At 39.8% G+C, this 72,089-nt stretch overlaps 3 protein-coding genes and 1 long non-coding RNA gene across 6 annotated transcripts; 1 reads left to right on the top strand and 3 right to left on the bottom strand.

Moving 5' to 3' along the window:
* Positions 1–7,882: 7,882 nt before the first annotated feature.
* Positions 7,883–14,588, bottom strand: LOC122323174. Its single transcript, XR_006246962.1, has 4 exons — positions 14,490–14,588; positions 13,343–13,458; positions 11,177–11,296; positions 7,883–8,397 (listed from the first exon to the last, which is right to left on the bottom strand). It is a non-coding gene; the product is annotated as an uncharacterized LOC122323174 (long non-coding RNA).
* A 12,077-nt stretch (positions 14,589–26,665) lies between these two features.
* On the top strand, positions 26,666–34,991 carry znf710a (zinc finger protein 710a). Of its 2 annotated transcripts, none has more exons than XM_043264424.1 (5): positions 26,666–26,803; positions 28,787–30,322; positions 31,745–31,936; positions 32,065–32,239; positions 32,816–34,991. In XM_043264424.1, the coding sequence occupies exons 1-5, from the start codon at positions 26,759–26,761 to the stop codon at positions 32,977–32,979; spliced, it is 2,112 nt and encodes a 703-aa protein (XP_043120359.1). In that variant the 5' UTR covers positions 26,666–26,758; the 3' UTR covers positions 32,980–34,991. The 2 variants fall into 2 exon arrangements, with proteins under 2 accessions (XP_043120359.1, XP_043120358.1); XM_043264423.1 differs by having other exon boundaries at positions 28,787–30,352.
* Positions 34,992–35,037: 46 nt separating this feature from the next.
* idh2 (isocitrate dehydrogenase (NADP(+)) 2) lies at positions 35,038–46,438 on the bottom strand. The gene is made up of 11 exons (XM_043264425.1): positions 46,249–46,438; positions 40,266–40,357; positions 39,285–39,450; positions 38,967–39,127; positions 38,735–38,878; positions 37,331–37,467; positions 36,971–37,122; positions 36,620–36,732; positions 35,774–35,871; positions 35,568–35,660; positions 35,038–35,417 (listed from the first exon to the last, which is right to left on the bottom strand). The coding sequence occupies exons 1-11, from the start codon at positions 46,358–46,360 to the stop codon at positions 35,333–35,335; spliced, it is 1,353 nt and encodes a 450-aa protein (XP_043120360.1). The 5' UTR covers positions 46,361–46,438; the 3' UTR covers positions 35,038–35,332.
* A 2,612-nt stretch (positions 46,439–49,050) lies between these two features.
* On the bottom strand, positions 49,051–54,036 carry ankrd34c (ankyrin repeat domain 34C). 2 transcript variants are annotated; one of them, XM_043264101.1, is made up of 2 exons: positions 53,793–54,036; positions 49,051–52,651 (listed from the first exon to the last, which is right to left on the bottom strand). In XM_043264101.1, the coding sequence occupies exon 2, from the start codon at positions 52,600–52,602 to the stop codon at positions 51,007–51,009; it is 1,596 nt and encodes a 531-aa protein (XP_043120036.1). In that variant the 5' UTR covers positions 52,603–52,651; positions 53,793–54,036; the 3' UTR covers positions 49,051–51,006. The 2 variants fall into 2 exon arrangements, with proteins under 2 accessions (XP_043120036.1, XP_043120035.1); XM_043264100.1 differs by having other exon boundaries at positions 49,051–52,633.
* Between the last annotated feature and the right edge of the window lie 18,053 nt (positions 54,037–72,089).

Raw genomic sequence — 72,089 nt, 5'->3', positions numbered from 1 at the left:
ACTGTGAAGTTTAATTGCAAAGCAGCCCAGCCAGGGGGGCTCTTTCTTTATTAGTTGGCCGCTGGTGTCTCACACAACAAACTACACAGGAATCTTTCTGTCTATAGCGATTAGAGCCATGGCCACTGGAAGATGGAGGAGAGAATGTAAGTCTGGCCTGTAATTGACATTTCATGGGGCCACTTTCTTTGTGTTTCCATTAGAGCAGCGCTTAATGGAATCGAATCATTGTACAAACCTTTATAACTCTGGCTGCAATGAGGTTACTCTGCCTCACGAATCTCGTTTCTCTTTCTAAAGAACGGCTCGTGAAAAAAAGTGAGAGCCGCTATAATGAGACTGGACAATATTAAGTGAATATTCCAGAATAAATACAAGTTCGGCAGTTCTATCGACAACATCTGCGGTCGACTGTGAAAACCACTGTCATCACATTATATTATGTAAACAAATAAAAATGTGTGCGCAAAAAAGCACTTATAACGGAAGTCTATGGAGATTTTATAACAATTGTAAAAAACAGATGTCAGCGAATGGATTTGCTTATGACTTAAGTACAAGTCAAAGTTATTTAGTCGTAGATTGCTTCGAAAGCTGATGATTCCAAAAACGTCTTCATTTTTAACAGATTTTATTTTTTTTCTTAATTTTTATTTTTGCCAAAATCATATAATTAATAAAACAAAACTAAAAATATGTCAAAAATTATGGCTAGATTTTTTTTTTTATCATTTCAAAATTTTTTAATTTCAGTGATAACCAAAAATCTTAAAAAGCTTTATTTTTCCAAAACTATAAATAAGAATAATTAATTTGCATTATTATTATTAACCCTAGGGCCAAAGCAATAAGCTGTTTTTTTTTAAACTAATAAATACATGTACTGTTGTTTTTGTTGTCTTTTGTCCAAATAATAATAAATCACAAAAACCTTTGTTTTAAATATGAAAGTGCTTCAAACTATGCAATGCAACATGAGAAACGGATATTCTTTTTGAGATTTACTGAAGATTAGGTTTAACAGTGTCACTACACAATTTGTGTTTTTAAAGATTACCTTTAAGCGAGTGGTAGATAATCTAAACGTAAAAAACAGGGGAAACGAGCCTACACAAACAAAAAACCAATACTAAAGACACTAAGATATCCGAAAACTGATATGGAGCCCACAGATACCATATCAAATCACATTATTTCATTATCTCCTAAGCTGATTGTCTTATCCTTGCTTGTACTCTGTGGCATTTAATCAATATAATACTCCATGAGCGTGCTTACATCTGTGTCCTCGGAGGGCTTTGAGAGCTTCTTGGATGTCTCTGTAGTGAACAGCCACGCCTGTCATCAAAGCAACAGCTGTCAATGAGCACAACTCACTTGAGACACAAGAAGGAGCAAAGACGCATGTCTGTGCGGCCGCCACACGTTCTCACACAGCGCCGAGGACACGCTGTACCGTGGAGCTGCAGTGCACATTCCAGACCCCTGCTGAGAGGCTCTAGTGAAGCTTAATTGTGGAGCACCGGTGCCATTGCATTTCACACACCAGACTGAGTGTATTTCACATTACATGTCACCAACTGGACCTGGGAAAAAAAAACAGGGCTCAATATATCCCTGCTATAAATATACCCAGATTCCTCCAAAAGAGGGGGCTTGAAGTTCCTATTAGCTCTGTTACAGGTGGTGAGCAAAAGACATTTTCTGGAATGTAATCTTGAATGTAGTTTTGATTTACTTATTATGTAAAATCATATATATATATATATATATATATATATATATATATATACACACACATATATATATATATATATATACACATATATATATATATATACACACATATATATATATATATATATATATATATATATATATATACACACATATACATATATATATATATATACTGTATATAAATACAAAAAAATATAATACAAAAATATATATTTGAATATATTTCATATAATAAGACAAACTATATGAATTCTTTCTATATGAAGAGTTTATTTGCAAAAATAGATAACTCTTTTTAATATTAACAGACATGTTCCCAGCAGGCACACAACATTGATATTTCGTAATTTTGGTTGTAGCGTCAAAATTAGTAAATTCAACATCTAATGTCAATGTTACATTTACATCCAATACAGATGCCAGTTTTTAAAATCGAACGTTAAGTCAACATCAATCTGACGTATATATATATATACATATATATATATATATATATATATATATATATATATATATATATATATATATATATATATGATATCAAGGATAAAAAGGATATGGGTATGTGTAATGTGTAAGTGTAATACTGCTTTAAATAGTTTTTGTGGTTTTTCTTGGTCAAAAAAATATCACATGTGTTCCCTGATTTACTAAATTTACCCACTAAAGTGTTTTTAAGTTTTAGTAATTTAAAAATAGGAACATTATTTAACCGAAAAAGTTTGATCCAATATTTACATTTTATTTCAACTACTTCTTAAAAAAACAAAAGCAAAAATGGTTTCAGTTTTTAATTAAAAATTAATTTTAATTAATATTATTAATTTGTAAAAGAAAAATAATAATAACAATAATAAATTGTGATTGGTACGTTTACAGTTCAAGTGGGCAGTTCTTGATTAGAGTAAACTGGAATGAAAACTTTTTGTCTGGTCATCCGAGATCAGGTGAACTCTGACCTGTACAAAAATGCGTGACCAATAGAGGATCTAAATATCACAGATTGACCTCATGGCTCTGTACAAACAATACAAACTTCACAGCTACATAGTTTGCAGTACTGTGGTAACTGGTAAGTAGGTAATATATTTAATTATTTAATATTATATTTTCGAAATGTATTTAGAATTTAATATAAATTCAGTAAAATTCCCAGCAGATACACTGTAATATCCTGTCAACACAGAAATCATTAATGCATTTTACAGAATTCCACCGGTCATAATAGCCATTACAAAACACTCAAATAAGTTCTGCGATACACTGACAGAGCATCCCTCATTTAACCCTCTAAGGAGGAGTGTCCTAAAAGCCTTAAAATAATCAGTAATAGGCTGAATTTTATGCTTGACTACAACATAATGAATGAATGTTTGTTCTGTGCAAGCTGCTTTCTCTCTCTCAGTCAGGTGACTTTTTAGAGATGGAATGGCCATTTAGATTACCATGGAAACCTCTGCAGAGACATGATGGCAAACATTTAAATGAACAGTCATCTGACTCGAGGCTTCTCTTAAGATGCCTTTACAGTTTAAATATGAAAAATATACTGTTCTCCTTGGCATGTTTAACCTATTTCACCTGCTACAAATTCTAAAATCACACAACCTTTTTAATTTTTTACATAAACTATGGTTTTCAAAGGTGCAGATTTGCTCCACTGCAGAAAATAAGATTGCATAGTTTTACATTTTGAATTATTATTTATTCATTTATGATTGATATGATTTTTCATGAAGTATTTTTAATACAACTATGTATTTAATGTGAATTTAATACGAAAAAAACATTGTAAGTTACTAATAGCACGTGCATCATACAGAAACAGAGCAAAGATAAATTTCACTTCAGTCTAGCGAGTTTAGGCATTCTCAATAACAGCCAGTAAATGCAGATTTTAATGTAGCAGCTATAGATAACAGGAAAAACTGCTCATTGCACCTAAAATGTTTTGGTGAGATACGATTCCAAATTTGGGGGTGCCAGAGGGGTGGCCAAGCATTTTGACAGGCGGCACTGTCTCACGTAAGTTCGATCAATGATGCAGGTAGTAGTGATTCTCTCCGGCCAATCAGTGTTTAGCAGAGTGTACGCATCACGTTTTTGTAACAGAACGGTACGCTTGGAACCTCAGCTGAGGTGGTAATAAAAAAGTACCAGGTACCAAGTACTGTTCCCAGTGGAACCAATCCAGCAATCATGAACTTTGAGACAAATATTTGCCCTGTAGTTGACAGGGCCTCATCTAGCGTTCCTCACATATTGTAATCACCTCCTTTATCTGTGTACAACCAAGCCACAGCAAGCCCATAAATGACTTACAACACAATGAGCTAATACTTCTCAGAACACAAGACAAGACTTGTGCTCTTAAATGGCCTGATTTTACAAGTTACAAGAGCACATGGATACTATCTGGGATTACGGAAACACAATACGATTGCGCAACGTTGTATTAGCAGAATGTATTAACAGATGAGAAATGGAAGACAGACGTTACATTGGATGAGTGGCCAATGGTTAGTCTCTTTATGTAAAACCGAACAAAACACTATTGGTGTGTGGCATTTTGATATTGAAAAGCACCGTATTTGCCTTTTTAACAGCATTCAAATTGTTGGCTTAATAGAATTCAGCACAGCTGAATTAAAAATATTAAATATTGCAAGGGAAAATTTGTCCATATCTGAGTATTGGGACAAATTGTTTATGGTGGTTACAGCACAGATCTGAACATACAGTAACTAAACAGTTCTATGCTGTTTGTACTTTAAGTTGACCAATTCAGTTGCACCCTATGACATAAGTGTTTACTCTTAATTGCAAACATATTGGGGCAAGTACAAAAATGTACCATTAGGTATTAATATACACTCTGTAGGTTTAAATATTCACATTCTGAATATTCAGTTCTTAGAAATCATTATCTGAAGGAGACAAGAAGGTAGCATAAAACAAAACTAAAACAGCCCAACACAACATTAGTTTAATCAATGGTGGGAGATTTTGATTTTGTTTTTTTTTACTTTATTGGAATGGTGTGAAACTTGGTAAGAGTTTTGGCACTTGCTTCGTGAACACAAAAAGTAATTATGTGGAAATGATTCAAAAAGATGAAATGGTCCTGGAAAAAGAAAATATTCATACAGTGGAAACGAATAGAAAAGTAAATTTCATCTAGTGGATATTTTTGGTACCGATGACAACACGTGACATTTTACTCATAGCTTTTCATGTTGTCAGACTCAGAGGTAGTGCCTAAGTAGCGGTAAAATAAACCTGGTGGAGGTTGCATGATTGTCACACTGTAATGTTTCAGATCAAAGATAACAAGTAAATACAACATGCAGTTTTTAAATTAAGGTTTTCATTATGAAGGGGGTAACAAATTCAAACTCACATGCTTGCCCCCTAACCTAATAACTGGTTGGACCGCCCTTAGCAGCAACAACTTCAATCAAGCATGTGCAATGAATCTGTTCATGAGATGAACGGTTCATGAGCATGAACCACCTTTTTAAGGCCATGCTACAGCATCTTAATAGGATTTAGGTCAGGACTTTGACTAGGCCACTTCAAAGCCTTTAGTTTTTATTCAGCCATTGAGAGGTGAACTTGCTGGTGTGTTTTGGATCATTGTCCTGCTGCAGAACCCAAGTTCACTTCAGCCTGAGGTCACGAACCAGATATTGTCGTTCAGAATTTTTTGGTAGACAGCAGAATTCATGGTTCCATTTACCACAGCAAGTCTTCCAGGTCTTGAAGCAGCAAAACAGCCCCAGATCATCACATCACCACCATATTTTAGTATGATGGTATTAGTTGGTATGATGTTCTTTCTTTCTTTCTGATATGTTGTGTTGCTTTTACGCCAGATAAAATGGGACAACACCTTCCAAAAATGTAAACTTTTGTCTTGTCAGTACTCAGTTATTTTCAGTTTTTTCCCTAAAAGTCTTGGGGATCATCAAGATGTTTCTAGTAAAACTGTGACAAGCTTTTATGTTCTTTTTACTCAGCAGTGGTTTTTGTCATGGAACTCTGCCATGCAGGCTAGTTTGCCCAGTTTCTTTGTTATGGTGGAGTCATGAACACTGACCTTAACTAAGACAAGTGAGGCCTGCAGTTCTTTGCATGTTCTTGTTGGGTCTTTTGTGACCTCTTGGATGAGTCGTCGCTGCGCTCTTAGGGTAATTTTGGTCAGCTGGCCACTCCAGGAAAGGTTCACCACTGTTTCATGTTTTCGCCATTTGTGGATAATGGCTCTCACTGTTGTTCACTGAAGTCCCAATGCTTTAGAAATGGCTTTTCCAGAGTGATAGATCTCATTTACTCTTTTTCTCATTTGTTCCTGAATTTCTTTGAATCTCAAGATGATGTGTAGCTTTTGAGTATATTTTGGTCTACTTCACTTTGTCAGGCAGGTTCTTTTTTTAAATGGTTTCTTGATCGCGAACAGGTGTGGCAATAATCAGTCCTGGGTGTGGATAGAGAATTTGTATTGTTTTTGAATCTATTGAACCATTCAGTGAGCTGAATGCAATGATATTACGCAGTAAAAATATTGAAACCCTTTGACCATTATTGAGCATGATGCTAACAGTCTAATCAGATGCAATGCTCTATGCTATGCTTCAGCTAAAAGTTCTGGAGATCTGCTGAATGGATTCAAATAATGGTAAAACTGTTTAACTCTAGAGCAATTATAAAATGAGCCTATTTTCAAAAAAAGTGACATGTCCCTTTAAGCTAAATTAATTTTGACTAAAGCAGTGTTCTTCAGAAAACAGCATGAAAGTTTGTTTGAAATATTTTGTGATGCAACAAGGACTACTCTATTTTCAAGCAGATGTAATGGATATAGCAGAAAGTGACAAGTTAAAACCGAGATGCAGAGACAGAGAGAAATAGATAAAGGTAGATAGGGACAAACATGCAGTGAAACACAGAGCTGTTTAGCGCAGTGCAGGAAGCAGCAGCCATCTGGGTGTAATGACACGCCTCCACTCTTAACACAGAGGTGCAGGTAGTGCTCTGGCCTCTGAGGCCCCACTGTCTCCGCTGCTCGCTACAAAGAAGGTTTTCACGATGCAGGCTGACACACCGGCCAGCTGGCCCACTGCAGAGTGACCTTTAATACACAGACAGGACATGCTCACAGCTGCAGGGAGAAGTCAGAGATGCCAAGCTTTAATTGGCAGAGCTTTGATTTAGTTGCCAGAACCCCATGATACTAAACTCTTTGACGAAACAAAACAGTGACTTCGTGAATCTTACAAAATATTGCCATGGTAAAACTTTCAGAACAGATGGAAATGTCTAATTCATGACTGGCCGTTTAGCCAAAAGCAGACTTTTCCAGAGATATTGATATTTGACTATAAGGCTGCATCCAAAAAAGCAGCCAGCTGCCTCGCTAAACAGACAGTGAATGGCTAAACAGGCAGCATTTGTGCATGAAGGTTCCTCCTAGGAACTGGTTTCAAACAAGCATCATAATGGAACGTTTTAAAATGTTAGTATTAGAAACGTTACCACTGAGTTGTTATTGGAACGTTCTAAAATTTGATGTTAATCAGAGAGATAAAAGATGTTTGTTTGTGTTTGTGTGTGTGTGTGTGTGTGTGTGTGTGTGTGTGTGTGTGTGTTTAATGTCATGCCAGCTTCTGTGGTTATTTTAATGGCGGGGAAACTGTATGGCTTAATATAGGTATTAATATCAGGTATTTACAATTTAATTTTCGCTAAAAACTCTAAACTGTATTTGGCCTAACTCTATTAGAAATCACTTCAAAAGAGTTTAAATATAATAGATATTATGAATAAATTAAAAATGAAAGAAAATAAAGTCAATAAAAATCTTCACAAAAGCTTCACAACAATAATGTTCAGTATGATTTTGGCCAATAACCACTTTGGTGAAGTAATATGATGCAACTATAAAACAAGCTAGAATTATAGCTAAGTTGATAAATCTCATAATTATAATAATGATAATAATAAGCAAGCATTTAAATTCTTTCCAAGCACCACAAAGTGCCATTTCATTCTTTCTTTCTTGGCACAAGTGTACACAGTGCATTTAGAAAGGGTAGCACCCCAGTAACAGATTAATACCTCTTTTTTTCTGAGAGTAGCCGTAGACTAGAAATTGCTAAATCTGAAATTTTTTACATAAAACTCTAGATTAAATTGTATTTATTTTAAACTGCACACTGTATGGAATATCATAGTCAGTGAACGATCTATACTGCCTTAAGAAACCATCACCACAAAGTGATCTTAGTAGACAGCATGTAATACTTCCCTATCTACCACCATGTACCATCTGTGAAGGCAGCATTTCTCAGCTTTCGGACGCAGTCAGTGAATCGTCCCATGAATCTTGATAAAGAAACAGGTGTGAGTCTACGTGTCTAGGCCGGCACACGAAGAGACGTGGGCTAGGACAGCACTGACAAGGACTCACAATGTTCGGAGTTACACTTTGAGTTAACTTTAGCCTAAAGCTAAATTGTTGAAGTCACAGGAAAAACAGCACTAGCATGCAGAACAGATTGCTCACTGCTTATATCAGTTCAGTCTTCTCAGTGTGTGCCAGCACCTCCTCAGGATGGCATCCTCGTCTCGTCCTTGATTTATGATGCATGAAATCCTCTGTCAGAACGAACACAACATAATCAGCCTCAGGCCATGTTAAATACTCTGATGATGTACAAACAAGAACACTGGCACAGTTGCTCACATCTTAAAAGTATTTGGAAAAAAAGTGCACTTATGTGGCATTATAAATCATAAAATCACTTTAAATTAAACTGCCACAAAGTGCTTGTTTTCAACTTTTATGTGCAAAAGATCAATTTGTAATAGGATTTATGCAGTAATTTAGCTTTATACGGTATAAGGTTATTTCAGGTAGATGTCCTCAAGTTCCTTTTTCCTTTTTTTTGGAAGAAAATTGCCCCTGCCAGCTAAAGGTCTGTCAGCAAATAAATTGACCAATTATAGACAATGAGCCCAGAGTATTCTTACAAAAATAAACAAGGTCGAGTAGCTGAATTATACATTGTTTCTACTCTCAGTTTCAGCTTTCAAAAGCAATACACAGGTCAGAAGTGTGGGTGTACGCTTGAGGTTAATCAAATTGCCGCAAATGTGTGTTCTCAGAAGCCTTAAAGCGAACACATTCATGGTGGTGTTTACAAAATCAGCATTAGTGTAACGGTCTGAATAATCCATTTCCTTCAGACTTGAATAAAGGACCAGGACAACCACTACAGCGCCTTGCAAATGTTTTTTTTTTTATCCACATTTTATTTTGCATCCTTATATTAAACTGATTTAACTTACTTTTTCCCACATCAACAACTTTGCAAATTTATTACAAATATATTTCAGAAGTATTCATACCCTTAACTTAGGACTTAAATCACCTTTACAGCCTCAAGTCTTTTGATGCGACAAGCTTCACACATCTGAATTTGACAATTATCTGCCATTCTTCCCCTCACCTCTTCCTCTCTCAAGCTCTGTCAGGTTGAATGGGGGCTCATGGACATTTTTTTTTAGCTTTCTAAAGAAAGCCAGGCTATGTCTGAACCACACAAGGACATTCACAGAGTTGTCTATAAGCCACTCTTGCTATGTGCTTAGGGTCATTGTCTTGTTGCAAGGTGAAACTTCTGCTAAGTCTGAGGTTCTGAATGTTATGAACTGGGTTTTTATTTCTATATTTTGGTGAGCTGAGCTTTTCTTCTACTTCTACTGACAAATTCCTCAATCCCTGCCACTGAACATCATCATAGCATGAGGCTGCTAGCACACTTTTAGGATGGTACTCTGCAGGTGATGAACAGTGCATGGTTTCCTCCATTCATGACGCTTGGATCTTGGATCTGTCCCCAGACCAGAGAATCTTTCAGGACTGAACCTGGCCACACTGCCATAAAGCCATTGGACACCATGAAGAGTCCTAATTCGTCCATGCTTCTTCCATTATGGATAATGGAGGCTACAAGCTGTGTTTGTTTTTGAACTCATCCCCAGATTTGTGTCTTGACACAATCCCGTCTGTATTTTGAGTTCTGAGCTAATATTAACAAAAAAAATAAAAAAATTGATAGTCACATCTGAATTGTGAGATACAGTCATGGGTATATACACTAGTCTACATTTGAAGTAGATCAAAACCTTTCATCAAAGTCATCCTAAAACCAAAATGTGTTCTTGTCTTAATGTACTTTAACTTTTTTTACACTTCAAATGGTGATATTTGGACATAGCCAGTTTCCATTATTTTAGCTGCTGACCAGAACACATTCAAGTTATATAATAAAAGCGTGCACACTCTGAGATTTTATTTGAGTTTATGCTCATCAAAATTGGAACAAAAGGTTAATAAATTGCAGCTCTTTAATATGTACCTCTCCTCTTTTTCAAGAAACCACAGGTAATTGGACAACTGATTCAAAAGATGTTTAATGGACAGATTTGGGCTATTCCTTTGTTATTTCTATATCAGTTAAGCAGGAAATAGGGCTGGAGTTGATTCTAAGTGTGCCATTTGTGTTTGAAAGCTGTTGCTGTGAACCCATATCATGCAGTCAAAGGATGTCTCAACGCAAGAGAAACCAAAAAAAAGAGATAGAGTAGGAACATTTAGGGAGGTCAAATCAACAATTTGGAACATTCTGAGAAAGAAAATGCACTGGTGAACTCAGCAATATAAAAAGGCCTAGATGTCCAAAAAAAAACTGTAAATGCAATCTTTGGATGGTTGAAATTAAGATCAACCTGTACCAGAAATGTGGGAAGAAAATAGTACGGAGATGGCTTTGAACAGCTCATGATCCAAAACATACAATATCATCTGTAAAACATTGTGAAACATGCATGGCTTCCAGTGGCGATGGGTTACTGGTAATAAATAATACATGGTAGCATACAGAGGAAAAAATATGAAAATCATGTCAGTGTCCAAATACATATGGACCTGACTGTATTGTGAAAAGTTATCTCGCTGATTATCTTTTTTCATGTCAGTTTTTGTGGGTTCCGTAGTTTTTAGGTACAGAATTTATAATAAAATAGATTTCCAGGGTTTAATCTAAAGGAAAGAGAGCTGCCTGGGAAAGCTAACTACAATCCAACTCTGAGGATGTCTGTAATCAGTTAAGGGCACCATATCAAATCTGTTTTTCCTTTTAGCAGGGTTATTTTAGAGTGATTAAAACAATGTCTGTGTTGTTGTCATAAAATTACCACCAGAAATTTTCAATCTGGGAACGCGTACTGTTTGACCAGAGAAAAACTATTTTAACCACAAGGGAAAATACAAAGGACAAACTAATAAAAGACAGATAATCGCTAAGTGCGGCACAATCCTTGACTAAAAGAAAATTGGTAGAGCAAGAGAGAACAAGATGGAGGACTTTACCTGATACCACAGGAAACCGGTTGTTGGTTTGGACACCACAGTCATCCCCTGGTGATTCCCATAGTGTAGATGTTTTTTTTTTTTTTTTCATTCGGTAGCTGCTCCTCTGAAACCGTTGGCCTAAATTCCAGCAAAACATTTAATTAATTCCAAAAAAGTATATTTAATGCAGTTAGTTCTTGCAGCTGCATACATACTTAAGGACGATTAATAAGAATGCTAAACAAATAATGTTTATGTCACATCAGAAGATAAACAGACCCCCTACATATTTACAGAGTTAGTTCAGGAAAGAGCTTTTATCTTCTGTGATATAATTTCCTTGCTTACTTTTATCCCATTACTACTGCAACAAACCAAACAAGGCTATATGTGAGGTTTCCAATTCAAAAAAGATACACATTACATATTACCATAATAACCTTTTTACAGCGTGACTTCGTTGTACATTTGCATATCTGCAGACTAAGCTGTTAAAACACTAGTCATCTTTCTGTGGTACATGTGTCTTGCTTCAGTAAGAAGTTTGAGTCTGGCAAAGTACATGTTGTAACGAAACCACGGCCAGGTGCTAGTGTCATATTAGCGAGCAAAGAGAACAAACTATAAAAGGGCAGAAAGTCTATGCAGCTACACAGACATCAAACTGAAGACTGTAACTAAGGCATGGGTTTCCATCTAATTTAGGGCAAGGACCCCCAGTACATACTGCATTAAAATCAAACACTTCACTTTTGGCCTATATAATTACAATACTAATTGTAATTGTGTAATTTACATGCCATGTTACTTGGCACTTACACCCCAAAGCCAGTACATCTAACCAATAATTGACATGCAGTCAGGTTTTTAGTTATCTTATTTTATTTTTGTATTTATAAAATTAAAAAAAAATACTTTTATTCAGCAAATAGGTGTTAAAGTGAATACAACAGAGCTTTCTGAAGGATCATGTGGCGCTGAAATTAAATGTCATCACAGGAATACAATTTTATTTTAAAATAAAGTAAAAAATAATACTTATTTAAAAATACGAATAAATACATTCCTGGAGAACATGTAATAGACTTCCTCAAAAACATAATACAGCATTATGTGAAATTATTCTATTAATTAAAACTGTATAATGATAGTATTTTATTAATTTAATAAATTAAAATTAGATTATATTAAGTTGGATTTTAACCTATGCTCAATCCTGAAACTAAAATTGATTGAGATGATTAAGAGAAATGCTTTTAAGTACAGTGGATTCAAACCAATCTGCTCAATAAAGAAGGTGTAAACATCAAGATGCAAGTTTAGTCCAAAGCTTCGCCTCAAAATATACAGTAAGTGAGACAAGGCTCAGAATCAGCATGAACAGCCCTGTGGGTTCCATGAATTGCTGCAATTTTTTGGCTGACACACTGAGAAATCAAAGCTTGGCATGGTTTTGTTGGACTGCATTGAACAAGTACAGAAGCTGCTTTCCTTCCTACAGGTTTCAGAATCCCTCAATGAGCATTGTCTGCATTTGTCATACCAATAAAACCTTCTTTGAATCATAAATCATGATGACAAAACAAAATTAAACTAAAATGATCTAAAGGCACACTTATTTTTGTGGCTACGTTATATAAATTTGCACAACACAGCTTTGTAATTTAGGTCAAGTTGGGGCTACATGAACTGAGCCACAGATCTGTGCCTTCGGTTTCGTTCTGTTACTTGAGAGCTCAAAAGAATAGCAGAAGAGCTAATATACATACAGTTTAAGTGCAATTTCTGAATATTTCTTAGAATACTGAAGAACTTTCAATTATATACAGTGTATGGATTTTTACCATTCACTGTATTATAGTACAGTGAATGGGTGCCGCCAAAATGAGCGTTCAAACAGCTGATAAAACATCACAATAATTTGCACGAAATTCCAGAAACTTTCACTTAAATTTCTTAGAATCTTTTCTGAACTGATCTATATCTTGGATAGCTTATTTGTTGCATTTGACATACTAATTAAATCATTACAGGTGTTTTAATAACGCAACTGTGGGAAATCTGATCAAACCTACTAGATTGCAACACACACATTTGGGCAGCCGATGACGTTGGGCTCCATCTGGAAGCCCTTTTATTTGCTATTCCACACATGTAAGACATCAGTTCAACTTTATTACTCACCCTCAGATCCTCCGCTAGCACCCTATTTGTATGTTTGGTGGGGAGCGGCTCTGTTACATAAGCAGCATGAGTACAGAATTCCAGAAATTCCGGCTGGAGGAACAACTATATGATCCCTAAAGAGGTACCGAAGGAGGGAGTTGCGGCAAATGACGACAGAACTGACTCAATGCACGCAAACAGCTGATCCATCTGCAGTGCTGGACACATAGATTACCCATTACTGAACCTTCAGGCTGTCATTTCCGTTAAACAGAGGAGTATCAGAGGTCTGGACTGTCTCACTGCACTCATGGGAAACTTGGGATAGGAAATGATCTAAACCGCCATCAGCAAGACAAAAACCATCAGGCCGATACTAGTCTGATCATCTCAGAGAGTCTCTCAGGACATTATCTCATCGAGTCTTTGAAAGTGAGAAACTGTGAAGAGACTGACAATACATTTGATCCGGGAAGGCCTGATTAATGCTTATAATTAACAGCATGTTTCGTTTCATCAAGAAAGAAAAGGAACTTCAGGCAACTCTTTCAAAACTTTCTGAAGCAAAAGCAAGCTAAATGAAAGCACTGACATCTAGTGGCAAAAGAAGTGCATAAATAGCCTTGCTATGAGACAAACTGATAACTAATAAACGTTACCCATCTGCTTTGCACTTACATGAATTGCAAACATTTATAAAATATAAACGTTTTATACACCTTATTACTTATCAAAGTCAAAATAACTTCAATAATTAGCTTATAGCAATTGAAAAAAAAGGTTTCGCATTTACAATAATGTGAAGCTTCTTTGAACCCTGGAGAAGAGCAAGACGCCATCTTGTGGGTACACGCGTCATTGTAGCTCTAAAACGTTAGCACTTCTTCCCTGACATGTTAACATTTTACAGTTTGTCACAGTTGTTAAAAATGCCACGAAGTCAAAAAAAAAGTCCGTTTTTGTACGTCTTGCAAGCACGTAGCCTAACTGTTGAAGTTACTAGCGGTTTCTAACAATTACGCCATTTCTTCCTCAATAAACCTAACAAGTCCTCCGTCTATTTTTACTTTATCAAAAAAATTACTTTAAGACAAACATTAAGCGTCTTCTCGGTAAGTGTCTCTTTTAAAAACATAAACTAAATAAATAATTTGTGCTGCGGTACCTGGTCTATCCTATAGAGGGCAATGGATCATGCATGAAAAATGACAATTACTTTCGACTGAAATGCCACAATCGCTAATCAACGCACATGCTAAAACACATAGTTAACAATCAACGGTAAACTTGTATCTGAATATTCCTACTCGTATGTTCTTTTCCCTGAGTCGGGTGAGACTAATTAAGTGAGACTAATTAAGTGACAGCCACTTTTTCCTTTACATGTCTTCATCTCGACTGAGGCCTGCAAGTGGAGACGATTAGCAGAAGGGCGTGACCTAATATGATGGAAAATTACCTGCATTCCATGGTTTTTTTTTGTTTTTTTTTTTTTTAATAAGTTGATATATGTAATTAATAGTTACAGTCTACTAATGTAAAGCTGATTCGGTACCTCTTTTCATGTAAATAAATTATTTAAAATGACATGCCTTAAGTCGGGCTCGCACTACAGGAGTTTTAAAATCCTAACAATTATGAAATCTGGCTGCAGCACACACAATCTTTGCAGATCATCTTCCCTCAAATCTTAAATATGCGCACACTACAAGATTTCAATATCGTGGTGCATCACACGCTACAAGATATTATGAAGATCGTCGTGCAAGAGGGAGTGCCTCGCGTGATCTCCCACAGCAGGTTGTCTGATATTTCCGTGATGATTACATTAGCTAGCATGCTAGCACCTTTCTGTAGGTAAGCCGGGTAAGTTCAAAACTGAGGTGATATCTGGGTGACTTCTCTCTAAAAATCATGTCGTGTAAGTCAGGCTTTAGTGATGTTGTGAATAATATGCGTAGGCCAATTTGTTTGCGCCTACTTAAAAAATGCGCTGCTTTGTTTCAGAGCTTAAATGTGACCCTGGACCACAAAACCGGTAATGAGGGTCAATTTTTGAAATTGAAATACTGCAGCGTTTGGCTGAGAGACAGCTGTTTGAAATTTCCAAACGAAATTTTGTAGGAAAATAAATTAGTTTTGATATTACGGTAGGAAATTTATTCATGGACAATCTTTACTTATTGATTATCTACTTATTTTGGCATAAAAGAAAAATTGATAATTTTGACCCTTACGACGTGTTGTTGTTTAAATATGCCTGCGCTATTTATGACTGGCTTTGTGTTCCAGGGTCATAAATAATTTACAGTGTTAGAAATAGCTACTTTTTTTTTAATAAGAACTGGCTTCACATGAGTTACTAGTATGTGTGTAGTATGAATGTTGACATGTTGTCATTTATTATAAAGCCTAGCAGCAGCAGCAGCAGCATCAGTAGAGCCTATTATCTACAATTCAATCATAGGATAGCGTTCATTGGATGCACACTTCAGAATCTCTGTGAAAATAGTAGGTCATCTGGGAACCTTTTCCTTCCAGTTTTACGGCTTGTGTGAATTCGGACATGCTACTCTGCTGTTTTTGCTATTGTTGTTTTTCTAGCACGTATATGAAAGTATGCATATTCGGTTGCACGCTCTTAGTGGTTGCTTTCTGCACACCCGTTGGTTGCCTTCACATCATGTTGGTTCCAAGCAAAGTTGTATTTATAAGTGGAAAATTGCATTCTAGATGATAGGCTGCACAAATTGCCGACTTCGAGCTGTGACGTTGGAAGGGCTTGTTATTCTGAAAGATGCAAGGCAGAAACACAGAAACCATAATCTATCCATAATTTATATAGATCAGGAAAGCAAGTCTGTAATGAAGGTAATCACTCAGCATCACAGATTGTTTTATTTAACAAAAACACATTTAGCTGTTATGTCATAGGCTATAAGTAAGATATAGATATGAATAATTGTCGCCATATACATTCAGATAGTTATTTTGGTTTATTGTTCACAATTTAATTATTTTGTTAAGGCTACTTCCTTATGTTTCCAATATAATGTGTGATGTCCTAAAAAGTAATGCCAGACAAGCTTTCGAAATTCACTTCAAGGCAGCAATAAAACCTTGACCGAGACTCAGGTAACCATCTTCATTTAATCTAATGCCTTTTAACGTGGTGGAGAAGAGAAGCATTTCAGTTGTAAATGGCAGATTATTCTTTTATTATTATTATTATTATTATTATCTATTATTATTATTTTATTTATTTATTTGTTTCTTCATTTTCCTTGTTAGTTGATGCTGATTTGACGTGTCCACATCAAATTAATCTACAAAAGTCAAATGTCAAAATATGGGTGAATTAATATTCAATTACCATTCAGCTTGACAAATTGAATTTAAGAATCTACAAGTTTTTTTTTTTTATCATTTATTTATTTGTTTTGTATTCAAACTACTGGTAAACTGAACACATTACGGGGACACATCAAGCTGTATTAATTGATTTATCTGATTATTTTTTACAGAACACATTCTAATGTACCACCAACATGTGATTGGGAGACATGTGACGTCAGCTTCAGTGGCATAGATGTTAAAACATATGGTGGTCTTATTTTGACGTGATCGTTCTCGTTTCGAATCTGGCTTCTGACAAAAAAAAAAAAATGCTCTCCCTTTTTAAATTGCAAATGTGCAAATAGCCGCAGGGCAAAAATAAAGCTGCATTAAGTATATTTATTGTTTTTCTCCGTTTATTCTTTAACTTAGTTATTTGACCCATGTATTGGAGTTCAAATTCATTGTCATTCCCTATCTTTTGTTCTCTCCAACCGCAAAGTGCTCAAACATAGCATACGCATAACTTGAGAAGGGACAAATATGATCTTTTGTCATATTTTTTTATGATTCAAATTGTAACTATGACTGAAGACTAATGTGCTTTTGAAGTGAAGATGGATATCTTGCGATTATGAGTTCCCGAGGACACACGAATGAGGACACAGAATTCCACAAAATGTGATTTATTTTTTTATTTTTTTTGGTAGACGGGAAATGCACATGCACACAGCTCATCGCCATAAAGCTAAGGTGCTGTGATCGGTTGCCAGGACATTGCCATGCGATAGCTGAAGTGTTCTCGGTGGTTTTAGCATGTTGCTGCACAGTTGCTAGGGTATCATGGGTGCTTGATATGGCTTTGCTAGAGTATTCTAGGTGGTTCCTCAGAGCCTACCTCCACGTATCAGTATCACCTGCGCCGCAGCGCACACATAACGCAGTGAGATCTTGTGTAGTCCATAATTTATTAGGTTATGTTATGTGAGATCATATGGGGGATAACAGCCCTGCCGTGCTTGTCTTAAACAGGTAGTCCTCTGCACACTGTACAGTGCTCCTTCATTCTCTATCTCCCAACATCTATTATTGGTAGTCGCATGCAGTATAGCGGGAGTGCAGATGGAAGGTCATTGTTTTCAATTACAGATTGCATCTTTGATATCCAGTATCAAATTGTTTATCCTGATCATGTCTGCTGGCAGGAGAAAGGGAACTATATGCTTGACAAGCTTTAATAGCAAGCTTGGACAAATGTTACCTTACCATACAAATACTTGGAACTGTATATATTGGAATATAAATTCTCTATTATAACAAATGAAAAAAAAATAAAACAAATGAAAATACAAGTAGGCTATTTAGCACACTTAAAGTCACGGTTCACCCAAAAAAGAAAATTCTGTCATTAAAGCTGTATGACTTTTAAAAATAAAACTGTTATGATTTTTAATACATGAAATAATGTTTTTTGCTATCTATTAATTAAGCTAATATAAATATTATGAAGATACATAAAGCTATATAATTTTTCTACCTGTCTATATATCTGTCTATCATCTATTAGTTAATATTATGGGGACACATAAAGCTGTATACATTGTTTTCTTTCTTTTCTTCTGCCTAATCCTCCTGCACATACTATATATTTATAAATATGTTAAACTTTAAATTAAGGTAAATGCATGTTGTTTTTAAGGAGGGCATCTTACATTTAAAGATTTAACGCAGGTGAATGAAAAATGGCTTAAAGATTTGATTTTGTTGTTAAAATTAAAACCCTCCTCGTTGTTACTTGCCACAGATTTAACTGTCAAGAGTATGATGAAATCTTGTGACAGCTAGATTGATAGTGTAGTTGAGATGGACTTTATAGCTCAGTGCATTTAAACCAGATAAATAGGTTCATTTCTGCCCTCATCAGTATGTAGGCTGGTTAAGGTTTTCTTGTGCTATTAATTTTATGCCATTAAATTCATCTCTTTAAAAAAAAAAAAAGGAAAAAAAAGACATTTTTTCTCACTCTTGCTTCTCTCTCTCTCTCTCTCACTCACACACACACACACACACACACACCGCTAGCCTTTGCTCTGCTTCTTTTTCTCTGTCTCCCCCTCCCTCTCGCTGTCCCTCTTTCTTCTCTTTCTTTCTCTCTGGCTGCTTTTCATTCCTGTTTCTCTTTTCATTGTTTTTTTTTTCCTCGCTTTTCTTTAGCTCTTTGGGACCTCTATTTCTTCTCTTCCTCTATTCAGGTTTTCTTTATTCTCTTTTCTGAATAGTTGTGGTGCTTAAAGGGAAAGGGGAAAGGGAAGGAGCAGGGGAGGGAGGTTAGTTTCAGTCAGATCTCAAGCACAACACTTCCTCCTACTGCAGTCAGTCTCAACCAGACTGCGCTGGGGACTTTTTCTTAGTGCGTTTTGTGCACCGACTTACATAAAGCACTCGGTTTAGCCCTAATGAAACACCCTCAGGTGCTTTTCTATGCAAACTTGTCTCGTTTTGAATAATCCTACGTAAAGTACAGGGGTATATTGTGCCTTATTGGTTTTCTGTGTTGTCGAGGTTGTGATATATTGATCTACATCTCTGCTGTGGTTGTTGTAGAGGACTGTTATCTCCTCATAGGTGTCTAGGTTTCACGGGGACATCTTCATCACAGCCCTGAGCTGACAGGCCAAAGGATGTCCTGCCACATACCACGTTTTTCACTAGGAACCGCATAAGAGAGATATTCGGGAGGGTAAAGCATAGAAAATCACACTCTTTGTGATTTAAGTAAACCTAAAATTAAAATGAAGGCTGGGTAAATTCAATTCTAATTCATTTAGGCATAACGTCTATAGAAATTACTGTCAGATCATGCTGCATATGCATGCTCCTTATAACTTTATTTTGTAACCGAAATAACAATCAGTATAATATATAATAAGCAACACCAAAAGACATCAGTGTAAACAACAAACAAATTTAATATTCTGTGTGAAACTGTTAGCTACTACCACATTGTGTAAAATTCATTGTGTAAAACTTGTTTTAAACCACAAGGTCTTTCATTCATTGAGTCCTTGAAAGGACCAGATCATATGAGTCATTTGTGTATGAATCTGACAGCGACTATGGTATATATTTCTTGATTCGTAGAGAAAAAAAAGAGTTTTTTCTCGGTAAAAGTATTAATTGTAAAATAATCATGACTCTGACCCTGACTGCATTGGATGTTGTTTTAATCGGTTAAGAACTGTTTAAAAAGTCATTTGTTCATTTGTTTTATTGATCCATTGAAAGGACTGGCTCATAAGAGTCACTTGCTCTGAAATCTAAGACTGACTACATCAATGATTTTGTAATTCAGTAGTAAGAAATGGTTCAAAAGAATCTTTTGTTCGAGAATCGGACTAGACTGGATGCACTTTATGAAGTATCACCAAAAGGAACCAGTTTAAAAGAGTCTTTTGTTTGTGAGTTGTACTAAACTGCTTTGCTTTATGCTCTCAATTCGCTAAAAAGAACTGGTTCATAAGTGTCGTTTGTTTGTGAATCAGACACTGAGCTCTAGAATTGAAGATGACTCTTGGGAATTTGCAATTCAAGATTATTAAAATATATATATTTTTTCCCTGCTCTTATGTAAACTTACCATGTTTACTTTCCTGTTGCACTTTCCTGATCTTAATGTGAATGATTAATCAGTCCACATTATTTGCATTATTTTTTTTTTTTTTAATTTGGCTTTAAGTAACTAAGTAACTTGCTCATTCTCTGAACTGACTTCCCTTATCCACAAATAGCACTTAGGCAACGTGCTATTGGATAATGTTAACCAATATCCAAACAGCTAATGTCGGATTTTCCCTTTCCAGTCAATTTCCAATGATCCGTCCCATATATTCTCCCATTAAACGTCCAGTTTCACATAGAAGCGCGTCCCATTATGAAATGGTTTGCAAACGACAGCTCGCTTTGACTTTAATCATAAACAAATCACATATCCATCTACACGTGGTGAACCAGCCGCAGCGAGATGAAGACACGTAATATCAGGTTTGATTCATCCTGTAATTCTTTTCACGCTAGAATTCTTCCGAAAGCCTGAAGAACAGAGAAGCAGCCCAGGGATGAGCGCTGAAGAACTGACCACTCCGTCTAGCACACATGTAAATGAGAGAGTGTGCCAGTGGAACAGGGGATTGGACGAACGGAAAGTGATTAAAAATGCAGAATTGATAGGGCAACAGATGAAACTTTTCTCCCGCTCCCTCGCTCTCTCTCGCTCTCCATAAGTAAGAAACTAAAAAAAAAAACAGCATGATGGAATGGCAGGCTTGAAGGGGAGAGAAAGGTGAAAGACAGATGAAAGTGAAAAGAGATAAAAGCCGGAGTGAGGAGGGTGTGGGATAAAGCAGGAGGAAGGGAGGCAGAGATGAAAGCAAAATGAGAAAGATAAGAACAGAGTGAGAGAGACAGAGAGGGAAACGGAGGGAGAGATAGATAGTGTACAGCGCAGAGAGAGGGGTAACCATGGAAACAAGAAGAAGGTACAAAAGAAGAGAGAGACAAAGGGGTTTTGATTTAAAAGAATGAAACTTGGGAGAAAGAAAAAGTAATTCAGGTTGAAATTTGTTACCGTGAGGTGAGGGAGAAATACAAAAGAGCATGAGCCTGCGGAAGGACGGACGCTTCTTCCATGCTATTTATGAGCCCCTGCAAATGAGACTTTGCCTGCTGTCAGGTGTCAGACCCGCTAGTATGTACAGGCCTCTTCATTTGAGCGCGGGCCGTGGCGTAGACGGACGCTGCGATTGGACGGCAACCTAGGCGGCCAGACTCGTGCTGTCGGCCCATTTAACTGCCATTAGCAGGATTATGAGATGAAGCGGCACGGGAGGCAGGAGGCAACTGTTCTCTTGAAGCCAGCGGCAGGAGTCAGCCGAGGCTTTGACCTCCCAACCTCGTACGCAGAGGAGTGGCGCTCCTGAATGCTTCTAGGCCCGACACAATGAACTTGTGCCTTCGCAGCTGAGTTTTGCAGGGTGTGGACTCCCGCCTCATTCAGATGCATACAATATAGCCTCCTATTTACATTCATATTTGTCTATCTTCATGGAGCCGAAGCCAGACGTTGCTTTTTTATTTTTTTATTCTGTGGTTTTTGAGTCTCTTGTGTGATTCTTTTTCTTTCTATCTCCCTCCCTTCCCCCTTCTCTTCTGTCTTTCTCTCACTGTCTCTCTCCCTTTCCTCTTTCTGTTTCTTTCTCTCTCTCTCTCTCTCTCTCGCTCACCCTCCCTCCCCCTTGATCTCTCTCTCTCTCGCTCTTCTTCTCTCTCTCGCTCTCTCTCTCCCCCACTCTCCTCTTTCTTTTCTCTCTCTCTGTTCCTTTTATATCCTGTGCTGAATGCTCTCCTCCCTCAACTGTCTTTCTCTTTTCTATTCACTCTATTTCCTCTCGGTTCTCTCGGCAGAAACATTTCTTGCCCAATATTCTGTCCAACATTTTATCTGTAACCCCCATGCTGAATGAGGGGGGTAATCTTTTATTCAGGATTTGGAGAGCCTCTCTTCTTTGCATCTTCAGTGTTTGTGTGTGCGCTCGCGTATCTGAGTGTGATTTCTCTCGAATGGGCTGCAACCAAAATACACAAACATTGAAATCAAGAGCACAGGATGATCAGGGCTGAGATGCAACTTTGCGTGCCTGAGATGAAGACGTTCACGATGGAATTGACACTTATATTGTTTGGGTAAACTAGCTCCCGCTGCCTGTCTTCGTAACATGTTCTCACAGAAGTGGACAAATGATTTAGAAGTTAATTTGGAAAGGAACTAACTGCTGGCAGTGATGTCTGGCTTTGGGGTCAAAGGTTATGTCCATTGAGTTTCGGTGGTTAATAAGTGGCAGTGCCGGTGTGTGTTCTGGGCTCGGATTGGGGGGGTTGTTAGAGCTGAAGGCTGGCTGTACGCGCTTTGACGCCTCTCAAGAGCTCTGCTAAACCCAATCTCACCACAGCACAGAGTCACGATGTCGTGGCCTGAATGACTGAAGATCTGTTTGTGTGGTTCTGCCTGTATTGAAAGCTTCTGTTGATCATGGAGGCTCGTTTAGATTAACACGACAGCATAAGATGCCTCCCCCTTAAGTCTAGCAAACTATGCGGTTTTTGTCGCTTTATATTTAGAAAGCAAACAAGAAAGTAGTATTTTTATGTTTACGTCAAAGGAAATTATCTACATGGCAGTTAAAATACATTTTATGTCAAAGTCAAAATGCTAGGACTAAAACTTTACACTACAGTTTAAATAATAGGTTTTTTTTTTAAAGAAGGGGCTTGTGGTCAAAAAGGCTGCATTATTTGATCAAAACCGTAAAATCAGTAATGTTTAATAAATTAATAAATGCATTTTTAGTTGATTTATTTCTGTTCTATTTCTATTCAGTTGGAAAGCTGAATTTTCAGCAAACATTACTCCAGCCCTCAGTGTCAAATGATCCTTCAGAAATCATTTGAATATGTTAATTTGGTGAATATGAATGTTTTACTTTTTTTTTTAACTTTTTTTCTTTTTTTCATGAAATGATGATAAAGTAATAAATAGTATTTTTGTGAAATTTTTGTAAAATTATATTACTTATTGTAACTCCTGATCCATATAATGCATCTTTTACTGAATAAAATTAATTTCTTTCCAAAAAAAAAAAAAAAAAAATTATAGATATATATATATATATATATATATATATATATATATATATATATATATATATATATATATATATATATATATATATATAATATATATATATATATATATATATATATATATATATATATCTTAACATCGTTTTAAAGATTTTTTTTTTGAAAGTTCAAATTATCAGATATTCTCTCATTTGCATAATAGTTAGCAAAATGCATTCTAAACCAGGACATAAAACATAGAAAAGAAGTCATTCGAGTCAATACACACATCATACGTGTTGCTGAGTTTCTGTTGCATAAACAGAATATAGAAAATGTTTGTTTTTTTTTAAGAGTGAACTTTTACTGCAGGGTGAAATGTGCCAGATGTTTTAGCATAAGCTGTGTCAGTGATTTAAATAATAGTAAGTTTCATATCCAAATGCATGGGGGGAAAAGCTATATAAATATTATTCATATTTCAAATCTACATATTCTGTACGTTAACCCTTCTGGTTTAAAAAATGTAAATAATGAGCAACAAAATAACACTTCGGATAGGAATGGTGTAGTGTAGATTTTTTTTATGTAAATCTTTCACATAGACTTTGAATATTCAGCTTACCCCTTGACACGGCATAGTTTACACAGTTAAACTGGCCAAATTTGATAGTCCTCTAATTTCAACTGAAAACACCCTAAAAAAATATATCAGATGAACTAATTTTCTCTGTCTAGAAGAGTTGTACAGCTTAGCCCACACTCCTTTTAAATGTCTTGTATTTTAAAGCCCTGACCGCTGTGTTTGTGCTACACCCTTTCGCCTTTATAATGGAGTCATAATGGAGTTAGAAGGTGTCAATATGTACAGGTGGAGGGTTTCATATTTCCCCTCGTATCACCTGCGGTGGGCTAATGTATGAGTCTCAGTTCAGGTCACATTAGCTCTGAGGCTTTTGAGAATTGAAAACGACCACATGCTCATATACGCCCCTGTCAGATCTCCTGCCACTAACCCAACCGGTTCAAGCCCACTTCCCTCAGTATCATACGTTCACATTGCCGCAGAAAACAATGTAGACAAAAGTTCCCTATTGCTTCTGTTCAGGCGGAAGAGAAATACACAAACCGTAAGTAAAAGTGTCATGTGATGCGCATACACACACACACACACACACACACACACAGAGTTGCCGGTTAAACCTGTAGATGGATTCCCAAACCACACGCCCCTCTAAAGCTGCAGCTACACGAACCTGTGGAGAAGCAAACGCAGACACACACATGCAGAAGAAACTAGTAGGCGTTCATTATTCATCATGTATTCTTTCCTGAGCAAGTGTGTGTGTGTGTGTGTAAGGACTGGTTCACACTAGTCTGATACTTCTGGGCAAATGAGGTTAGGACAGGTTTCGAGCCATTTTTTTTCTTATTTTATATAAAAAAGGAGGGGGGAAAACCCATGGGCCTTTATGGGTATTCCAGTCAGCGTATATTCTTTCTTTCCCCTAACTTTTGTTGTCTCCCCCTCTTCGTTTTCCCCACAGGCGGGCAGCTCTATGTTGTTTTATGTACATGTCCCTGGCTGTTTCTTCTTCCATGTGGATTCTTTGTCTTTTGCGTCTTATCTCTTTGTTTCTTCCCTTGCACTCTTTCTATTTTCTCTCCTCTCTCGCTCTCTCAACTTCCTGCTATCTCTCCCCCTCACTCACACCCTCCCTCAATCTCTCTTTATCTCTGTCTGTTTCCCTTCGCTCCCTATCTCTCTCTCTCTCTCTCTCTCTCCTGTCCTTTCTCTTTTCCCTCCCTCCCTCCTTTCCTCTCACGATCTCTCACACGCACACACACACATCTTTCTCTCACTCAGACGCACATATACTGACTCTCCTACAATGCTTGATTTTCTCTCTCTTTCATGGATTGCCCTTTCCTGCTCACTGATGAAAAATGTCCTCCACTCTTCTCACACACTGACAGTATACAGCACAGTCCTTCACTCAGGTGTGTTCCATTCCATAATAGAGGCTCTTTTGTGGGACGGCTAGCCTATATCCCAGCGTTAATAAGCTCACGGGAAGTGTTAGACTAATCCCATACCTTTTCCGTAATGAGGATGAGCGGGAACACCTCAGCACACACCCGGCAACGGAGCGGGCAGGTAGCCTATCGGGCGCTCCTGACAGAAAGAAAACCGGAACTTTAATAGTTAATATCTTTCCTTGCTGTTTTTCCCTTTTCCTCTTCCCCCCCCCCCCCTTCACTCTTCCACTCCCCCTCTTTTTCTCTTGCTGATGGACTCCTCTTTTTTATTTTCACACTCCACCATCCCCTTTTTTTCTTCTTTTTTTTCTCACTATCTCTCTCTCAGGCTGCTGAAACTCTCTCTTTCACTGCGTTCTCTCTTTCTATCTCTCTTTCAGTCCCCACCCCCTCTCGAGCTCTCTCTCCTCCTCTTCTCTCTTTCTTTCTGTCTTTCTCTCTTTTCTTTGACCTCATCTTTTCTTATGCTTTGCTCTCCCTCCCCAGTTCCTCTCTTCCTCCTTTTTGCTGCATTCTCTTCTTCTCTCGCCCTCCCCACCTCTTTTCTCTCTCTCTCTGTCGCTCTCTCTCTCTTTTTCTATTTCTCTCCCATTCACCCCCCTTCCCTTCCCTTTTCTCTCTATACCTCTCTGTCTCAGTCCCCCTCCCTCTTCCTCTTATTCTCTCTCTCCCCCATGTCTGTCTCACTCCCTCCCTCTCTTTCCAAACTGCTTTTCTTTCTCCTTTTCTTTCTTTTGTCACTCATTTTTTTGTGCGCACTGGCTCTCAGACGTTGCACGGGCGTCTTGCGGCTTAATTATTTGAGATGCGCAAATAAACAGACCTGTAGAACTCCTCCAGGAAAACATTTCAGCATATCTCACTCACTGTCTGTCTGACACCGACAGACACACCTCCAGTGCGCCGGTGATTAGAGATCACTCTGTGTGTGTGTGTGTGTGTGTGTGTGTGCACGCTCACACATGCCGGCTTGAAACATGTTTGCGATCATCTCTAAAGCGGAAGATGTGTTGAGAAGTGAGCTTTTGTTAGTACGAGCGAAATATGTTTGTTGAAGGGTCACGCCGTATGTGCGTGTGTGCGTGAGAAAGAGAGATAGTGAATGCGAGAGAGAGAGAGAGCGAAAGAGAAAGAAAGAAAGAAAGAAAGAAAGGAGAAAGAGATGGGGGAGTGTGGGGAAGGGAGGGCAGAGAGACGGAAAGAAAGAAAGAAAGAGAATGGAAGAAATAGGTTTGTGTGTGTATGTGTGTGTGAGAGAGGCAGGCACAGTCAGTTCTGATAACAGCAACAGTAGGAGGAGGATGAGCTTGGCCCCGCCCCCTCTGCCTCTCGCAGCTATAAATAGGAGCTGGTGTTTTTTGCTCCTCTCACTTCTCTTGAAGGATGAGGTCCCTGAAACATCTCAAACATCACACCAGGAGTAATGTGGTGAGTGCTCAACCTAAACATACATGCTGCATGAAGTGGCTTGTTGATGTATTGACTTTGAACCGTTGGTTAATTGCTTTGTTAAAGTTTGCAACTTTGAATTTGGGAAAATGAAATAACTTTTTTCTCTCTCACAGAATACCGCAAGAGTGAAATGTATACTTTAACATTTCTCTCTTTTTCAATTTAGCCACATGCTGTCTCTCTTCCTCCGATGCAGTGTGTTTCTCCTGTTTTCTGTCTTTCAGACTCACACACACACACACAGGTTCATTCTGTGCTGGTCTTTACACTAGCTAGCGTTTGTGTTTTTTATCTATTTTTATATTCACTTCAGCTCTTCTCATACAGGCACGGCTGCTATCTTGCCCGACTGGCTCTTTCATTTGTCTTTCTGTCTTAACACTCCTTCTCTTTCCTATTCTCTCCCTCCTTCTTTCTCATTTCTCACCCTCTTCTTTTTTCTCTCTTTCTGCCTGCTTCTTAGTTTCAGTCTTTCACTCCCCACAACCCCTCCCTCTCTCTTTATCTCTGTTGTACTCTCTCTCACTCACTCACTCAGTTTCTTTCGGTCTCTCATCCCCCGCTACCCCTCCCTCCCCCTCTTCTTTTCCTCTCACTCTTTCTTTATCTCTCTTTATCTTTCTTTCCTCACTCCCCTCCCTCACTCAGTCACTCAGTCTATCTCTCATCCCCCAGTTCCCCCTTCCCTACCCTCCCTCTCTCTTCCTTCTTTCACTTGCTTCCTCAATCACCCTTTTTCTCTCACTCACTCACTCACTCTTTTTTTCTGTCTGTTTCTCCCTCCCTCTGTCTGACTGCTTTAAAAGCAGTAATTATAAATGACATGGTTATCAGGGCATCCAGGTTCCCCTTCTCATTTCTCGCTCCCTCTCTCTCTGCCCCCCCACCCACTTCTCTTTTTCTTTCCCCTGTCTCTGCTTGTCTGTCTCTCTTCCTCTGTTTTACAGCTGTCAGTCGCTCCCTCCCTCTTTCCCTTGTGTATGGGTGTTTTTCTTAATCTTAAATCCGTATTGTGTAGCTTTCTTTTTTCCGAAAACAAATCAAGGTTCCAGCTCGTTAAAGGTGATAATGTGTGTTAACGACTTTCTGAGAACATACACATTTACTTGTGTGCTCGTGACAGTGATTTGAGCATTCTGAGGCGTGGTGAAGTGACCTGAGCTGAGAGTTCAAACACGTTCCCTTTAATTAATCCATACGTAACTAACCTAATCATCATCATCCTCAAAGAACAATTTCTCTCATAGGTGCTGCATCTAACTGCATCACGTTGGCTTCAGCCAATGCGTGAAGTCCACAAATTGACTAGACTTGATGGTACTGTCTAAACTTCACTGTCCAACCTTTTCATAGTCAGCAGTTGCAGAGCTTGACCTTACAGGAAATGCTGTGGATAGTCCACGGATGTAGACTTCCCGCTCGGACCCAGACACTCTTTGTGCTGCGTGTTCGCTAAAGACTGTGAAGGAAGGAAGCATGGCGCTCGAACAGATCTGTCTTATCTTTTCTATCTGAAGCAATCTCTGGTGGACACAGCGGCAAGGCGTTGTCAGACTATGTCTCTTGCTTACTGCTGTGAAAATTAGACAAATTATATATACGTACATGAAAGTGTTCAGTTTGAAACGTTCAAGAAAATGTTCATGATTTCACAAAAACATCTTCCTAGAAATTGCCTGTTTTTTTTATTTTATTTGTAAAGCAAATCGACAAACTCTATTTAAACAGCTCCTATTTGTTACCCCACATCAGTCAACTTGGTTGTTCTGACACTCATGTAGATGTGACGCTATTGCACTGACTTCATTGCTATTGTAGTGACACTGTTGCCATGACAGCCTTAGCCAGACTTTGTTGCTACGACTGTATTGTATTGACACTTGCAATGGCAGATTTACTCTACACTGATTTTGATTTTTATGAAGTATTGCTGAGACCTGTTGTTTTGTTTGTTTATAGGAAGAGCAGGAAGTCCCTCTGGTTCGCTGCTATTCTAAAGTGATGGAGCATGCGGTGGATGTCGGCACTCAGACTGACCCAGTGGTGGTCCTGTCCCTGGCCCAAGCCGCTGTGCTTGGACTCATATCACAGAACGAAATCTTTGGAGCCACAATTGCCCCAAACGGTTTCTACACTGGAGAGGGACGCGAAGGCCCCGCTCCTCCTGCAGAATCCATGGAGTATGAATATGCAGATCAGCTAATTGGAGCCAATGGAGACTATCTATCTGAGCCTCACGGGGAAAACAGGAGGTCAGAAGGGCTCTACGGGGTAGAACGCAGGCGTCCAGGACCCCGCGGGAGGACCAAGAGGCCCTTAAGTGAAGGAGCACTAGAGGAATCCACAGAGAAATCTCTGGACACACCGAATCAGGTGAAAGGAGAGAGGCCAGAGTTCTCTAGCCCATGTTATCTCTCGAATCCCCAGCAATCTGACAATGAGCCAGAAGTGTTGGACCTAGCACCTCAGAGAGTGCCAATGAAAGAAGAGCAGTGTAACAAAGGCTACCCTGAGCCCACGAGGGAGCCAGCCATCCAACAGGTTGACTCTGACACTCAGACACAAGCTCACCAAAGCCCTGTGGGGCATGGAAAAGTGTTGGTGCAGTCCTCTGAGGGAGGACGGGGAAAGGAGGAGGAACCAGAAGAAGAGGAAGAGGAAGTAGAGGAGAGAGCACTGAACCTGAAAACCACAGAGGAGGATGTGAGCCCAGCAATGAGGCGCTACTACGAATCGAGTGTGACGGCATATGAAGCTGTTGAGATGGGCCTGCCGGGAGACTACGAGGAGGGTGGCCAGGCCATGATGTGGACAGAGGGTGAGAACTCCTTGGGTAGACGGATGCAGATCGACCGACTAGACATTAATGTGCAAATCGACGAATCCTACTGTGTGGATGTGGGAGAAGGCCTGAAACGCTGGAAGTGCCGCATGTGCGAGAAGTCCTACACTTCGAAGTACAACTTGGTTACGCACATCCTTGGTCACAACGGCATCAAACCACATGAGTGTCTGCACTGTGGAAAGCTCTTCAAACAGCCCAGCCATCTTCAGACGCATCTGCTAACACACCAGGGGACGCGGCCACACAAGTGCACCGTCTGCAAGAAGGCCTTTACCCAGACTAGTCACCTTAAACGACACATGTTGCAGCATAGCGACGTCAAGCCTTACAGCTGCCGCTTCTGCGGACGAGGATTTGCCTACCCTAGTGAGCTACGTACTCATGAGACCAAGCACGAGAGCGGCCACTGTCATGTTTGCACACAGTGCGGCATGGAGTTCCCCACTCACGCCCACCTCAAGCGCCACCAGGTCAGCCACCAGGGCCCGACGACCTTTCAGTGCACCGAATGTCACAAGTCCTTCGCCTACCGTAGCCAGCTCCAGAACCATCTGATGAAGCACCAGAACGTGCGGCCCTATGTCTGCTCGGAGTGCGGCATGGAGTTTGTGCAGATCCACCACCTGAAGCAACACATGCTTACACACAAGGTACTGACACAGCAGGCCCTCGAACACAAGGTACTTAAACCTCATTAGTTTCCGTAATCTTCCCTCAACCATCCTATTAGAAATTACTCCCCGGTGACTTTGAGATCCAAACCCCACCTACATTTCCCACCACTATATGTTCCCATAAAACTGTAGGTTAATGTGTCATCTTCAGTAGTGTCTCGGGTATTGCCACAACAAGTTTGTGTAAATGGAGCCGTCTCTGTCAGTCCCTGCCAGCCATCCAATCCGCCTCCTACCCTGCCATTAACTCATCTCGTTTCCCTGTCCCTTGCACTAGTATGGAGCTGTTTTGTTTTGTGTGTGCTTTGTGCAGTGAAGTGTGTCTCACAAGCTGATACTTCCTCCTTTCATTTCTCACTCTCCACGAGTATGATTCATCTCGTCATGACTGCAATGTCAGTAAACAGAATGTGTCACAGGTCAGCAGGGTTTGAAACAAAAAACACATCGGCGGTTAGTCATTTCTTCAGCATTTACATCAACAGTTGTCTAGTTTGAGCTCTGCTGATAGATTTATTGCTATTAGCGTAATGAGCGTTGCTCCTAAATGTGAACACAGTTAGTTGGGTACACTACATAGATAAAACTTGCATCTGTATGTGCTTTATAATTGGGAATTGGTCATCCCTAGCTTTCCTAAGAAGGCTTTTACTAGATATAGGAACCCGTACATGAATTTGATCTCATTCGGACACAGGCAGACCAGGCACTGCACTTAGGTGATGTAACGCAGTCAAAGTCACAATTATAAGTTATCTTAACAGATTTTATTGGGGTCAAGTCTGATTTTTTTGTGCAGGTCAGTCAAGTTTTTCCACATCAGAATAATGTATTGACCCCATTGTGTATACAACTGTTCTCACTTAAATTAAGGGTCCAAACACAAAGGGTAGCCCACTTATGCATTGTAGTGAAGATTCATTGTAGTTCCTCTTAGCACATTCTCAAATGGAAACATGGATGGCAGTGTTCCCTGGATACACTGGAAGTGTTCATTGAATAGTCAAATTGTTAAGGCAAGAGAATGTTTAACCCTCTTCATTTGTTGATGTTTTAGTTTGGTTGAGCATCAGAGCTCGCACTGCACTGCATACACAAATCTATTTACCCTGCAGCATTGCGATAACAACAGTGAATAAAGTGTGTGTGTGCGAATTTGTTGCTCTGTATTATGGATTCTAGTGAGCAAGCAAGACAGGCACCCTACTGATGGATTCAGCTGCGCTTATGACAACTAACCACTTTTTCTCATTCAGCTGATGCCAGCGATAAATCATTTTCCACCCGCTCTCAAAAAACGAATATAAAAAAAAGGATACCGCTAATTACAAAAGTTACTTTTAAAGTGATGGTCACATTGGAATCTCTAAATATATTGCTGTTGTCTATCTCTCTCAGGGTATGAAGGAATACAAATGCGACGTGTGTTCTCGCGAGTTCACTCTCTCCGCCAACCTGAAGCGGCATATGCTGATTCACACAAGTGTGCGCCCTTTCCAGTGCCACGTCTGCTTCAAGACCTTTGTTCAAAAGCAGACGCTTAAAACACACATGATTGTCCACTTGCCTGTGAAACCTTTTAAGTGCAAGGTGGGTACAAAGAAATCTTCCGTGCCAATATAACCCTGCTGGAGTCCTCTAGACAGTCTGTATTTTTTTTTTGCTTGATATAGCTGTGCATCATAGATCTCTAAAAGTTACTGAATTGGTTTCTGTAGGTGTGCGGGAAGTCCTTCAACAGAATGTATAACCTGCTGGGTCACATGCACCTTCATGCCGGTAGCAAACCCTTCAAGTGTCCTTACTGCACCAGCAAGTTCAATTTGAAGGGCAACTTGAGCCGACACATGAAGGTGAAGCATGGAATCCTGGACACCTCAACTGAAGGACAAGGTAACAATATGCAAATTTGACCTCCTATTATACTTACTTGTGACTCTTGATGTTCTCAATGTTATAGAAAATTAGAAACGACAAGACGGGTATAGCCTAGAGGTTTATAGAAGCGTTTGGCTCCGCCTCTCTGTGGCCTTATAAGGCGGCAGTAAAATCTGATGCTAGCAAAACGTTGTAAGTTTGATTGTACGTGCATACCCAAAGCGTATCTCATTACCCACTCTAAATTAGACATGGGATGTGTTTTGTGTCACTTGCACAAAAACAAACAATAAAATCAATGACTTTCGTTAGCAGGGAATTCGAATCGGTTCAAATTCTCATCTGTTTGCTTCTTTGCATTAACTTTGTATGTAATCTACTCGTGCAAATAATTAAATTCACATTTGGTGTGCACAGTGCATCTAAAGTAAAATAACAAAAAAATGATTCAAAGATTTTTGATTTCCTTTCACAAAATTATAAAGTATTGTTATAAAGCATAACTACCTGAATTCACGAAAAAGCAAAAAGTGAAGGCTATTTATGCTATTAGCCAGTCTTATATTTGCGTGTCTCCATTTCCTTTCTCAGATGTCCTGCCTGATGCGGAGGGTCAGGAAGATTACGAGGAAGAAAGCTTTGATTACAGCGAGAGGGAGAATCTAGCCAGCAACAACGCACAAGATTTGGCAAAACTCGCCAAAATTAGCTACTACAACTACACTAAGGTTGCTTCTCGCTACAGCACACCTTAAAAAGCTGACTGAGACAGTAAAATGTGGTTTACAGGGGGGGGGGGACTGTAATGGTCATTTCTGTAGTACTCTTGGCTCTGACGTGAGCCAGTGAGGAAATAGCCATCATGAAGTGGATGTGCACTGGAAGCCATTTTGGCTCTGTGAAACAAAAGTGATAGCAGACTAAAGCTTCACTTTAACAACGTCATTTCACATTAAGAACCATCTTGAAGAATAAAGGACTTTGTGTAGGTGCTATTCTTTCTGAAACAAATGTTCCACTTTTGCCCATTACAGTGCAGTTCTTAAAAAGGTTATCATTTATAAGTCGGATTCAGTGGTGCAGTGAAACAATATGCACCTGTATAAGAAGGCACTTAATCTATACAGACAATCCCCATCTTTTTAAAACACAGACATGACTGCCACAAGGCATGGGATCGTTCACCCAAAGAAATATATATATATATATATATATATATATATATATATATATATATATAATTTAATCATAAATAATCATTTACCAACCTTCATGATGATAATTTTAGATGGCTATCACCAGCAACTGTTTGGTTACCAACATTATTCAACATATCTTTTGTGTTCGACTGAATAAAGACATTTATACAGGAACAACATGAGGGTGAGTAAATGTTGGCTAAATTTTCCTTTTCAGGTGAACTATCCCTTCCATCATGCTGTTGGTTTTACCGTCTAGCCATTTAGAGACCACTTTATGGGACTTAACCAAAGCTAACAAAGTGCAAATAGTTCTCATCACAAGTTAACTTTCCCAGCATTTAGTTTTTGAGCATACTGTGACTTTATTTTTTGTTTTTAAATCAAGATTCCCTTTTCAGCAGTTTGTGGTTTTTGATGAGCATATGCAGTTTGTAGCTCACAGTGGATTGAGTTTGTGGGACAGTTTTTCCAGTGCCTGTTTTTTTTTTTTTTTTTTTTTCTTTCTTTCTGGAAATAATGATGGGCCAGACCGTGGCATTTGATCACTGTATAGCCTTCTGGATATTTTTTTTTTTTTTTTTTTTTGGTTTTGTTTTTACATTGCAAATAGTATTTATTGTTCAATGTTCTTGGCATTCATAAGTGTAAATACATTGCCAGTGTTCCAGATGGACGTTTTTTATTTCGAGTTAAAAATATACAAGCTAAAACATGGGTAAATAATGCAATTATTCTCAAATTGAACTAAACCCAAGTACACTGTTTGGTCCATCATCTTTAAAATACAGGAATATTTTTGTTCCATCTTTAGTTTGCTGAATGTAATAATACAAACTAAGATTAGTCCCTTTAAAGCGTTCAATATTTCACAAAGCCATGTGTCAGCCAAAAACTGTTAAATATTTCATCTTCGTAAATCTCTGAAATGTCTTATTAGTTTGCAGTCTGTTCTTCTGTGTACTATGTACTAGCTAACTCTGTGGGCTAAATTCATTTCTTTTTTAAAATGTGATAATCTTCTAGCATTTTTATTTTTTCTTTTGACGTGGCTTAAATGACCTTATTCCAAACCTCATGCAGTTTAATCTCCTTGGACATAAAACCTTGTAACGTGCACTGCATCTTTCACAAAGTCACCAATACTGGTTGAATTTTGACGAGGATGCCCTAAAAACACTGGACAAAAATATTAACTGCCCTTGTGTGTGCAAGAGAGTGTCTCATCCATCATTCCGCGCAGAGCTCAGGAGTGATGAACGACAGTCTGCAGACATGTGACAGGGCTCGAGACCCAGCAGAGAATGATTGGGGAAATTCACCATGTATTCTCCATCTAGCTAGGCAACTCAAAATGTTAATGTGTAACACAAGATTTGGTGCATTTTTATCGTTTTAAATGGTTGTGTCCTTGCATTTTGGGCTGTTCGCTCTAAGCTAGGCAGGAGTTTTAGTTTTGTATAAGCTTTCGATTCTTTTGTTGCACACTGATGTGAATATGATGTTGATAAATGTTAAACGTTGTGCTATGGACATTATTATAAATTAATACATTTATTTACCTTTAACCGTGTGAGCGTGTGTATATTGTGAAGAACCACACAAAAACAGGGATCCAGGTGGCAGAGATTTATTAGAGGGTTTCTCGCATGGCCCTTGAACTTTCTTTTTCTCCTGTGGTTTTATACAGTATCTGACATACAGTACTTCATCTTACAAAAATAGACCCCTGGAGGTGCGGGAAGAGATGGGATCACCCATCAGCAGGATTAGCTAATAGAACAGCTAGGAACATCACTATGTTTTTAATACTCCTCCCTTCATACGTTACGTTGTATTCATGACCTTTAAGTTAAAAATGAGGTACAAAAAGACAGACACTCTCCGTGGTGTCCGGGCCTGTTGTCCTTCATTTGCCCAGAGCCTTATCCAGGTTTGTCTTGATGGCATCCAGGAAGTCTGTGGTGTTGACGTAATGCTCGTTCAGCTTACAGCTGTGGTCATACAAAAGACAAATGTTAATGACTTCAGACATTAGCTAAAGAAAACCTTTACAACTGATGTCAGCGGTTTTATCATTGGGGCTAGTCCTATAATAGGAGGTCAAAGGCATTAAACAGAGTCTGAATAATTTGCTGACTTACTTGGCGAGGCCGTGAATGCAGCCAGCCAGATCCTTGGTCATCACGCCGCTCTCCACAGTCTCCACACACACTCTTTCTAGAGTCTGAGAGAACCTGCACAACAATAGACAATGATTAACAGTTACACTTCCGTTCAAATATGACAGATATGCTAGGAATGCTGCTACATTAAAAACAAAATGACAGGCAGTAATAAATGAACTAACTTGATCAGGTCTGGGTTTCCATCAAGTTTGCCACGGTGTTCCAGTCCCCTGGTCCAAGCAAAGATACTGGCAATGGGGTTAGTGCTAGTTGGCCTTCCCTTTGAAATAAAGTTAAAAATCAGTTAGGATCATTCCTTTGGCTCTTGGCTGCAAGTTCGATTACTACAATGCAGACAGATATGCAACTGCATTAAAAATAAATAATATTTGCCCACAATTACAGAATACACATGTATACATTACAAATTAACATTTTAAATACATTTTATTAATGACAATATTATAGAATTACAATACATTGTAAAATATTAAATTACCACAGTACATTATATAACGGCTGCATTAACCTGATCACAAAAATATTAAAAACAGAAATATTAAGAAATTACAAACATTTATTTTGGCAGCATTCGCTCCAGCCCTGAGTGTACCATGATCTTTCAGAAATAATTTTAATATGCTGGTTTGGTGCTCCAGAAACATTTGGTAATATTATCAATATTGTCTTTAAAAAAAGGCTAAGCTAATTAATTATTTACATTATTAGTTATACATTTATATTATATTCTGAAATACAGCGAGAATAACAAGTGCTCTATAAATATTACATATATTAACAGTTAAATGTTTAAATGCTGCTGTTGAAGGCTGTCATTTTTTCCCGTCACCACAAGATGGCAGAAGGCATCTAAAAATCCAGTTGTGGACCCTCCTACTTATTTCTATTATTTACTTGTTTTTTTATTGTGTGATGTGTGCAATTAAATGAAACGCGCGTGAAACAAAATTAAATTCAACTATTTTCATACAGCAAAATAAATTATTTAAATAATAAATTCAACAAACCTTTTGGTGCTCACGATAATGCCTGGTAACTGTGCCGTGAGCGGCCTCGGCCTCGATAGTCTTTCCATCAGGACACACCAGCACAGAGGTCATCAACCCCAGAGAACCAAAACCTGCAGACAATATTCAACATCCACGTTCATTTCAAATATCCCCCTTTATCCATCAAGTGCTTCGGTAGCATCATTTTCCTCTTTACTGTCTTTAGAGTTCATATCATATTTGTTTAGACTGCAAGTAGTCCAAAGCGTAAATGGTGACGAAGTGCTAAAAACCAAAAACTACTATAAAACAAATCTGGTTCTAATTGGACAAACATGGGTGCGATGGCTGTAAATGAATGTTATTTACCCTGAGCGAGGATGTCAGACTGTACATCCCCATCGTAGTTCTTGCAGGCCCACACGAAGGCGCCTGATGACTTGAGCACCTGAGCCACCATGTCATCGATGAGCCTGTGCTCATACCAGATCTTCAGCTTGTCAAACTCCGGCTTGTAGTTTCTACACACAAGATACAACAACAAAAAAAAAAAAGACGGTTCAGTATGTTGCACTGAAATTACACTAGAAAATACAGTTTCAGGTGTCAGCATCTCAAAGCGCTAATCTCATAATTACACAGCAACGCACGCTCATAGAAAACACACGGTGGAAGCGTGAAAATAAGAAGCGTGCCGACTACACTGATAAATCCAATGCTGCTGCTCACTTCTCAAAGATATCCTGGAAAATGTCCTTGAATCTGCCGTCGTAAGCCTTCAGGATGGTGTTCTTAGTGCTCATGTAGAGAGGCCATTTCTTCTGAATGGCGTACTGGAAGCAGCTGTGAGCGAAGCCAGTGATGGACTGTTAGAGACGAAAGACAGAATGTCACAAGCGGGAAAATAGATGTTCCACTTTCACAATGGGGAATTCTACTAGGAAATGCTGGCTGTGTGCTTCCGAAGGGTGAGCAAAAATCATTCACTCCAAATGTGAAGTGGAAATGGTGTAAAAAAAAAAAAAAAAAAAAATGAATTTCAGCACTATCAATTTGCAGCCTACAATGAACAGACACTTCATTCAGTCAATCTCTTTTGAGGGGATAAAGAGGACACTAGCAGCACCACCTCTTGAGCGGCCTGAAGGCAGACACCTCATCTGTTGTAAAGCCAAACAGGCCATTCCCCTGACTACAAACAAAAAGTCCTGAGGACATCAGGGTTCACTGCAGGTACACGAGCTCAGGGAGGTCATCTATTATCTAGACTTCATCCATCCAGAGGTGTAAGTGCAGAACATAACAGAATTTGAGTCAAAAAGGCTTTAATTATACAAACTCTGAATACACGAGATGGTCTAAAAATGTCTTTAATTTAAGGTGTTATTTTTACACATTCAAGACAGATCACCACCAGAGTATAAGCTCATTAACGGAGGTAAAAAAAAAAAGAAGACATTTTTCTAATTCATTTTATCAGTTTGCCAATTTTTTTTTTTTCAGTGGTAATTAAGGAGGTCCCAGCAGATATGCTGTTTTAAGTTCACATTTGGATTTATTTCAATGCTATGAACACTAACATGTTTGCATGCTGTAATTCAGGAAGTGCAAAATTCAGAGGTCCCACACCTTTTAAACAATTATTTTTTGTCTTCACAAGTCACAAGGTTTAAGTTTTAATTTATAAAAAAAAATAATAATAATAATCTATCCCTTTGAAACTTTAACAAGCAAAAGTACTCAAACGTTTGTTACCATAATCCATGTTAAAAATTAGTTAATAGTAAACAAAAATTTGATATGGTTTTTTTGCTGAATTGAAAAAGACATGTCCTTACAGTTCATTCTGGTCAATTTAATTATACCTTGCTGAATCAAAATATTAGAAAAATAATTACTGATCACAAAATTGATAATAGCTTTATAGATACTTATATCTTTAGATTTGTGTTTTTTTTAATAGTTTGTGAAGGAAAGTACACTTTCAAAGTTTTTTTTTTTATTTTTTTCATGACTGTGGGTAAGAAGAAAGGAGTTATTGTTCTTTTCGCAGGTTGTTTATGATATCTTTGATGCTCCTTCGGTGTTAAAAAAAAAGAAAAGAAAAAAAAAGATATGCATATGTGCACCGACCTCGTCAGTATTATACATTCCCATTCCACAGCCACCACCGGGGAAATCGAACACATCCCACTCCTTGGCTTTGCTTCCATCGGCTGGAGAGAAGACCATTTTGAATTTGCCTGGTTGGCTCACTACAAAGTCTGATGCTTTGTACTGCAAATCAACAAGATGTTTACAGTTCAGTGGGAATAAGAACACACTGGGGAAAAAAAATAAGATTTTTATTCTTAAAAAAGCAGACCTGGTCACCGTGGGCATGTCTACCAATTGTGATGGGCTGTGTCCAGCCAGGAACAAGTCTAGGAATGTTCTTGCAGATGATTGGCTCACGAAAGACAGTGCCACCCAGAATGTTCCTAATGGTTCCATTAGGGCTCTTCCACATTTTCTTCAGCTTGAACTCTGTCATGTGTAAATTATGACAAAAGATTATCACAATGCACAAACATATGTAAAAATACATATACTGAAAGGAAGTACAAACTAGATCAGTTATCAGCTAATGTTAATAATGTCAGTATGGGTAAATTGTGCAGCATGCTGCTGAGGTATGTCCTACCTTCGACCCTAGCTTCGTCAGGTGTAATGGTGGCACATTTCACAGCAACATTGTATTTCTGGGTAGCTAAAGCAGAGTCGATTGTGACTTGGTCATCAGTCTGGTCACGGTAAGGAAGACCCAGGTCAAAGTACTTCAGCTCCACATCCACATTGTTCAGAATGAGCTGAACACAACAATTTTGAGTTAAAGATAAAACAGTCATTCTCAAAACAAAGATTAAATATAGTAAAGCAAGCTATTTGGTGGTTTTATTTTATCCTAAAAAGGTGATTTAATTTTTCAAAAACACTTGCTCCCAGCGCTTTTGATGATGCAAAAATTCCACATTCGCCCTATAAATTACGCCACGCGTGATCATTTATATTCTGATTGAGCCTACGTGCCATAGTTATAACAATCTCTGGATTAATGGCATTGTTTTTTTTGGCAATAAATAATGAGCCCATTCTGAATCTCCACAGAATTGGCAGAATAGTTTCAGCTTGTTGAACGTCAGCACCACCATCTGCCGTCTCTCTCAGGAGGCAGACGGCCAGTCGGTGAGAATGACCTCAACACTGGCCCTGCCCCTGCGTGATGCGGCCGTAATCTCCCGGTCTTCACGCGTAAACACTCATCCAGTAAGCCTATCACACTGCCTTTTAAAAAAAGGAGATCTGCGTAACACGCCAATCACTCCTCCGCTCTCTCCATGTCTGTTTAATTCTCCCAAGAGACACTGTCACATTCCCTTTCCAATTTCCATCTCCTTTTGTCTTTCTACTCTTGTCTAACCCAATTTTCTTTCTGTCTGTGCCTGTCTAGGCTTCTCACTCTTCTGTTTCTCTCTTTCCTTTGCCCTCTACATCTTTCCCTCCCGCATTATGTTCCTTTCGGTGAGTATGTGTGTGTGTGTCACCATTTTAAAAATAGACTAGACAGACACTGCTTCCCTCCCCCTCATTCTCTCAGTCACTCACAAGCTTGGCGTTTAAGCACCTTTTCTTTGATGAACTCCCAGATGATCCTGGTCATCTCATCTCCGTCCATCTCCACCACCGGCTGTGCCACCTTGATACGTTTATCGGCATCTGTCAAATAAAACAAAAACAATCTTTTTATCAGCCCATTTTTTATATTTATGTCTGAATGAGGGATTGTTTCTTCCCACTCGTAAGAACCTAAAATTAGTGGTTCCTCAACGAGGAGGATAATAAAGACATATAAAGCCCCATTCACACCAGCAGCCACCTAGTAGGCGTTCGGAGTTCTGGTTGCAAAAAAACATTGAACATCGCTACCAATAAAATGTAATTTATGCTGACACTGTCAACTTTTACGGTGCTCTTTGCCACTGCAGACGATAAACACCACTTTCAAAAAACACAAGCTGATTGCCGTGCATTATTCTCTACTTATAGTGCAATCTGAAGCCTAAACACGTTTTGTTTGGAAAAAAAAAGAAGCTTGCATTGTCTGCTTTCAAGCCATCATGACTGTGTTCAGGTTTTACTGCAGAAGCCAACAAGCACCCTTTTTGAACAGAAGTCGATAAGTCCTTTTTAGCGAATCAGCATGCTGTATTCAGGTCAGGTGACAAGGCTAGTTTCACTTACAAAAGACGTGCTAGCTGAGAGGAGTTATATGCTTTTGCTATAAAACAAACTTTTAATATGTGGAATATTTGTTTACTTTATTATTACTGAAAATTATTATGAAATTATTATTATTATGAATGAAAAACAATTATTATTATTATTATTATGAAAAACAACCCAACAGCAAGATTGCATTAAATATATCAAACATTTACTGTTTTAAATAAATGGTGCTCTTTTGAAGTTTCCATTCTTCATAGAATTTAGAAAAATGCCTCACTTTTTTTTTTTTTTTTTTTTTTTTTTTAAAAATAGTAAGCCTTCAGTTTTTAACAGTAAAAAGGAAGACTCCTTGAGCACCAAATCAGCATATTAATGATTTCTGAAGGATCAAGTGACATCACTTATAATATATAAAAAAAGTCAAGCTAAATTTGAGTATTTCACATTACGGATTAACTGTTTTTTTGTTTGTTTTAAATAAATACAGACTCTCCGAGCATACGAGATTTAAAAAAAAAATTACCAACCCCAAACTTTTAAATATGGAAAAATAAAAATAAAATAAAACAAAATCAATCCACTGACCATTTTAGGACCTATAATCTTGTAACCAAATATCTTAATATTTGTATTTGCGGCACATTTTTCACTGTGGATTTGTTACTTCCTGTTAAGGCTTGACAGAAAAACAGTACACCATCTGAACTCGTTACAAAGATACTAAAAAAAAGGCATTAACACATGGTTATTTCACATACGTAGTGCCTTTTTAAACACCCTAGGCAAAGTTTTAGACAAAATGAGCATAAACCCTTATCATAAATCTGAAGTTAGTTGCAATTATCGTTGAAGAACTGCAATAATGATTGCATAATAATGGCAATCTAAACATCTGACAACCAGACATACTGCCTTTGGCAGCTATAATGCCTGATTACTGGATTAAACTGGCCCAGGTTTCATTTTTAAAGATTACAGGGTCAGCCCACTTCCACAGCTTTACTGGCTAATTGCCAATTAAGGTTAATAGATAACAGACCAATTAGAGCACCATTTAGAGGTGCTTTAAAAAGTTCTTAGTTAATATTTTTCTGTATACTGAATTCAATAGTTGTGTTGCCCATTATCAGTGCAAATTTATTACAAAAAAAGATCTATGCTGTTATTGTCCAACACGTCATTTACCTAGGGTGTTTCCAAAGCATGAAGGAATGATAAAGACATAAAAATGACTCATACCACCCACTCCTAGAACCAATTTGCAGCAATTTCATGAATTAAATGTCTTCTATTAGGGTTTCTAACACCTTTTTTGCCACTGTTCCCGCTAAAAGCAAGAAAGTAGAGGTCATCTCCATCTCCTCCTCTTTCGGTGGGGACAAAACAGAGGAAGGAGGGGAAGTCAAGTGACTTTGTTGCACTTGCCAAGTTCCTGCTTCATGTAGAGAGCCACTCCATCTTAAGAGTCGGCGATGCTGTCAAAAACAGTGAAAGAGTTCATAAAAAGACAAAATGCTGTCAATAAAGCAGGGCATAATCACCTTTATAAGCACTGTGGGTAACACATTTACCATACTCCACTGATGTAACACTCTATAAACTACATCTTCAATCTATTTCAGCAGCCAAAGGTCACGTCCATCAAGTCAAAGTTCAGACCCTTTGAACATTTCAATCATGTTCCATTGCAGAATGACATATAAAGTCAAATACAAAGAAAATATAATCAAATATTTAGCATGTTTTATGCAACGTGTGCTTATATAAAAGATTAATATAAAAGTCATCTATAAAAGATGAGAGCATTTCTTTTCAGCAAATTCAAGATTTTTAGGCTAACATACACCAGAACGCCACCGTTAAGCTACAGAAGGGCAAGAAAAACCATCGTTCAGATATAGTTACTACTCATCACAGCTGTGTCAACCAAAAGTGCATTATGGGTAAGGCCTTTCGCTTGAAACCTGACTGGGTTCAAAAACAGAAATTACATAAACAGGGAATCCTGGGGAAAAGGATCCTCTCACTAGTCACAGGCGCTGGGACAGCGTGCTAAAGGGGGGGGGGGAGGAGGAGTATATGGGCAGGATTATGTAAGAATGCTTCAATGCCCTGTTTCTAACAACACCACAGCCATCTGCACAGTGAACGATCCTCCCATGAACAATACATTTATGCTGAGCTGCGGCATGAACTGACGTGCCATGATGGACTGCGGATAGTTCACGTTTCCTTTGAATTTCTGAGAAATCTAATCCAGTGGGAAATAGAATCGGCAAAGAATGCTGAACAAGATCATGTGATCTACAATCCAGTGGACTTGAGTTATTCTTACTGGCAAATTGAATGTGATAAAATAACGTGCTTCACAAGTATTGAGCGTAAAATAGCACACTGCCACTTTACTCCTACACTACAGTACAATGGATGATACTCTTGTACTGCACTAGAATGAAGCTGGAGCCACATTACCGATTTTAGGTACCTTTTATAAGTATGTTTAAATAGAAATAGTAGCTTCTGACGTTTACTTTTAGAGCAATAATTCTTAACCTAAATTTAAATCATTTGTGATGCATGCAGGAACAATAATAAAAATGTGTATTACTAAATGCTTAAACATAATTTCTGTGGAAGCACAGCTGATTTTCAGCAGCCTTTACTGTAGTCTTCATGTCACATGGTCCTTCAGAAATCTTTCCAATACATACTTTTAGCAGTTTTTAAAGCAGTTGTGCTGCTTAATTTCGTGGACATGGGATACTTTTTTCTGGTTTTTGATAAATAGAAAGCTCAAATGAACAGCAAATATTTAGTAAAATTATAAATGTAAATTATTATAAATTTTTTAATGTACCCTTGGCAAATAAATAAGCTACAGCTAAAACATTTGCAGTCTGTATGAGTATTTAGTTATTAATATTTTATTACGTGTTTATAACTGCACCACAGTTCCTAAAGCCACAGTATTTCATTTCTGTACCTCCAAAGTAAAATAAAAAATTGACAATAACTTGACTTGCAAAGTTTTTTTGACTTAAACTTTCATTAATTACTTGACTTATTTGCCATTCAATAACATTAACTTGCAACATTTCTGAATTCATTATTAACACTTCTATATTTATCTCCACATTTCTATAAATGATCTTCACAAAAAAAAGCTACTTTGCATTTCAAAGTAAACAAAGTAACATGTTACCTTAATGACAATAAACCATTCCAAACGACAAACTTGTTTGCAGACTATTCCTTTTAAATCTTATAACTAAAAGGAAAAGGCCAAGTCAACCCATGTGTATCCAAGCCTCTACACAAAGCATGTGGTCAGCATATCACATAGCAAGCAATCACTACCACATGACCCTGTGATTTTCAGTTGTCAAGGACATTTGCAAACATAAGTGTACACTTGTGCTCCACACTTAGAGGTCAGTAGTTAAAGAGAAAAAACAAACAAACAAAAAAAAAAAACATGGAGTGCACACAAATCAATTGAACAAATCATCCTATACTTTCCTTACAGACGATCTACAAAAGCAGAGTCAAGAGTGACCCGGAGAGAAAGTGTTTTAAATTAGACATTTTATGAAGATGCTGTACCACAGAGGGACTAAAAATAAAAATGGCTAACCAGCTCAGTTTGAGAGAAAAAAAACAGATGTTCAGATGCTTCTCTGAAAAATGACTCAAAACTTCAAAAGGCCAAATCTTTATAAAACATATATAAAGATTATAATACATATTGCAAAACTATATATTCAGACATAAATAGGGTCTAGTCAGCTTCAGAAAATGTCATGGGGGTTAATGAATAAGTACTGTGGGCTTGTAGGCTCTCCTTACAACCCATAAAACCTCTTGGCAAAAGTCAAATCCAACCTTGTGACTTTAATGAGAGAGAACATGCAAGTGTGCTTGGCATTGTGCCTGAACTGATGTCAATAAAGCCTTTCTGAAATGCAAGGCATCTTCTTGATACAAGACCACCAGGCGTTGCATAAACTGTGGCTGACACTTCACCTATATTAGAAGCTCAATGGAAGACCCATAATCACCCAAAACGCCTTGGGGAACAAGGCATGCTAACACAACCGTCATAAGTGCCAAAGCCTCACGCCTTCTAATAAACTTGGCAGTATGAATGTTTTAGTGTGGTATTCCTCAAGTGCAAAAGGTTGTTTCTATCATGCAATCATTCTTGGATGAATGATCATCGGCGTTAATTAGGACTAACCCATTCACAGTAAAGTGTAAAGGTGACCCCGAGGACATGAGTGCTAGTGTAAGCCAAGTAAACCACCAACATTCGGACAATCCTCCATGACAACTGATTACCTAACACAGAAGGACAGCTAGTGTCTGTCAGGACCAGACACTAATTCATTTCAAAGTTGTGTGTAAAGTTCTGCCCTTCACTTGTCCCCGTTTGAAAGTAACACCCTAAGATGCGTGTTTCAGAAGATAAGCCACAGTCTATCAGTAAGTCCAAACGTTAGTTCAGTTGCTGCATCAAACAGGACATTTAAATCAATGCAGCCGCCATAACAAATAGGGCATATAAAACTAGGGTAAAAAAAATAACGCGCTATGGTGCAGCAGTCGGATATTATGCCCAAAATAGATAAAGTGCTTGCTGGTCATTTACATCTTTATCTTCGTGGTCTGCACAAAAATAAGAGGTACTGACCAGGCCGACTGACCTTGAAATTATTTCATACCGCAGTACAAGCAAAACGGACATAAAACCGCACGAACATTCATAATAACCGGTTACCAAATTATTTTACATCACAAAGCTATTCGGTTACATGTTTGTGATCAATTTTGCGGCAGTGCTTTCGGCGCGAATGGTTTCATAAGTCACTCCGCAGTCCTTGTGAGCAGCCCATCCGGGCGATTCACACGCCAAAAATACACTCGAGCGACTCTCCGACGACGCGGTCGAATTGTTCAAGCGGGCGATAACGTTACGAAGACAGGGTTCGCTTTTAAAAAACTGCATCTTAAACGCGATAGCTTGAACGAAGCTAACGTGTCGTTAATGTTGCGCTTTATTTAAGATGCATGTTTAGGCGAACAAAGGAGCGCGACTTCTGCAGCCGCGCGTGATTCCCGCTGCACGTACAACGTCATCGAGAAAATAGCGTTCTGTTGTGGCGAAACCGCGACGAGATGGAAACGTGCAAGCTAGCTGAAAGAAACGCGACGGTCCGCAGCCGGCGTTTCCCGATACACGCACGAGGTATGTGGCAGGGGCGAAAGGAGAGTTACATTTAAAAGCGCGTCGTCTCAGATAAGCATTAGCCGGCGTTAAAGCGCCGGTTAATGCGGCTTTATATTGACACATCTATAGACAATTGTGGAAGCGGAAAACTCACAGTTCCTCTGTTGCAAACTCTGGCAAGAAGCTGGAGCAAGAACGGCGGGGGATTTGGATAGAGTGGCCGCGGACCTAGTGAGAGAGCTGAGGACCTTCAAGTAACCTGCCATGTTTTTTTTTTTCTCGCCGAAAACACTAGAGGTTGCTGCCCGACTTTAATCCGGTCGAAGGAAGGGTCGAATGAATCGGAGCATACAGCAATAAACGTAGCTCTTCTCCGCCTCCGTCTCTGAGCCCGACGTCACAATTACACGGGGTCAGGACTAAAAATCATCGATGCGGTGAATGGCCAATCATATTTGAATAAGCAACACATCGATGTTCCACCGGTGACTTTTGATAACGCATCGTTGGCACGTTCCCTTTCATTTTCAGTTAACCCTTTACGGTCGTCAGAGGTTATCTCCGGGGTTTTTTTGATGAATGTCCCAATTTTCACTCTTATTTTTGGAAAAAATAAATAAGAAAATACTTTCAATTTCATTCCTGCATAGTACCTTTTTGTGGTGTAAACATTTGTGGTGTTTTATTCATGATTTTGACATATAGGATAACAGACTTTCTAAACGACACAGAACAGGCAGATAACATTCCGCTGTCTGGTTGCTGAGCAGCCCCGCTAATTTTAGACGGGTTGGGTTACCATACTGGGTGAAAGAATGGGAGGTGCGCAGTCTGCGCATGCGCCGTATAGCTACTGCAGGTCACTTCAAGGTGCATAAGCTGGGCTGTCTGAGTCGTTGAAGGTTGAGTTCTTGTATCCTTTAAAATTATACCACACGAGTGTCACTGACAAATACTATTATGCCACGTTCAGTTTTATACTTATTACATTTTTCATGTACCCTACACGTGAAATATATGCATATAATTAAATAAAAATATTTAAGATTGCACACAATTATTTATTCACAGTCTCAGTGCTTGTTGAAATTAGACAGTGTTGACATTATCAATACGATCAGGGTTTGTGATGAATAAGTCAGCATTTTAAGTCTTAATTTCTCAGATGTTTCACATGATTTTGACAAGGAAACAGTTAAATTTAGAAAAATTTCATAGTATGTCTTGTTATCATATTATCGAGTCTAGACTATGTCATTCTGAAATTCAGCGTGCAAATATTGCTCCACTGACCTACATGTCAACATGACCTCTGTTATCATTCAGAGGTCTGAAACGTGTGTAGTTCACAGTCAACTGTTTACTCTACAGTGTTGATCTGCTTACAGTACTCACTCTTCTTAGGTCAAAGCCAAAAAATATCCAATTATTTTCACGGTTGGAACCGGTTCACCACCATTGAATTACTGCTCTGTACTTATAATTATTAACAACAGAACAACGTGGTACTGATGATAACATTCTGTCATGTGGTTATAATGACAGTTTAGGGCAGGAATAACAATGTGCAAAAAGTCTTCATCAGACATCATTTTATAGTAATAATGATAAAAAAATGTATAACAATAATAATAATAATTATTATTGTTATTATTATTATTATTATTATTATTATACATTTATAGTGCCATCTAGTGGAGTTAATGTTAGAGTATTAATGCTAGTAAGTTAATAGAATTAGAATTCAGTTTGTTTTGCATCTTGCATTTCTGAAAGCTTTAGTTTAAAAAAAGAATTACTAAAAGTGTGTAGATAGGTGTGATAGTTCAATATATGTTAATATAACAATATACAGTACAAAGTTTAATAGTCTAGAAAAAGTAATTATTCCAACAATATTCTTTGTTTCTAAGGTGTGCGTTTTTATAGTAAGAACAAATTTGTGTCACACTGAGATCGTCATATAATCTGATGTATTATATACATTTAGAGGAAAGATGCTAAAACTGTATGTCCACCAGGGGTCAGTAAGAACTCATTATTCTTTTTTTGGGAGAAGACGATGAAAAGGTTTTCGAGTTTAGTTCATAATGATTATGTACTATAACATACTAAAATTTCATACACCTACAGTGATTATTTTAGTTCACTGTAGTATATGTTGTCACACGTCCAGCATTGTGAGTTGTCTGTGCTAGATTATTTGCATTGAGTCATTTTATCACCCATAGCAAACATCCCTTTCTAGTGGTTTATAACACCACAGTTTAAATACATACAGCAGTTAATAAGACGTTTTACAACAATATTTATGGAATTACCGCTTTAGGAGCACTATGAATAACCGAGGAGTCAGCTCAGTCGACAATTACTCATAACGTAAATATAGTAAATGCTAAACCTAATACCATAGGTTATCCAGGGATTTTAACGCACAGCGCTCAGAGTAAACAGGGTTTACAGGAAACTATGTGAAAAACAAGCAAAAAATAAATGAGTTAGTGAGTGACGATTCTGTCTGTGAACATGTTCAAGCTGACAGGAAGACGTCAGACGTTATTAGTTTTTGCAACACCCTTTCAGGCTTTCCATGTGCAGCGTGCATCCTAGTGTCATTCAAATGCTTAGAGCCCAGAAAAGGCCTACCTTTGGAAGAGGATTTTCTACGATCCGTTAATGTACTCAGATTCCCAACGACAGGAAAAAGAAACCAGTACAGGTAGGGGTCTCGTCTCTCAAGACGTCTGCGTTGTTACACCCCTGAAATATGCAATCAATTTATCCTACAAATTTTTACTTTTTTATGACCACAGAGACTTCTCCTCTAAACCACTAGGTCCTATAGGAGCAGAAGAATGACAGAATCCTGCACCATTTTCCTGCTTAAAATAACAGGTGCTTTCGGGTCATTTGATATTTCAGACTTTGAGATTAGAAAGACCAGTAAGATTTTACATATTGTTACAGACATTTATTCAAAATATACAAGAAACTACATACAAAAATACTATGCATCAAACAATGTAAACATGAGCGCAACCGATAGTATGCCTCACAGTTTTAATATAAGACAGTTGTGATAAAACCTATTCACATGGTTTCATTTGGGGCTCGTTAATAATTTGAATTGAACTCTTAATTTTTTACTATTGAATTGCATGAATGCCAGCAGTTATGAACTACAAAGTGTTGTTATTAATATTAAAATAATTATTATTATTCTCCCATATATTTACGTCAAATAGCGTATTAAATAATCACAGACCAAGTCTAAATTCATCTGTTGATTGCTTATGTCTTTAATCAGGGAAAATGAGTGAGGAGTTAGCCAGCTAACTCTAGTACTACAGAACATTTATTATTTGACAGCCTTACGCAGTCAAGTGGTTCTTCAACATTATAGCAGCAATGAATCTGAAGTACTTTGCATTTGCACAAAAAGTAACATGGGCACATTAGTTCTACCGCATAACATTGGCTGACAAATGGATACACCTACGTTCACATTTGTCTGTACAATAGTCATTGGTTTATCACAAGGCATGTTCCGCTACAGACTTTATCTAAATATATTATGATAGGCTGTGATAGAAGTATTACTTTAGCCGTTTTTGTCGTCATCGTTATGCTATTTCTTACTTGCAGCATACCGATTTTAATATTGTGATTCGAATGCTGCTTAATAATATTTTATTAAAAGTAATCTGTGATGCAGAACACCTTTTGCTCTCCCTCAAAGGCACTATACACTAATTAGCTACAAACATTCAATCTCTTGAACTCATCATGGAACGAACTGACATTTTATATATGTAAAGGCTGTCAACCTAGCAAGGTTATCTAAGGGCTCTACGACTATATGAATCGTCTTTGCTTTAAGGAGTAAGTAATAATTAAGCTTGTAATGTTGCATGTATTATTGCAACTGATGTAGGATGTAATCAATTACAAGAGACATATTCCCCTATAATTAGCTCACAGATGGTCAGTATTTCTTACAGAATCTACATAAGATATGCATGTAATGATACATCTGCACAGAGGCATTATTAACATCAACATTAAAAAAGCTAACATATTGTATGTATAGTGATTAGAGAAAAAAAAAATTTCCTTTTTCTTGCTACAGTTCTCAACCGTTTCTTGCAGGACTTACGGCTTTATAATCAGGAGCCAATGGAATGCTCTCTTTTAATGGGTATGATCTGGTGACCTCTCTGCTCCGTCTTGACAGTCCAGTTTTGCATTCACTCTCCTGTCTGCCTTAATGAATCTCACGGAGAGATGTCTAGACTTTGAAGATATACAGATATTTCTGTCTCTGTTTGTGTTTTCAGCAGTAGAGCCACGCTTAGAACTAGCTGTCAAATTCAATCTTCATACGCAAGAGAATAATAGCACACTCTCTCACCTACTCTTTAAGAGGACAAACACTACCTTTGTTGCGGAATGGAAAATTGCACACTTCTTTGTTGTATTTTTGTAACTGTTGTAAATCCCATTTCCATCTACATTTATTTTGAAAATGAGTTCTGTGGATGGTAGGAAGTGGCTTTCTAAGCTTCCACTCTAACGTTACATCATATATTAAATCTAAACTAACCTTTAACAGCTAGGTTGCATCTTTAAATACTTTTTATAGACAATAAGCTTTTTATGCATCTGTGGCATTTGATGTATTCTTCTTTTTTTTCTCGTTAGAGAGTTTAGTATTCAGTTGCTTGCTATTTGAAACTAGCAAGTAGATTAACATCTTGATGCAATATCGCTTTGCCCTAAATGGCTACATTCAATGCTAACTAGCTAAAATTCTATTACTAATACCACCTGTTTTCCACCTGCCTTAACATTGTCCAAAATCTCAGACGTATATTTACGATGTTACAGTTGCTACATCTACATAGACTGAGTTTCATGATTGATGATTGAGCTCTTCAAAGTTTGAAAGCTGCTTCATCTGTTCCACTTGCATAGAGTGCCTTCTGACAAGCTTCTTCTTCGTCCTGAGGTTGCCTCTCTTTGGTGAGTTGGGTGCTACGGGAGCTATTGGTCTGATACCTGCTGCGAGTGGCGATGAGGGTTTGCTGCTTGCCCCTATATCTGGAATCGGAGGGTTAGGGTTGACGTTTACCGGGGGAAGGTGACCTGGGCGGGTGTGGGATATATAGTCCAGCAATAGCGCTCCAGAGCCTCGCCGTTCCAGTAGGCCAGGTGCTCTGCATCTGGCTGTGCTAGGTGAAGAGGTACTGGGATTGCTGTCCAAGGACTCTCGTGAACCTGTAAGCATAGCAAGAGGGGACGTATTGAGCTTCCTCCTCTCCAGAGGTGCCTTAGGAGAGTCTAGCATGCTGGAATCTGAGTACAGCTGGGAGTCTGAGTCATAGTGTTCGTTCCCCAGTCTCCTTCGGTGCACTGTGTCTCTGAGGCTAACTGGCCCCAGGTTTACCCCAGAGCCCTCCTGCTCCGTGGGGACAGTGCTACGTCGTGCGAGGGGCTGGTGCTGAGCCAGCGATCTCTCATAGGAGGCCTTGGAAGATGTCGGAAGGGATGAAGTTGGCGAGATTTTTGTGGTCTGATCTCCCACCATCGGAAACAAGATATCTTTTCCATCCACACTGTTATGTCGGGATAAAGTGCCTCTTTTGGACAGACTCAGTCCATTGATACCTGCGACGACATCTTCATCCGAGTTGGCTCTTTTGCTTTCTTCATTTGCCGCCGCCAAGACAGAGGGGGCGATCAGACCCCAAGGCTCTGACTGTAGACGTTTCAACTGGGGTAGACGAGCCCGCTTGGGATTCACTGGCTTCTTACTAGGGGATGTAAATCCATTGGAAAGTTTGGCTGCTGTGTTTGAGGTTGACTTAAATTTAGTTTGAAAATTGAATACAGTGTCTTTTTCCTCTTCTTTGCTGGGAGATGGCGACGCGTGAAGATCTATTTCTGATGGTGAGGCACATGGTGCTGGAGAGGTCCTCTCATCCAACTCTGGAGAAGGAGGGACATTCAGGTACTGCTTGGTTGTTTTGGTTCCAGATGGCGATTTGTCAGTGGTAATGATGATGACTTCCTTGCCTTTGGCTTTGCAGGCATCAAGGAGAACTTTTAGGGTTTCTTTATCATCTGCATTGACAGCGTACACTAAAGCAGAAGATCCATGGCGGTCCTCCAGGCTTGGATCAGCCCCGTTGGTCAGTAGAAGTGAGACCACCTCATGTCCTGCCCTGTGGCTGCATGCATGCATAAGGGCTGTCCTCCCTGCTTTGTCTTGAATATTAGGGTCAGCTTTGTTGTCCAGAAGGTACTTGACGAGCTTAGCTTTGCTGACACTCTGCTGGTCAGAGTGTTTGGACATGCAGGCCACCATGAGTGGCGTCTCTCCACGATCGTTGCTTTCATTGATGTAGGCTCCACCTTCCAGGAGAAGCCTTGTAAGGCGCAAACGCCGAAGCCACACTGCTTTCAGCAGAGAGTTCCCATCTGTCCTGAGCTCCAGCACGTCAGCCATCACCCAGACTGGACCCAAATCAGCCTCAGTCCTGCAAGGCAAGAGCAGACTGCTGCTACAGCCATCAAACAGATCCCAGAGACATGTCCATGTCACAAACACTTTTAGTTTTAGAGACAGAAAAAGGTGATGGTGATGTGTTAAACCTTGCATGAAATCACTAGGCTGTTTGTTTTGAAGAGCCACCAGGTGGCAGCCTGAATGCACAGCAATGAGTTATTGGAAGAGACGCTGAACTGACAGGTGGATCAGGTGCAAATGGAACTTTAAATTTGCATGTTTTTTTTTGTCGAAATGCGATGCAAATGTCTGAAATGTATATCAAAACATTTCTTTATATGAATCTTTAAGCTGATTTTATCAGTGACTGTTCTCAAATTTTATTTAGGCTATAAATGTTTATCAGAATTGACTATAGTGATAAAAATGCAAAATGCTTCCATTCAACGTCGTTATTAAATAAACGAATCTTACTTTATCGTTTTTTAATTATTGTTGTTTCTGTAGCTGTTTAATAGATTGTTTGTAAAGCCGTTGCTTTGGCACGAATAGTCCTGTTCTCGGTTCAAACAGTGTATTCAGTCGTTTTTTCCCCCCTTCTTTTTGGTGCTGTTATAATTTGATAGCCGTTTGAAATTATATGGACATATTAAAAAGCAAGAAGGGTTTTGATCAGGTTTAACTTCGCTGGTTGTGTGTGATGTTGAACGCGGAAATAGCGTGACGGAATTAAAGCGTTAATAAAGCATTTTAATTAAGTACGAATGAAACAAAAATGCTTCATGTTATTTATTTGCGTCTTCGGGTGATCACAGCGTTAATGGGTTGGCACTGTCCATGGTCCTGAGAGCATGAGAAAGATCAGTAAACATCTGCGATGCGCGCTCTGGGAACAAACCCTCTCTCATATTTTTATAAGTTATAATTCCATATGCAGTTGTATCTACCTCTTTGTAAATCAGAGCCATTGTCTTTCCGTATCCGATTGTATTTTCCATTATCTTAAAAGTATTTGTGTGCATGCGATTGCGAGTTCCCCAAAATGTAGTTTCGTTTAACGTTGTAACGTTATCAGACACATTGCATCACACTCATTTAATAGGAAAAATATAAGACAATTAGTCCAAGCGTTTAATGCGTTTCTAAGGTAATTGGACTCCTAAATAGATTAAGTTATAAAATGTCCTTACCTGGTTGACGCACAGGTTTATCATGGTAGAGTAAGTCCACAGTAATGCTCTCCAATATTCTCTACAAGCTATGGAGAGGCATAGTTTCTCCGCGCAGCTCGTGTAGTTATTTAGTTCAGACCCAACAGAACTGTCCTATTTTAGGTTCAGTCGTAGCGCGCAGCCACAACGACGCTCCAGCGCCACTGCTTTTGTTACTGAAACGCAAGAGACCAGTCCAATCGCTACATTCCTGTTTGCGCACCCGAGGATAACACCAAGACGTTGAGGTTATAAATAACTTCCCCCCTTTTCACTTCGTGAATGAAACGTGAATCTGATTGACGTCAGAATATACAAAAATAAATCGGGTCTGGTGTGAACCTGTCATATGTTGTCATGATGAGCACAAATAAATAAACATTTTTCAAGACATTTTTTTAAGCAGTTTTTGTACTTCGGGATAAGGAACCAAATTCGCATGACAGGCTGGTGCATATTTAGTTAGTGGATAGTGTTTAATTGAACTATTTTTTAAATATATAGGCTACATTTAAAAACAAAAAAACAATACATATTGTAATACAGATTGCATTGTTTTGTTTTGTTTTTTCAGAATCAGATCATATAACCAAAGACATTTCCGTCCAGTTAGACTGTGTGAAAATTAAATCAGTACTGGGTTGGATGTTTTGCATTATACACAAATGCTGATTTTGTGTGGTTTTATTAGTATATTTTCGATTCTGCCATTTTATAATGTTCATCACACAAATTGTTATCACGACAAGATAAAATCATTCTTTGATGTAACATGCTCAGCATTTTAATAGGATATAGTACTGATTAGGTTAACAATAGCACACATGTTCTTGTGATTGGACCAGTTCAAATGTCCATTATTTACTATCTATCTATCTATCTATCTATCTATCTATCTATCTATCTATCTATCTATCTATCTATCTATCTATCTATCTATCTATCTATCTATATCTCTGTCTGTGTATCTGTCTGTCCGTCCGTCTATCTACATACAGCATTTCCACAGCTTATTGTGAGAGTTTGCATTGCAATTAAACACCCATAACTTGTTCCAGCCATTTCAGTCATATATAGCATAATAGGGACAGTTCTATTTTTAGGTTGCTATGAGACAGCACAGAATCATATTCTGACTGAGACCGATAGAATTCGTGGTGCTGGTGAGAGCATGATCTCAGTTTATGAATAAATATTAAAAAATAACAAAAATATGAAACTATTACTCCAAGTAATATTGTGACACTAAATCACTTTTATGATAAAGCCTCATAAAAACGGAAGGCTTTTATCTCGGATTGACCCATGTCTTTCTTTTCCTCATGTTTTTAATATCGCACACGGCCTGTGGCTATTTACTTTCTGATAAACTGCTCGCATGAACCCTATTTTCCACCGGAGCAAAACAATGGTTCTTGAATGACTTTTCCCACACACCGTCCCCACTTTTATCTGCTGATGATGGCACTTCTGATCACTTAGGAGAATATTATTATTTACCCAACCGTCATGTCTGAGACAGAGTCTAGTTATGAAACTGCAGGGCGCTGCCAGTCTCCATGCTTGTGTTCATCCTGCTGGCTAATGGTGTCGTTTGGAGCTTTTCCAGCCACGTGATCACGCTTCATTTATCTTTACAAAAGTTTCCAGAGCGAAGAAAGGTGGACAGTAACCCGAGGTTCAGCATCTGCCGTGGGGGTCACATCTTTTTGGGTTTTTCGTGATATAATAGGGTAATAAGAAAAAAAAAAAATCTATGCATTTCACATAAAGCAGCTCTCATGTGATGAGTGTTGTTAAGCAACAGAGCTAAGGGTGGGTGGTGGTGTGGAAAACAGATGCAATAGAATGCCCACTGTTGTCTGTTACCCAGGTTTTAACATGCTTTATAGAACGCAAATAAGAAAATCTCCTTTGGCATGACATTGCTGGTTAATGACGATAAATTTGCATTTTGTTTGTAAGGGGTATTTTTGTAAATGAACTGCTTTACGAAGTGACGTGCCATGCTGTGATTTGGCATTGTTTTATGTGAGCATAGAGAGCTAGTTTGCTTATCACAGCGTGCTTTCGAGGCATGGCTTCGTCAGGCATGCGCTTTATGGCTGGGGAGCAGAAAGGTTCCTGGGCTCTGTTGATTAGACACGTTCATTAACATGGGAACTACAGGGACGTCAGCACTCTTCCTGCGATTTTTTCCCAATGCAATGCCTTAGATACAAAATAAATAATGAAAGCGCCCGAGATTCGGTTCTCTCACCTCTTGGGAGCTGTTTCCATTTTCAGAAATCTTACATTGCACCTGATGCGCTGCCTCTGTCTAAATATAACCCCCATCGCTCTCTCTCTCTCTCTCTCTCTCTCTCTCTCCTCTCTCTCTCCTTCTCTATCTCTCCCCTCAACTTTCTCACTTTCTCTCACTCTTTCTTTTACACAAGAAGCTAAATCACAATGTGTTAAAGCGTTGCGGTTTCTAAATCTGGATTTGCCCCAGAAAACTTGAGTTGAAAGTATTCTGTTAGCCGTTAAAAAAATTGTTTTTATTTCATGTTTTCACTTACTGAAAAGCATTTATTTGCAATTTTCTGTTGCAAATAAGTAAATACAAGCATACGTGCATAACACATGCTCGAGGACCTTTCCCAATCCAGACCCTTCTCTCTCTTTTCAGCTTCGCTCTGTTTTTACACTAATAAAGTCAAGAAAACCAAAAAAAAGGATAGTTCACCCAAAAATAAATAATTCAGTTTATGTATATATATATATTTTTCATATTATGGAAGTTCAATGGCTTTGCAACTGTTTAGTTATTAATTCATGCGTTTATGACCTCGAGGTTAAACTATTGTAATGCTTTATTGGGTGGCTGTTCTTGATAAAGTTTATCTGGTCCAGTCTTTACTAGAACTAGGAGGTATGACCATATTAGCCTGGTTCTGTCAACACTGCACTGGCTCCCTATCAAACATCACATTTTTTAATCTTGCTAATTACTTATAATTAATAAGAAATAAGCCCTGAATGGTTTAGCTCCTCAATACTTGAATGAGCACCTATCACGTTACAGCTCTGCACGTCCGCTGCGTTCTCAAAACTCTGGCTGTTTGATAATATCAAAATCGACTGCGGGCGGCAGATCCTTTTCCTATTTAGCACCCAAACTTAACACATAACACACTAATACACTTTTATTATTCAAATCCGTTGCAGGATTGTTAGGCTGCATTACTTAGATCAGCCGGAACCGGGAACACTCCTTATAAAACACAATATACATATTCTTATTCTGTTTCTCTGTTTGTATCCAGATCAGATGGTGGATGAGCACCCAGAGATGATGTTCATCGGAGACCAGAACACCTAGATGAGCCACATGGACAGATCACCAGAACCAGATGCACACACACACACACACACACACACACAAACACACACACTAGTTCTTTGCACAATCTGACATAGCTGCATTTAAAATTGAACTGGAAGTTAAGTGCTATTTTCTAGTTAAAGCACCTCACTGATGAATTTCTTTATTACAAACGTGCAGATGGATGAAATCTATGGCCACTGGCTATCCGGTATTATCGTACATATTAATGTTGTTACGTTTTACTTCACGCACTACACAAATATAAAGATTTTCTTGCTCAAGCCCTTCAGATGTATCCACATCAGTTCTAGCCGTTGTGTGTTTCTCTGATTCTTCATTTCCAACACTTCTCTCCTTCTGCCACTATTCAAATGTTTTGTCACTGCAAGTAATTAATCATTTCGGGAGAGTCTGCTCACTGAATGACCTTTCTGAGGCTAAGCCCAATTAGAGTGTGCCAATTTTCAAGCCCTTGCTGCATTTACATATTCCTGAGTGGCAAAATCCTAGTGATTTAGAAAACAAATCTCAGTCAAAATTAGAATTGTACCTAATAGCAAGCTTAGACTCCTCTATTGAGTCTAGAACAAAAATGAAATAGATAAACATTGATTGGGGACCACTCGATGCAAGTAAGCAACTAGCGGAGTGAAGAAAAGCCTGCCTAGTGCCTTGAATAGATCTTGTGGGTTTTTTTTGTTTTGGTTTTTTTTTTTGGAAAAAGAAGCACCTCGGCAGTTATACTTTATAGTCTATAATAATGCCTTTGGTTTGTATCTTACAGTCATATTTATTGAGCTCCAGTTGCTTTTGTAAATCATGAAAACACATTTGGTAATAAGATTATTTTGCTTAGATCATTATAAACCTGAAAGCATACTGCTTAAGAATTAATTACCGAACAAAAAGCTTTTAAAATAGCTTTTCTTTTCCCAACACCAAAAAGGGTCCTTTTTTTCTGGTAGAATAGTGTAAGTAGCAGATGTTGGCCTATTCTGTTGCATTTGATTTCACCACAGTGATGGGAACAATAGCAATGGGTGGAACATGATCAAAGGGACCCACAGATATAATTATGGAAATCAAAGATCATTTTTGTCTCCAGTGGCAACATGTAATCCTAGTGTGAATAGAGAAAAAAAGACAAATATCGCAAAGATTAAATGAGGTATTCAGCGATACATTATCCAGAGAATGTTTGATCTATGAATCAGCCGCTACGTACAATTAATTTCAGTCTAATCAGTTCAGAGAAAGAGTTAATGCAATGCTTGTTGCACCGTGATGCTTTGCACCTCCTTCGTAGAAAGCGAAAATGATTCTTTAATTACTTTTGCAAAAGATGTGTTTGCTTTGCGTCACTTTTGCATCAAGCGAAGAGGTGTTTTTTGATTTCTGAATTAAAGTGATATTCTAAATCTGCTATGATGTACCCTTTTCACCGGTCTAGCGCCCGTAGAGCATGCTGGCTTTTTCTCTTGCACAGATTGTATCCTGGCAAATGAAGACTGTGCATATGTTCTATCTCACAATTTTTTAATCATCTTTACCCCCAACTCACTGTGACTAATCTCTACTCATCTCCGGACCCAAATAATCAAATGAATATGCTTGTGCTCGAAGCGTGCAGTCTTTACTCTTTTTGTTGTGCTGTAGAATATTGGATGTTGCTTTTGATTGCGTGCTCCTGAGCTTAGCGTCTCTTTAAAAAGCGAGCCTGACATTCTCATGGCATTTGGTGTCTCAACGATTGTATCAGCCGAATGTGTGGGCTGTGACAGCAATGAACTGGCACAAACCTCACTGCAGCACCATGTCGCCTTCTCTTGCCCTCCTCTTGTGTCTCATCTCCCACATGTAGACCGTTCCCCGAGATTATACTAATGTATCAGTGTTCGCGCATGATACCGAGATACGCGTAAAATATCTTCACGTGTACTTGAAGTACAGTACGCGCCCTCAAATCAAGCCCTCAAGCCATTTCATTTCAAGGAAGGCTGATTCTTTGCTGGAGCTCGGAGATGGATCGGGATCCTTCCTATGCAGGCTGATGCTCTCGTCACTGTCGCATGCACTTACAATACAGGCAGCAGTCTTGCTTGGTGGTTATTGTGTGGCGGGCCGTATCCTAGGAGATTTGTGAATATCTAATGAGGAGTTTGCTGCTCATTTTGCAGAGTGGGTGCTTTGATGTCTTTCTGTTGTATTTCCAGATTCACGTCAATTTCCTTTTTAATGAACCTGGAAGCCCGAAGGGTGTAGATTATGAGACATTTCCGGCGGTTGAGAAACAAAGTGCGTCCTTTGATTGGAAAATTACAGTGGGACATCTCATTCTGAGAAAAGAAATCCATGAACTTTCGGTCCTACTGTCCACTTAAAATGTTTGTAAATATTAATCTAATCTATGATTTTAATTGCCGTTTATTTTTTGAGTGCTTTTCAAAGACTTATCCTATTCATTCTGTTGCTCCAGCTGTAGAGCAATAGAGATGATTCGTTCATGTTTCATGGTATATGTCACGTTCGTGGTTTCGGGAGAAAGGAGCACACGGCAAGTAACATAAACTTAAACGGATATAATCCAATAACGGGTAAAAATAATAATAGATGCAGGCAGGCAGGCAGGCAGGCATGCAGGACATAAACCACGTATATAACCTTGACGGTCGGACAAACAGAATACAAACACACAGGACTTAAATACACAAGGTAATTGGCTAAATTAACAAGACACGGCTGAAGACAATAATACAATTAACATGAAGGGAAGGTAGGGCAGAGAGACAAAAACAATAAACAAAGAGTCCAGAGACGTGGCAGTATATATGTACTTACATTTTTTTGACATCGTCACTAGGATGAAGCATTCTGTGTGAAAAGACCCCATCAAGATGAAGACCACCTGCTTGCATGAGGAGAATGACACGGTTTGTAGTGCCATGCATTTAAAATATGTTTTTCTTATATGCACAATTCTTTTAAGATTTTAACTTATAGTCTTGAAACTTTGTATTTCCAGTTTTCTTTTGTATGTGTTTTTAATTGATTGATTTATCGATTTAAATCAAAGGTTGGAATGGTGCAATTCATACAAGAGTTGATTGTTTTTGTTCGAGACTTTACCATCCTAGTGACAAAAAATGTAATGTGAGACTTTAATAAAAAAAGTAGTAGGCCTAACTGAACAATTATTGTCATTTACATTTTAATATGTATCACAAACAGTTTTTTTAAATAATAAGTTGTATTCTACTTTATACTGTTCGCTGCTTTGATACAATCTGTGTTGTTAAAAGCGCTTTATAAATAAAAATGATTGGTTGATTGATTGATTGATAAACGTATCCATCTATTTTCGCAAAAGGGAAGATGATGCTGTTTCATCTGTTAGTTTGTGTGTGTTGCACATGTGTGTGTGACAGCTTGTTAGAGAGCATCACACTGCCTTTGGTTTACACCCTTAGCTGTTGCTATGACGTCTTAGGCAGCGCAAGTGCTCTCTGACTAAAACACACTTCCTCTGCTGATAAGAGTGGGAATGTGAATAGTGTTCGTTTTTTCTTCTGTTTTTCACGTTTTAGGCTGCAACAGACATCCTGTACGTGGCTTTGATGATACATCTTCCGTACAGTGTAAGCCCTCGTAATCCATTAACACTTGATGAACAACATCTCAAGAAGACATCTTCACAAGTGTTTCCTCGTATGGCATTTGTCTTTGTGTGGTTGCAAAACTGAACTGAGCTGAACTGAACTGCTTCTGAGTGCTGCAGAGATGACGTACTTCAGTAGGCCAGTCTGGAAGTTACCATCTCCTAGTTCCTTCAACAAAAAAAACATTAGGATTTTTATACAGGCTTCTATACAGATTATTGCACTTAATTAGATGCTATTTACACTACTTGGTGCAAGTGGCAGATAATTAGTAGTGTAACTACATTATAAAACGGTATGCAATAGTTAAGTGTTGAGTATAAATGATCATTTTATTAAAATTGCTAAATAGATGCTGAACAATAAAGCCCTTCCTACACCTACCCCTACTTTTAATTGGAGCAGTTTTTTAGCAGACGTCTTTTGTAATGTTTCCTAGCCCAATAACACATTGTTGGGCAGAATTAGTGTAACTAACCTCTGCCAGTAAGGTGGGTTAGTTACACCTAGTTTACATAGACACCCTGCCAATCATATTTTAGTAGTATTAATATATCTACCTCATTTGAAATCAGATTTTATTTTATTTTTTTTACATGTTCTTGATGTATTTGCTGTTGTAGAATAACATATCTTGAGCTTGCGTTAACCACAGATCTTATTAACGATGGATTAAGTAGTGCTAAAATAAATGCCTTGTCCTTTTCCGGGGTTTAGGCCTGCAAAAATATGTCATCCCTCATCATCGCTCTCGTTAAACGTGTTGTAGAACCATTTGCTGCAACTGTGTTTGAACAACTCGTCTTCGGAGGAGTGGATGAAGATGGCAGGTACAGCCTTGTTCATGTCAGAGTCAAATGAAAAGTCAGTAATTGTTGCCCTGAGCTGCAAGGTGCTGCGGAGGCCACACAATAAGAGCCATTAGACTGCACCCAAACTTCATAAAGAAGCCCCCTTCCTTCTCTCAGTGCCCACGCTCCTTTTAGACTACGGTTCTTCCCGTGTCACAGGGTGCATTTGCGTGGTGCGCGTAACAGTGAATGCATCTGTGCTTTAGTGATTCTGAAAGACCCCCTGAAACACTCGAAGCTGACGCACGGGCTTGTCATGAAAAGCTTTTTACCTGCTTATAAATGTATCCAGCCCAGATACCTAAAGGACTGTTGTATAGAAGCACGGCTTGTGCTTTAATAATTCACAAGGCTCAGGACCACCGTTGGGTTTGGCTGGATTCTCACCTGCCGTCATGCCCAGCAGGAATAAGCAGGTCTGCTATCAGAGATAGCAGCATGAGAGACGAAAGGGGATTGAAGCGTTCAGCTTTTGCTCTCATCCGATTCTCATCCAGTCAGGTCAAATACCTCAACGCTATCCTATTCGGTTGTTTTACCTTTTTGTCATGCAATCGATTGCTGTTTGTTTGAGATTAAATGTTGTTGTGTATTTTGTTATATCACCCAGCTCATTCAATACAGATCTCATTAAATAAAATGAGATTTTAGTGGCTTTCAGGTAGTTTGGTGATAATGCGCACTACCATTCAAAAGGCTTTTTTTTCTTCCTGAAAGTAATTATTTTATTTACCAAGAATATATAAAAGCATATAGGGACCAATTCTTAGCTCGAGGCATAAGAGACGTCTTCAACCAACATACAAATATCTTACTGACTCCATAATTTTGAACTGTACTGTATTTCAAAACATTCATTAAAATGTAACTTTCTTTTACAGGAAACAAAAATTCTGAAGACTCAATGTTCATACAAATTATTACTTAATTATCTAAAAAAATTTTATCCAATCAAATGCTCTCTGCAAAACAACTTTACCATTGAACTTGTTTCTCACAATTCTGAGAAGAAAAATCCATAATCGCTAGATACAGAATTGCAATATAAATATGAATTCTGAACAGTTCTCTCATTCCAGAGTTTACATCTCACATTTCAGTTGGTTTTTTTTCTCAGAAAAGTTTATATCTTGCAATTCTATTTATTTTTGCTTTGCTATGGAGTAATAATTTAAAAAAAGCGAATGTAAATATCGTTACTTTTTATTTTACATTTCTCACAGACTCTTGCAATTCTGATTGATTTAGAAAAAAAATTCTAAAGACCTAAAATCAAAATTGCAAAAAAACAAACTTACTTTTTAAAAAAAAAAATAGAAAACATATGAACACAGGAAATGAAAACTGAAGTAAATTTTTCTGAACTTTAAGGACGCCGTTTTCTCAAAAGGGAAGACGAGTGTCATTTCGCTTTCTTATTTTTATCCGGCTTCCTAAATAGATGCAGGAGCGGGCTGGCGATCTCTTTAAATCTAATCATGTTTTAATTATCCTAAAGCAGCGAAACCGTGGATGAAAGGGAGGCCGGATATCCATTAACAGGTCAAGCTTGAAATCTTCTCTAAGGATGCTGGCTGCCGAGGTAGAACTAAAGTAAATTGCAAAGTGAAAATAGAGAAAATAGAGGCAGCGCCATCATGCTATATCACACATTCTGCTTCCAGTGTGCCTATAGAGAAAGAGGCATATTGTTAGGAGGAGGAGCGTGTGTGCATGTCGCAAACACGGCTATGGAGCGCTCCGCATACAGCAATCTCGATATCACAAAAGGATGAGTCATCTGTATTATAATATCCCCTGTGATGTCTCCTCAAAACAAGCTTGATCCGCACACAAACAGTGGATAAGTATAATGACATGCCTTAGTTTCTGTTATCTGCATTCTCAGAAAACTTTTTGATCCGTTTTAGTAACAGAGCTGCGTGATTTACCCACATTGCGTAAGGCAGCCATGTTGTGAATATCGACACATGTAACGTCAACATGTCAACTGTAGAAGCGGACGCGCAAGAAGCATATTTTTCTTCGATGCCTTGTGCTATTTTATGCCTGGCATCTGACACAGAAACACTTTTACATCGCAGTGATTTGTGTTCCAGGGTGTGCACGACAGATGGATGTGGATGCGTTCCAAGAGCATGATTTCAGTGCTAATAATGCAGATGGTACATTGTTAATTTGAAAGGAGCATGTAAACACGTAAGATACAATAAGAGCGCTGTAATTAGATTTTCAGATTTAGATTTGCACCCTTTTGAACTTGCATATATAGGAACGCTAGAGAGGCAGCGAGAAAAAAGAGTGGTTTCCACTCATTCGGATTACTTAATGCGTGTTTCTGAAGGAGACCTGATGGTTACAAGTGCGTGCATAATGATTCATCCTGAGGAGATATGTTTAATGCAAGGGTCCTTGATTTTCAGCTTTGTTTGCATTAAGGCCTTTTGAATTAGACAGGATGCCAGACAGAAGGAACGGATGGATTATTTCGATCAGAGAGCTAGCTTTTAGAGGAAATTCACAGGTCGGTGCCAGTTTGCTGGTGTGTGAGTGATTTTCAGTCCAAACGCCAACCCTTATGCTACAACTTATGCTTTTTATGCTGCAGTTTTCATTGGAGAGAGACAGAGGGTACTGCAAAGTGGACTCAACCAACAGATTGTGAATCAAATGATCAACATAGGTTGTCACTGAGATGAAGTATATTATTTTATTATAAATATTCAAGAATGTATTCATCAATAGAATGTTTGATGTAGAAGTTTAGAAACATATGCATGATGTAAATTTCAATTACTGTATTTAGTTAATTTATAAATTAAATGCTATTTTGGCATTTAATATTGTAACGTCTCGGTTACGTATAAACCCTCGTTCCCTGAAGAAGGGAACGGAGACGTCCACGTCGGATGACCGACAAATTGGGATCTCGCCGAGAGACCAATCTACTTCGAGTGTATCTAAACGAGCCAATTGAAGATTGGCATGCGCTAATCGCATCCAGCTGCCGCTGATCACAGCGCGTGTATAAATAAGCAGCGGTGCAGCGCATATTCAGGTTTTCGCTGAGGAGCCGAGCTAGTGACCCGGCCCCTTCAGCAGAGGTGCAGCACTGTGGCGACGGGACGTGACGCCTCCGTTCCCTTCTTCAGGCAACAAGGGTTACATACGTAACCGAGACGTTCCCTTTCAGTCGGTCACTCCGAGTCACGTCGGATGACCGACGAATTGGGATCCCTACCATGAACGCCATGGACGGTGCCTCTTCCAGTGTCCTGTGGGAGCCCACAAGCCCCCTCAGTCTATCGGCGTAGACCGGGGCTCGACCACAAGAAGCCAGCTACTTTTGTAACACTACCCATTCGTAAGACTGGAACACTGGGAAACGTCCCACGTTCTAGTGAACAGGGACGTGCAGAAGTCCAGCCTTCCCGTAGGAGGTCTTGGAACGAATACGTATATGGACAGTATTTCAGTTTGCATATGGAAAATTGGAGGTGATTGAACCCTCTTAGACAGGCAGAAGGTCTGCCGGGGAAACACGGGGCTCTAAGGCTATGCCGTGGAAATACATACATAAAGTCCTCTTGGGGTACTTTACATGGCTCCCAGCCCTCACCGGTTCTCACGGATTCATCGAGAGGCCTGGCGCCGACGCCCGCAACATCTGGCTGCCGAGGGAAATGGAGGAGCTCGACAGGGTCTACTGTATGGACGCTCTGGAGCGGTTAACAAGCCGACCAAAACCGGGCCTCTCAGTGCTTCTACCCGCTTGAGGTGAGAACACAGGAGGATACCGGTTCCACACGTAGGCTATAGAATCTAGCAATCGTGTTCGGGTCGCCCAGCCCGCAGCTCTACAAATCTGTCAGCGAGGTGCCACAGGCCACCGCCCAGGACGATGCAACACTTGCTGAGTGTGCCCGCAACCTGAGGGGGCAGGGCATACCCTGTGCTTGGTAGGCTAGGTAATGGCGTCCACTATCCAGTGAGCCATCCTCTGCTTGGAGGCAGCACTCCCCTTCTGCCGGCCTCTGTGACAAACGAGAGCTGGACTGAGGTCCTGAAGCTTTGTGTCCGGTCAACGTAGCATCTTAGTGCTCGGACGGGACAAGCAACGCGTCAGGGCTGGGTCTGCCTCCTCCAGGGCAGCGCTTGAAGGTTCACCACCTGGTCTCTGAAGGGGGTAGTGGGAACCTTGGGCACGTAGCCGGGCCGTGGCCTCAGTGTTACCTGGGAATCCATGCGAGCCCAAACTGTAGGCACGAATCGTCGACCGAAAAAGCCTGCAGGTCCCCTACCCTCTTGATGGAGGCCAATGCGAGCAGGAGCAACGTCTTCATAGATAAAAGAACTTTAGCACAACTGCTGGCAAGGGTCCAACGGAGCCTACTGCAGTGCTGTCAGCACTACAGACAGGTCCCAAGAGGGTACTGTTGGGAGCCGTGGAGGATTCAACCTCCTGGCTTCACTCAGGAACCTGATAATCCGGCCATGCTTACCCACAGACCTCCCATCTATGGGGTCATGATTTGCAGTGATTGCAGCCACCTAGACTTTAAGGGTGGAGGGAGACAGCCTTCGCTCCAACCCTTGCTGCAAGAAGATAAGCACGACTGATAGGGCAATTCCGGGGGTCTTCACCCTGAGAAGAACACCACTCGACGAACAGGCTCTACTTCAAGGCATAGGCCTGTCTCGTGGACGGCACTCTAGCCGAAGAAATGGTGTCAACTACCCCTTGAGGTAGGTCACCTAGAGCCTCCGCATCCCATCCAGGGACCAGACATGGAGTTTCCAGAGGTCTGGACGCGGGTGCCAAGGGGTGCCCCGTCTCTGAGTCAGAAGATCCTTCCTCAGAGGGATCGGCCAAGGAGGGGCTGTCGCGAGGAGCACAAGTTCTGGGAACCAAGTCTTCACCAGTAGGGTGCTACTAGCAAGACCTGCTCCTTGTCCTCCCTGACCTTGCACAGTGTCTGTGCAAGAAGGCTCACTGGGGAAATACATACTTGCAAAGGCCCCGCAGCCAGCTGTGTGCCAGTGGGCAATGGGAATTCTCTGGAGAGGCAAACAGGTCTACCTGAGTGGCTCGGAAATGTTCCCAAATCAGCTGATCCGCACGGGGATGGAGTCTCCATTCTCCGGGTGGTGCAGCTCGCGACAGCTCGTCGGCTGCCTGGTTGCACACTCCTGGAATGTGAATGGCGAGAAGCGACCTCAGAACTTCCGACTCCATAGGAGGAGGAGGTGGTGGGCTAGTTGCGACATACGACGGGAGCGTAGACCACCTTGTTGGTTGATGTACGCAACGGTCAGTATGTTGTCTGTGCGGACTAGTACATGCTGGCCTCAAAGGCAGTTCTTGAGACTGCCTAGGACGAGATGTACTGCCAGCAACTTTAGGCAGTTGATGTGCCATTGCAGTTGAGGGCCCGTCCAAACCCCTGACACTGCATGCCCGTTGTACGTGGCCCCTCAGCCGGTGGTGGAGGCATCCGTGAAACCACAGCATACCTGGAGACCTGCTCCAGGGGCACTCCGGCCCGAAGGAACGAGAGGTCTGACCACGGGGTGAAGGTTTGGCGGCAGGCCGGTGTTATTTGAACCCGGTGAGTGCCACTTTGCCACGCCCACCTCGGGACTCGATCGTAGCCAATGTTGAAGCGGTCTCATATGGAGTAGTCCCAGCGGCATCACTGCCATATGCCCCAGGAGCCTCTGAAAATATTTCAGTGGGACCGCCGTCCTGCTCTTGAACATATTCAAGCAGTTCAACACCGAATTGGCACGCTCCTCTGTGAGGTGTGCCATCTGATCGATCGAATCCAGCTCCATCCCAAGAAAAGAGATCCTCTGCGTTGGACAGAGTTTGCTCTTCTCCTGGTTGACCTGAAACCCCAACTGGCTGAGGTGCTGTAGCACCAGATCCCCGTGTTCGCACAACTGAGCCCGGGACTGAGCTAGAATGAGCCAGTCATCCAGTTGGTTGAGAATGCGAACGCCTTACTCTCTCAGTGGAGCAAGGGCTGCCTCCGCGACTTGCATAAAGACGCGTGGCGACAGGGAGAGCCTGAAGGGTAGGACTTGTACTGATATGCTCGACCTTCGAACGCGAACCTCAGGAATGGCCTGTGGCGCGGAAGAATCGACACATGAAAGTACGTGTCCTTCAGGTCGATCGCTGCAACCAATCCTGGGGACGGACGCACTGAATAGGCGTTTCTGTCAACATCCTGAACGGGAGTGCTCGATTCAGGACTCGCAGATCCAAGATTGGTCGTAACCCACCGCCTTTCTCGGCACTATGAAGTATGGGCTGTAAGCCCCGACCTCATATCGGCTGGAGGAACCGGCTTTATCGTGCCTTCACTAGAAGGACAGCAATCTCCGCCCACAAGACAGGGGCACGTGCATTGTTCACTGACGTATAGCAGATCCCACTGAACTTGGGGGGACGCCGGACGAACTGAATCATATAGCCGAGTCGGCGGATTCGCAGGAGCCACCGGATAGCCTGGGAAGATTCAACCAGGCATCCAGAGACCGAACTAGCGGCTCGAGCGGAACCACCAGCGTGCAGGCGATGGGGCAGCGAGGGGAGTGCAGGGACCCGGCTCGGGCGTCTCGTGGCCGGTCCGGCGGGTCTGAGTGTGTGCAACTCTTACCTGCATCCCCGCAGAAGTGAGGCGGGTAGGCCGTTGGTTCGTCCTCCCAGTCTTCCCACTGCTGCATATTAGCCCAGAGACAGAGGAAACCGCCCTTGTCGAGGTTTTAGGTAGCGGCAACATTCTCTGCCCGGCAGAGCAGCTTCCTCCATCCCGGATCTGAGGGCCTCTTGCACCTGCGCTTTCCTCCAGGTTTGGCAGGAGCCTGGACAGGCTGGGTGGCTGCCCTGCTGCCAGCTCCATGGTGCTGCCTAGATGGGGCTGCTGCGTTGGCTGCACGGGAGCGGGGCGGCAGCAGGGGCACCCTCGGCGACGAGCTGGCTGAGGCGGGCCGTCGGCGGCTGGGTGAAGGCAGCAGCTGCACGCCGAGGCAGGATGTTTCTTACCTCAGTCTGCTTCTGGGCAGCGGAGAACTGCTGGGCAAAGTTCTCCACTGCGTCGCCGAAGAGGCCGGTCTGGGACATGGGGCATTCAAGGAACGTGTCCTGTCTACCTCGCGCATGTCGACCAGACACAGCCACAGATGGCGCTTTCTGGACCACCGTAGTGGCCATCGCACAACCCAGAGACGGCGTTGTGACCTTCGCGTCGCTCGTGGCGCGAGGTCCATCACGATACAGAGTTCTTTCAGAACTTCCGGGTCATGACCACCCCTGTGCAGATCCTTCAGTGCCTTGGCCTGATGAACCTGCAACAACGCCAAGCGTGTACTGCAGACGCAGCTTGTCCACAGGCCGCACAAGGCACTGCCGTTCAGAGCCGCGAGTACCTGCAGGCCTGGGAGGAGTACAGGATCACCGCACTAAGCGGAAACGGCATTGGGACACAGCTGCATCCCAACTGACCGCTCCACTGGGGGGGCGATCACCGTAACTCCCTGGCTGTGCCGCTGTCAAGGGTGGTGAAGGAGGAGGAGCCACTGGGGCAGTTTCTGGCAGTGAAAGGTGCTTTCCACATTCCAGTAAGCTCCTCATGCACTTCCGGAAGAAAGGTACCAGGGTGGGGCCCTGAGAACCAGCGCGAGCCACCCTTAAATACCAATCATCCAGCCTCGAGGGCCCGGGAAACAGTGGAGGTTTCCACTTGATCCCGATCACCTCGGCGGCCTGGGCAAGCATAGCCGCCATTTCTAGATCTGTATCCAGTACATTCAACGCCTGGTAGACGAGAGCAACCGGATCTTCACTTCCAGAAATGTCTGGCTCACCTTCCGATGCAGCGATTGACTTCTGATCATCAGGGGAGCCCAAGAGGGTACAGCTGATACCCCACGTGAGGGTCCAGACTGCCCCTTTGCAGCTCCACTGGTTGCAGAGTTTAAGCTTTGTGTCACAACGAATGGAACCCACCTGTCTGCAGCCAGGATGAGAACCAAGTCGAGCAAACACAAGCTCCGCCTCCTTTTTTCAAGGCGACAGAGCCCGCCCATCACTCCGAGATGACCATCTCCCTGCGAGGAAATGATTCATCCACAACCGCCACCTCAGCATGCTCAGCCCAGGCACACGAGGCAACGAATGTGACCATCACCTAACACCAGGTAACAACCGCATCCAGAAACACACGGGTGTACGTCCGTCTGAAGCAAGACCCACGCTGTCTTCCAAGACGCGTCGAGTTTGCCAGACGTAACGTCGTCTTTAAAAAGACGCACCCGCGAATGCTCTTTTAGTGCTGCGGCAACAGGGGATAGCCGTTTTGCACACAAACAGGGGGGTAGTGCAGCCTGATTGTGGCAATCCACTCGACGCAGGAAAACGACCTCCGCTGAAACGCCGTACTCCAACACTCGTGAGATCGCCTTTGGAGCGGAACAGTTACGCTCGGCTCCGGCGAAAAGCTGAATATGCGCTGCACCGCTGCTTATTTATACACGCGCTGTGATCAGCGGCAGCTGGATGCGATTAGCGCATGCCAATCTTCAATTGGCTCGTTTAGATACACTCGAAGTAGATTGGTCTCTCGGCGAGATCCCAATTAAATCGGTCATCCGACGTGACTCGGAGTGACCGACTGAAAGGGAACATTCAATTATCACTAAATTTAGGCAAATGTGACCATTTATATTTACCTAATTATGAAATATTTATATTTTTATATTTATAAAATATGTAAAAAAGATTTAGATCTTAGAAAACTCATACAAACATAAGTTGAGAAATCTGCTGAAGCTGGTTCCTCTGAAACTTTAAGTTGGCTCAACTGTTTTTTTGTATTTATAAATGGGCAACATCACTAAAGCAGAAACTGAAATACTGCAATTAAACTGATGGAAAGTGACAGTAAAGACATATTGTTAAACAAAATATATAATAAAAAAATAAAATAAATAAATAAAATAAATAAATGCTGTTGCTTTAAACATTCTGTTCATCAAAATATTCTAAAAAGGTATTGCTGGTGTTTGCAAAAAACAAATTATGTAATTATACACATTTTATTTTAGTACAGGACTGTATTGTGTACATTAATAGATATAGTAGTTTTTTTATTAAAGTCACTTTAAAGAAAAATAAATCTACTAAAATGTAATGTATTTGAAACATTTATTTTGTGCTAAATATACTACAGCTATAGTTACAAATTATGTACTTCATAAAAGCTGTCCTTTTGCTATATTAAACTGATACACTTAAAGCCTGCTTAACTGGAACTTAACTGGAGATCATTTTGTACTTAATGCACTTTAATTGTGCAAAACCTGTGCCGAAAACTATCGCAATGCCTCAGGCACGCTTCATTTAAAGGCATTATTATTCAAACATCACACCATCCTCATCAACAGTGACATTAAGACACACACACCGGTATAAGTCTCGAGTGATATGTCAGTAAAACTATACTTAGTGTAAAATCAATGTATATTTGTATAATATGTATAAATGCTTTTTTTACTGGAGCATATTTAGTTACATAAGAACATGGTGTGATCGTAGCAGGAACTGAGGTGAATACTGCTCAGTGTGTACGCAGCAGTGAACACTACGTAGGGACCCTGTGAATTAGAACACAGCTAGAGTCTTGTATTTGATGTTATAGAAAAAGAAGACGGTAGGTGTGGACAATGGATGTCTCTTTCCACCTCTTTTGTCGTAAGTGAAGGCTGCTATTTCTGGCATGTCGTCAGCCTTTTCCTTGGAGTTATGCGTCTGTCTCCGAGCCTACCTGAGATCTAATTACATAGAATGACTGCACCTGACAGCCGGGGACGACATACTCGCACACACTCGTAGACACACGCCAATGACCTCATCAGCTCCCTCTCAACTCTTAACTAAAGGATGAACTCTATGAATATTAATGCTGGGGAAATTAATTCGTGATTATTCAGACGCTACATAAGGCGTACAGCAGAACAGACAGTATGGACGTGGTTACAATTCAAATAAAGGCGTCCATTTAATTGTGTTATCATGTTCGGAGCGTTTTTTTGTTTTTTTTTGCTTCTAAACATCCACTAAACGGATGTAAAAGAAAAGACGAAGCCCGTTTCCGAGTTCTGATCCTCATTTGAAGCCGAATCTGCGATGTCCGAGTAAGAAGCACCTGAAGGAATTTAAGCGAATCCGTTCGGCAGATGCCGCAACCTTATAACGTTGGCCACAAGCAAAGAAGGGGTTTTCAAACTGAATTTGAGGGATTTAGACATCATCTCTTTAATGGCAATTAGTTTAATGGAATATAATGAGTAGAGCAGAAAACCGAAGCTAAGCAAGATTGGGCCTGGTTTGTTC

The sequence above is a fragment of the Puntigrus tetrazona genome, chromosome 18 (assembly GCF_018831695.1).
Source record: "Puntigrus tetrazona isolate hp1 chromosome 18, ASM1883169v1, whole genome shotgun sequence".
NCBI lineage: Eukaryota > Metazoa > Chordata > Actinopteri > Cypriniformes > Cyprinidae > Puntigrus > Puntigrus tetrazona.
Note: the sequence above shows the minus strand (reverse complement) of the source record. Positions and strands in the feature narration are given on the sequence as shown.

What these genes read in the sequence shown, in the direction of transcription:
- ankrd34c (XM_043264101.1), bottom strand. Translation starts at nt 52,602, where the DNA reads ATGGCTGACGTGCTGGAGCTCAGGACAGATGGGAACTCTCTGCTGAAA.
- znf710a (XM_043264423.1), top strand. Translation starts at nt 26,759, where the DNA reads ATGAGGTCCCTGAAACATCTCAAACATCACACCAGGAGTAATGTG. An exon ending in TGAAACCTTTTAAGTGCAAG is followed by an intron (nt 31,937 to 32,064) that starts GTGGGTACAAAG and finishes TGGTTTCTGTAG; the next exon opens with GTGTGCGGGAAGTCCTTCAA. An exon ending in CACCTCAACTGAAGGACAAG is followed by an intron (nt 32,240 to 32,815) that starts GTAACAATATGC and finishes TTCCTTTCTCAG; the next exon opens with ATGTCCTGCCTGATGCGGAG.
- idh2 (XM_043264425.1), bottom strand. Translation starts at nt 46,360, where the DNA reads ATGGCAGGTTACTTGAAGGTCCTCAGCTCTCTCACTAGGTCCGCGGCC. An exon ending in ATTATCGTGAGCACCAAAAG is followed by an intron (nt 35,872 to 36,619) that starts GTTTGTTGAATT and finishes TTTATTTCAAAG; the next exon opens with GGAAGGCCAACTAGCACTAA. An exon ending in TGCATTCACGGCCTCGCCAA is followed by an intron (nt 35,418 to 35,567) that starts GTAAGTCAGCAA and finishes GTATGACCACAG; the next exon opens with CTGTAAGCTGAACGAGCATT.